General features: G+C 42.8%; 1 pseudogene; it reads left to right on the top strand.

Moving 5' to 3' along the window:
- The first annotated feature begins 37,827 nt into the window (after nucleotides 1-37,827).
- LOC100768503 lies at nucleotides 37,828-71,772 on the top strand (annotated as a pseudogene).
- The last annotated feature ends 317 nt before the right edge of the window (nucleotides 71,773-72,089 follow it).

Genomic DNA, 72,089 nt, shown 5'->3' with positions numbered 1-72,089 from the left:
AGAAAGGAATGTATAGGGCTTAATTTTTGGCACAATGGTCAGTCCTTTATCAATGGGACATACTGAGTAAGATGCTTTGGGCAAGTATCTTATTGATAACATTTATTCTTTTCCTTGGTGATATGGCTTTTTTAAAAAAAATATACATAAAGTTTTGTCTTATTTCTGTTTTTGATACAGGGTGTCACTATGGAGACCTAGCTGACCTAGAACTTACTATTTAGACCAGGATGGCCTCTAAACTCCTGGGTCTTCCTGCTTCTGCCTCCTGAGTGATAAAATCAAAGGGACATACGACCATGCCCAGCTCATGATTCTTAAGTTTTTAAGTTAATGCAGAGGTGGCTGGTGATCCTTTTAAGCAGGTGGCCAGCACAGATGTGTTTAGGTCAATAAAACACAATAAATCACAGACACACAGAAAATGGGGAAATATCCCATGACCCCATTGGACCACACCCAAAACACAGCAGACACCATTCAAAGGGGGAAAATTAAGACATGGAGGTAACAGATAAACCATACTACTGCTTAACATCGTTTACTATGAAAGCTGAAATACCACAGTGTCCATGCCTGTGGCTGAATCTACCATTTTACACCTCAATATATATTAAGAAGGGGCCCTAGAGACTTTTGTCACAGTTTGGAGCTTTTCAGAGAAATGTCCTTGCCCTCTTGCCTTTGACTCCATCATACTACTGTCTGAGTGAAAAAAAAAGAAAGAGAAAGAAAGAAAGAAAGAAAGAAAGAAAGAAAGAAGCTAAAAAGGAAAGGACTGTTCCTAGTTTTGGTGGAGGAGAAGGTTTATTGTGGACAAAGGGGAGAGCACAACCAGAGGCAGGGACATCTGGGAGAGTACAAAGTGGACATGGTCCTGAGCCTTGTGAGGAGAGTGGGGAGGGGAAAGAGAGGAACCAGCTACAGCAGCCAGGAGGACCAAAAGAAAGTAGACAAAAGGCCGGGTAAACAAAATGGCTGGATTATACAGGAAAAGGCAGCTGGCAGAAGGACAGCCCAGCCTTAGGCTAGAGAATTAAGGGGAGAGAATGCAGCCAAAAGGGCCCTGTAAGAGTTAGGGACCAAGGGATGCAGTGAGACCCTGGTAGCCGTGTCAGTTTTGATTTGCTAAAGGGGCATCTCACCCATAAGTTCCAGGGTTTGAGACTTAACACTGTTCATCTACACATGCATTAGCATACATGATCCAACTCTTTATACACATATGTATGTGGGAAAATAAAAGATTAAAAAGTGAGTTGAGTGTGGTGACTTATGCTTCTAATCCTTGTACTGAGGAGGTTGAACCATGAGGACTGCCACAGTTTGAGGATGACAGTTCTAGGGCATTCTGGGTTACAGAATAAGATCTTTGGTTGGCTGGAACCTCTAGCTCATCCCTGCTTAACCTGGAAGACTCATTCTCCTCTCTCTCTCTCTCTCTCTCTCTCTCTCTCTCTCTCTCTCTCTCTCTTCCACCTCCCCCTCTCTCTCCCCTCCAAACTGTGCCCTCTCAGAGAATCTCCAACAAATGGAAGGCACCCAAAAGCCCAGTTTTGCAGCTTCCTCCCCTGAAGTTGCCAGCCACCCAAGTCCCGCCTAAAGCATTCAGCGTTCAGCTTTTGACCATACTTGAGCATAAATCCAGCTTGTGACAGACACATACCCCCCCCACACACACACCTACAGGCTATATAAGCTCCCTGCTTTATAGTTTGGGCAAGTGACTTCTCCTGCCTCAATCTCTGGGACTGGAGACCTCACCTAGGAATTGCTTTGCTCAAATAAACCCCTTCTTTTACTTTTCAATTGGGTTTGGTCTAGCTTACTACATTGGTGGAGAAAACCTATTATCTATCATGTTTCAGAAAACTTGTTAATCTTGTCTCAAAACTCATAATCAGAAGTGAACTTCATTGCCCAAACGTTTTCATGAAGTTAGCATGAGGAAAGAGAAGGGTGCCCAGTTTAACCTAGCTATCACCCAGAATTTTATATTTGAACTATTCCATTTGTCTCTATAAACACTCTCTCATAAGATATTTATCTTGCACAGAACCTTTATACTTAATTATTCCAAATATATGCTTATTGTCTTGAATATCCAACTGACCACTGGCTTTCTCTTCCATTTTATAGTCACTAATACTAAAGTTTCCCCAATGCTTCTCAACACAGTTACCCATTAGCACTTAGAAGCAGAGCCTGTAGGAACCCAAACCAAATTGGATACAAACTTAGATACGTGGCTCAGTTGCTGAAAACCTGTTTTAGCTGAGAGGTTCCTTGTTCAAGAAACATCTTACTCGGAAACTCAGTGTGTAAAAGTGGGAATAGCTCCCCTTCTCAGGCTGTAAGGGGTTCCCAGAAAGAAGCCTAAGACTGGAAGCCAGATTACACCCCTACCTACCCAGGCCCTAGGGCTCCTGCCAGTTCCCAGAAATCGGCAAGAGACTGTTCAAAAACCGCCAGTCAAGATCCATGGAGATATTACTTTTTATGCTTTATTTATTCACTGTGTATATGTGGGAGCACATGTGTACCGTGGAGCACACATGGAAATCATCAGAGGACAACCTTCAGGAGTCGATTCTCTGCTTCTACCATGTGGTTCCAAGGAGCAAGCTCAGATCACCAGGCCTGGCTGCAAGTGCTTTTACCTGCTAAGCCATCTCACCAGCCCCAAGATGTACGTTACCTTTCCGTTAAAAAACAACAATAACAGCTCTTCTTGGTTGTTCTATTCATTTGTTTTGTTTGTTGGCATCAGGAATCAAACCCTGGGCCTCACATGCTAGGCAAACACTATGCCATTGAATCACATCCCCAGCCCCAAGGTTAGGTTATGAGTAGTTTGATTGAAAAGTTTGTGTTTGTTTGTTTGTTTTCCAGGTTCTATGCTAATAATTTCTTCAGCATGTTTCTCAAAGACAGTCAGCCCCAAGGACAAGTACAACCTAAAATTAATGAAACCTTGGTAGTCACGAAGGACAATATTTAAACTGTCTTTCTCTTATAAGAACCCAATATATCTTTCTTATATAAAAGTCCTACATTTTGAAAACCTATTTTGACATAGCCAAATAAAAGAGAAGATTTGCAGAAATAAGTTTGACCAATAAGGTTTATAACTCAATTAAAGAAACATACAGCAAAAAGTCAGCCATGGTGGTACATACCTGTTATCCTAGCACTAAGGAAATGGAGGCAGAAGTCACAAGATCAAGGCTAGTCTGGACTACACAGTGACTTGGCAGGCAAACTAAGCTCAGCCAATCTTAGTTTTATATCAAAACTAGGTAGAAAAGGGGGAAGGGAAGGAGAAGTATTTTAAAGGTTGTTTAGAAGAAACAATTATTACAAAGTACAAATCATTAGTCTCAAATTTATACCTGTGTGAAAACAACAATTACCAAAACCATGTAAAAGAAGGCTGGCCAATTAATTAGTTAGCAAATTATGATTATACTGTTTGGTGGGTGCTGAAGATTGCCCCTGCCCCCAAAGTTCATGGGGCCTCACTGTGACAGTATTAAGAGGGGGCAGGACCACTAATGGGAGGTATCTAGGTCATCGAGAGCCTTAGAAGGGATTGATGCTGGTCTTGGGAAGTGAGTTAGCTCCTGGAGAGTGGTCCAGCCTGCCACCTCAATCATTCCCCAGCTTCCTTCCTGTATCTCTACGTAACCCCTCCCTCTTGTGTGTACTCCCACAATGATACCATCCATGATGATTCGACACAGCCAGGCAGACCCTACCAGAGGCCAAACAGATAATGTTTCCTGGTCTTGGACTTCCAAGCTCCGAAACTGTCAACTGAATAAACCCTTTTCTTTACAAAGTATCCAGCTTCGGTCATTTTATAGCAACAGAAGAGTGGACTGGGATAGTTCATTTGTAGTTCTGCTCTTATATAAAACTAAGCTTAATGAATTCCACAGTGGAGGAAAATCCTTTCCACCACCAAGCAAGGCTTCCCACATACTGAACAGGCACTGTGTAGTGAAAAGGAATTTTTAGAGAAAAATATTTAATTCTTATCACACATATTTAAAAGATACCCCAAAAGACACATTTAGAAAATGATGTAGCATCTATTTGTTTCAATATTCTTTTTCTGAACAAGTGTAAGATTACTAAATATATAGATCAGCGACCCTCAATCCTGGCTGCACAATCCTTTCACAGGATTTTCATAAACTCCTGATGCCCCTACCTTACCTCAGACCTACTTAATGGAAAGATTTTAGGGAAGGGACATTCATATTTTAGTCTGGGTGACTTTAATGTGCAAACAGCACTGAGAACCACTGCTGTGAAGACTTGAGTCAACACACATGGATACAAAGGTGCTGAGAGTCAACAAGAACAAGCCACTCTGATATAGGCTAAGCCTGTGAATTTGAATTTCCCATTTGTAAGAACTGAATGATGACAGTTAAGACTAGGCTTGATCGCTGTCTACCGGAAGTTCTCTTTCTTCGATTATTGTGAGAGCAAGTTTACACATCTTGGTGGGTTCCTCCGTGTGCCACAATGAGACTGTCTGGAAGTTCCAGATTTAGGGAGCTGCAATCACCAATTCAAGAAAGACAGATGGTTTCAATAGATAAATATGATCTCATTTCCATGGAAAGTATTTCATCAAGTGAAGCAGAGTTGCTAAAACAATACTAGTTGTTCCCGAAATAAGTAGTTGCATTCTTGGTTTTGTAATATGTCAAATAATCCATCAAACGGTGAGCGGCTCCCAAAAATGTATTGAAGAGTCTCAGTGTGAGGATTTGGGGTAGTAGGTTTTAAGGGTTTGTGTAGTTAAAATGGTGTAGTTTGTGTAGTTAAATTGCTGTTCTGTGTACACACTCAAATCAGGGGGTCAGCAGCCAGGGTTTGGAGAGAAACACACTGACTTTTATGGTGATTTAGAAGTCTGAAGATTGTGTCAGGTCTCCCATATAATCTCAAGTGCACAATTCTGTATCCATAAGAGGCCAATAAACAGGAAAGCCTCATGCTGATGCCAAAACATGAGCTATTCTCAGAATATACTGAGAAAACTCATAATCTGAAACTTCAGAAGCTGTCCACTAAAGCAACCAGAAGCTACAAGAACAGAAGGGTGGATGGGATACATTTTCAGCATCTTGTTCAACTTTTATATGAGTAAATATGAATTAATTCCCCAGCCTTTGGAAATGGAGTCATGATTGGTGCTCTGTGTTGTGTTTCTTGGCTAAACCACACACATACACATGTTATGGCTCTATTTCTTTTCAAAGCAGAGTAGGACCTTAAAGAAACTTGTAAAAGAAAGTAGCTGAGTGTAAAATCCTAGATATTTTTACTATATTTCTTAATATTTTATAGCTGACCACTCTATGTATAAGTTGTAATTTTTCATGTTGCCTTTTTAAGCTTTAGGATCTTTTATTGTGCATGTGCGTTCATGTATGTGCAGGTACATGTGTGTGGGGATGTGGAGGCAGGAAGACAACTTTAAGGTGCCATTCCTCAGGTACCATTGACATTTCCTTTAGGCAGGGTCTCTCACTAGTCTAAAACTCACCAAGTGTAGAGACTGGCTGCTCAGTGAGCCCCAGGGGCCCTCCTGTCTTTTCCTTCCCAGCACTTGGATTATAGGTGCACACTACCACACCCAGAGTTTTTTACTGGTGATTGGGATTTGTGTTACAACACATGTTTGCAAACCAAGTGCTTTACCAACCAAACTATCTCCTGGGTCTTTTTCTTTTTAAATTGGGATAGAATCAACATAGCAGATTCTCCACCAACTAGATCATTTTGATTTTCTTTTTCTTATCAAGGATTGGGCCTTAGGCATGCCAAGCAAATGTTCCATTAAGCCGCATGCCAGGCTCCAACTTAGCCATTTTCAAGTGTTGGCTTTAGTATCATCATAATCTGTGCAAAGCAGCTTCATTATATAAATTCAGACCCAAGGCATCATCTCAAGAAACCAGCACCATCACTAGTCTCTCAGTTCTCTCCACCTCCATCTCCTGGCTACCACTAATCTATTTTTTTTTTCTCCATGATTTTGCTTCTCTGAACATGTGGAGTCTTACACTGTGTAGTTTTTGCATCTTGCTTCTTTTGTCTAGTGTTTTCATGGATCATGTACTGATTTTTTTTCAATATGCTTAACTTTCTTGGACTGTTATAAACTGAACAGAGGTCTAGGAGTTAAAAGTTTGATCTCTAAAGTAATGGAAGGTGGTAGAACCATTGAGAAGTTGGATCCTATAGGATATCTTTAGGTTACTGGAGAAGTGTTTTGAGGAGTATAGTGACATCCTACCCATCCTTTATTTTGGTTTCTATAATGTGAAGAGTTTTCTTACCATGTATTTTCAGTTGACTACCATGCATGCCCACACTAAGACACACATTAGTGGTTCTATTCCATCTTGGACTATAATCTATAAAACTTGTAACACGAGCTAAACCTTTCTCTTTGTGAGTTAATTATCTCAGGTAGTACATTATAATAAAGTGAAGGTGAGTAACATATGGGTCCATGTATCAGTCAACTTATTTTGTGGCAAAAAGAGTTCTTCATTTGCCACTTACATTAGTCAGGAGATATTTAATTTAATTGCAAAATCACAGTATCAAATGCAGCTAGCATACACAGGACTAAGACTAAAGAGTGCTGTTAGCATGTACATAAACTACAAAGAGCATAACATACCAGGTTACAACAGTGATATTCTGTAGTAATCTCAATGCTTCTAGCAACAACCAGTTTGTATTTCCAATGGAATCGAGAACACCATTGTTAACCCAATAAGTTGATTTAGTGTTGGTCAATACTCCACTACCCATGACAGGGAAAAAAGTACACAACAGGATACAGAAATGATGTGTTTGTCTGTTTTAAAAATGAAGTGGGCCAAGTCTGGTGACAAACACCCTTAATTCTAGCATTTCAGGTGGATTTCTGTGAGTTCAAGGCCAGCCTTGTCTACATAGAAAATCCCAGGCCAGTCCAGGCTACATAGTAAAACCTTGTCACAAAAAAACAAAAACAAAAACAACAAGTGGTCTTATGCATGTTGTTACAACACCATATATGCAACTCCCTGCTATGTCTGGAAAACACTGATTCATTGTGGTTATCCACCACCTTTGACTCCTACATTCTTTCTGCTCCCTCTTCTGCCTCTTCTGAGATGCTCCCTGAGCCTTTGGAGAAGGGCTACATTATAGATATCCCATTTGGGGATGAGTACTGCATAAGATCGAACTAACAAAATTCCAACTTGAAGGGGAGGTGTGGATATGAAATACCACCCTTACTTGGGGATCTATTGCTAATTGATAATTGGCAAGAAAAGAGAGAGAGTTGGTTTTCTTTAAGGATATGACCCCAGGTGGGTTGACTATCTACAACTACAGTGGGTGGTTGCATACTCAAGACTATATAAACAGCACAAATTAGACTCTATCTACCTATTTCTATCTGAGAGAGAGAGAGAGAGAGAGAGAGAGAGAGAGAGAGAGAGAGAGATCTGGGGATATGGAATGGGGTAGATCTGGGAGAAGTTGGGAAAGAGGTGAATATAATCAAATTTGAATGTATTAAATTCTCAAATCATTTTTTTAAGTAGAAGAAACAAGTAGGACTAAAGGTAGTTCAGTCTTAGAGTGCTGCACAGCAGACAGCACTTGGGGTTCAATTCCCAGCACTACAAAAGAAAAAGGAAACAAAACTTTACCATGCTATTCATCTTTCAAAGAGCAGCCCAGACATGTCCACTATAAAGTCTTCCCCAACTTTTAACTTCTCAAAACCCACACACTCTCTCCTACTTTACATTCCCAAGCACAGTCCCCCCCTCCTTTACAGTCCCAAGCACAAACTCTCCTCCATTTACATTCCCAAGTACAGGCAGCAAGGCATTTCAGCCTTCAGTTGTATAATCTGTCTTTACAGCCCATCCTGCCACCAGGAAAATACAAATTTTTACACAAATTGTCACTAAATAGTCCAATAAATATCTATTAAACCAACAAATAAGTGTGTTTATAGAATAATTAGTGACAGCCACATTCTATCTGACTATAACAACTCACTCCCCTGGACCATCTTTGATGGAGAAAAATGTAAGTAAATAAAGAAACCAGCCAGGCATGGTGGCACAAACCTTTAATCCCTACACTTGAAAGTCAGGGGAAGGCAAATCTCTGTAAGTTTGAGGCTAGCCTGATCTACATAGTAAGCTCCAGGCTAGCCAGGGCTAAGTAGTGAAACCCTGTCAAGAAAGAAAGAAAGAAAGAAATAAAGAAAGAAAGAAAGAAAGAAAGAAAGAAAAGAAGGAAGGAAAGAAGGAAGGAGGGAGGAGCTAGTAAGTCTCAAAACATCAGATATTGTGACTTTACCTAAGTATTTCATAAAACCACTTTTAAATAGTACACTATTAGATAATGAGAATTCCTGATATCCTTTGATGTCGATAAAATTAAAAATAGAAACAAGGGGTTAGGGGAGAGGGCTCAGTGGGAATTTCTTACCACTTAAACATGAGGCTCTGGAGTTGGAATCTCCAGCACTACATAAAAGCAGAATGTGGCAACACCTGTCTGTAACCAGAGTGATGGGGAGTAGAGACAGACAGCCCAGGGTTTGGTGGCCAGCTGGTCTAGCCTAAATGGCAAGCTCTGAGTTATATGAGAAACCCTCCCTCAAGTAAATCAATCAATCAATCAATCAATCAATCAATAAAGTAGAGAATGAGGAAGACATTCTGTTATCAATCTCTGGTCTCCACTCACAGCTGCATGGGCGAGCTCACCTGTACAAACATAGAACACACACACACACTAGAACACAGAATCTTTTTTTGTGCTCACATCCTCCAACATTTTCAACTGTGATTTGGCTTTTCTCAATTAAATTATAGCGAAGCAATGGGTGACTTTTTAAATAGGCATGAAAAGTACTCACTCTCAAGAAAATAGCCTCTAGTTTGACAACTTGTAAAAGAAAATCAAATGATTAAGTGAAGAATAAAAAAAAACCCTCAAACACTGCAATGAACACTTTTTTGGGGGGGTGGTGGTATATGACCAAAGACCTGCCAAGTTCATTTAGATAAGTCATTATTAAAAACAACAAACATGCCTGAGCTTGCAAACTGTGCAGTTCGAAGAAAATGCAACTGAGAGAATTAGAGAATTCCTTAAGCAGGAATGTGTGTAATTCAAAGAGAAAAACTACCATGGTAACAGGTTTACCAATAAGTCATGTGACTGTGTAGCCAAAGTCAGTTCATAAACATCAAAGCCACTTCAAGAATTCTGTTTCCCGTGATTATAAGATCAACAAGATGATTGGCTAAGAAGACAGATAGAACACTTGTATTTGCTTCCCTTCTGAACATAAAACTGAAATTCTCTTCTACCTGGCTAACAAAAATGCCAGGGAAATTTTTGATAAATGAATTTCAAGTTGAGTTCTTCAGAGCCAAAGTCCTTTGGTTTGGTCACTGACACCCACCAAATGCCCAGAACAGCACTGAGCATACGTTTGGCACTCAATAAATACGCATTACATTGAACTAAACTGAAAAATATGCAATACACTGCAATGGTATTAGCTAAGTCGGTCCACAATTTTAAAATTTAAGCCATGACTTCTGTTCCAGATCATTGGATTGCTCATGACAAACCTCTGGGCCACATTTCTAGAAACATCTCAGCATTGCAAATCTCTCACATCATGTCCTCATCACTAGCCACTATCCCCAGAGGGAGCACAGAATCGAGAGCGCAAGAAGCAGTGCTGAAAGCTTACTCCTACTTATCTTGATTGCTCCTTCTGGGAATGCATCTGACAAGTATCAATACATTCATCTTGATGTGGGAAGAATTTAAATATTACTTAAAATTAAGAATACTTCCTTGCTTCCTGTTTTCCCTCTTTTTTCCTCAGTTTGTATCCTTAGTTTTTTTGTTTTTTGGGTTTTTTGTTTGTTTGTTTTTGTTTTCTAAACAGGTTCTTCCTATGTAGCCTTTGCTCACCTAATAGTCACTATGTAGTTCAGGCTGACTTTGAACTCCCAACAATCCTCTGTCTGTATCTCTGGTGTGCTGGAATTACAGCATGTTCCATCATAGCAGGCTTAAGGATTCCTACTGTTAACAATTATACAACAAAGGCAGTTTGACTAAATTAAACTCTCATCTATTTCAGAACCCTCACAGTTTAAAAACAGATGAGTGAAAAGCAACAATAGGAAAATTATAAGCTTGGGTCATTCTTGTCATGGGGGTGGGGGTTGTTGTTAAAATACCTAGAGGCAAAGTGCCCTGAAAACTGACCTGGGGGAGAGTGACAAAAGCTGAATGTCAATGTTGGTCCCATCTACACACTTGAAGGTATGTATTTTCCCAATCGGTGCAGACATGGATCTGAGCTTCCCAAACTGTTGAACAATCTGAATCTAGTAGATTCTCTAAAACTCCTTTCCAATTCTATGATCATGTAAGCAATAAGCGATCCAGCGTTCATACTTTTCAGTCATAGGCTGGGCATCATGAGTGGCTAGGACACCATAAGCTCTAGGATAGTGTAACTTTGAAGGTAAGTCGAATTGCACAGCCAGGAGCTGCAGATTTCAAAAGCGAGAGAGCCCAGATATATGTAGCCACAGGGTCTTCCTGCACTTGGCGAGTCTGAAGTTTTTTTTTGTTTTGTTTTGTTTTTTGTTTTTTGTTTTTTGTTTTTTTTTTCCCTTCTGGACTAGGGCAGCAGGGCCGCTGGAATGCCCACACAGCTCTCAGCAAATCTGGGAAGAACTAACAAGAGGCCACACAAAATGCAAGCGGGTTGTTTCAGAATGCTGAATCACCAGTTTGCACTAGATCAGTGATTCTGAGATCCACAGGTTGAGAACCTCTGCTCTGGGGCAAGGAATGACTGGAGAAATTAAGTTTAATTCATGGCAAATACGGAAGGCTGGTGTTTTGAGTAGACCACTCACAAACCACAAAAAGTAAGAAAACTGACAATCAAGGGGGAAAGGCGGTCTCTCTTGTATGGGAAATGTGCACCTGGAAACCGCAGGACACAGATCAAAGCTACTCACTCTCTCCAGCCACCTGCCCAGAAACTCAGCGGGACACCCCAGGACACAGGACAGACAAGTGGGCACGTGCTTCCTTTCTAAACCCAACAGGTGGCCAGACTTAGGGTCTAGACACAGCGCGCAGCTGGGACAGACATAGAATGGGGTGCCCGGGGTCCTTCCCGAGGTCTAGGTCCAACCCTGCCGCCCTACCTGGACGCTGGTGCCACCTGTCCTACCGAATCAGAAAGCGGGAAGAACAGAAGCAGAGCTTTCCGCACCGGGACAGCGTCGGGACTAGGCGCGCGCTCCGCAGCTCTCTACCGGGTCCCAGCCCGCCCGCCCGCATCCCGGGGCCCGCGGGTCCTCACCTCGTGGGGACAGCTGCAGTGCTGGCGGTGGCTCGCCCACATACCCCCTGCGCGACAGCCCTATACCCGGTCCCGGGCGTCTGGTGGCGGCCGAGGGGCGGAGAGCGCACTGGGCGGAGGCGCCGCAGGGGCCGGAGCCGCGGGCAGCTCCGGCCGGACAGTGTCACTGGAGTGATCCCACCGCCCCGCCCCCAAGAAGCAAGGCCTTCAGCCACGCCAGCCCTGAGGGTGACTCTGCCCAGTCGGGGAAGAAGCATTGTCCCGGGATTCGCTCTGCGCTGGGGGCTCGGCCACGCATGAGGGGCGCGGGGAGGAGGGGCGCCTCCAGGTTATGTAATGATCCGGGTGAGAAGCGAGCCGGCTTGCCTTAGACTACAGGGCTCTCTCCTAATGGCCTAGGGTGCTTCGGACCTGCAGTAAAGCAGGAGGCTGTGTGTTCTCAAAAAGATCGTTTCCCTGCAGGGTCAAAGGGCAGAAGGTATACAAAGTCTGCCTCTGCATCTGGCAGGGAAGGGGACCCTGCCAGCGAGCAGGTCAGACCTTTTCACTGATCAGTCAGTTAATTACAAGCGTCCTAAGGACCGGAGTTCAACTCGCTGGCAAAGGCCATGACTTTGGGTGATCAACTTAACTCTGAGTTGCAGTTTCATCTGTAAAATTAAAATTAAAAAAAAAAAAATGTTTGCTTCACTCTCTTGCTGAGAGGATGAGGTGTAGGTGCCAGGTGGAATAACAGAACAGGGTAAAACCTGAACAGGGAACGCTCCTGCCCACCAGGAGATATTGTGTGTGGCAGGTTCCTAGCTAGTCATCCAGTTAGAAATTCTAGGCCAAAACAGGGTCTCTGAACTGACAAGGTCACATATTCCTGCTATTCACAGTGACCCTTGGAGTGACACGAGCTAGGAACTGGTTAGATATGCAAACCCCTAAATTTGTTTTCTTTTCAACAAAAATCCCTAGTGGGTCTGTTGAAAGTATGAAAAGAAATTAAGGTTTCAGAAAAATTGAGGATAACAGGAAGTCACTGGTCAATAGCAGGCAATATTCCGCTTTGTTTTTGTTGCTGTTTGGGCAAGGTTCTAAGGCTTTTTGTTGTTTTTTGTTTTGTTTTGTGTTTTGAATAGGAGGTACCATGTGGTCCAGGCTGGCCTTGAACGCTCAGTCCTCCCACCTTCAGGGCCCCCGTACTAGGATTTCAGAGGTGCTCTGGCATTTTAAAAACAAGCCAGGAGGGTGAGGGTGTGGCTCCATCCTAGAGTGTCTGACTGGTATTTCTGAAGCTCTGTGCTCCATCCCTAGCGTTCCACAAAACCCAGCAGATTAAAGACCCTTCTCATCTTGCCCTTTGTGTTGTATGTTAGTTTCCCTTTCTGCTGACTGTCCTACACTGTAACTATAAATCGGAATTTAAGGACTATTTTCACTTGCATGAAACTCTAGATCTGAGGGATTAGTAAATGTGTGTTTAAAACACACACAAGAAAGAGACTTCATTAGCATTGAAAATGAGCTTATAAATGCAGGGGCAGCAATGAGCCTGAACCCTCAGCTATGAAAGTCCTTAGGTCAAAGGCTTGGAAACCCTGTCTTTGAAAAAACTACTTCTTCCAGTTAAACACTGTTTCCAGTGGCAAATCAGTCTTATCTTCCATTTAAATAACATAGGACAACCGGTTCCTTTGAAAAGCTTTGGAGAATAGAACAAATCTTCGGGCTTCTTTCTAAGTTACAGCTCACAGGGCCTCTAACAAAGCCCAGAGCTATTTTATTTATTGGTTTAAGAGCTATGTCTCTGTTGTTTTATCCTTGATGGTATTCAGATTTTGTTTGCCTGACTGCTCTCTGGCAGAGGGAATTTTTAACCTTTGAGGGTTTTGTAATTGGGGGTGTAATGGTACATGCCAACAATTTCAGCAATCTGGAGGCTAAGGCATGTAATGGATGGTGAGTTTGAGTACAACCTGGACTCCATAACAAGACCTCTGTCCTTGAAAAGACAAAGAAAGAACCATAGAGACAGCAGATGAAGCTGAGTTAATTCCTGGGACACATACGGTTAAAGGAGAGAATTATTGACTGCCCCAAGTTGTTCTCCGACCTCCACAAAATACACACAAAATAAATAAATGCATGAAAATAATAATTTTCTGAATGCAGGGCTGTGATGTGCCTCACTTGATGAGGGCTACCTGGCAGACACAAAGCTTTGGGCTCACCAAGCCTGTCCTGGGCACCGAGAATAAACCATGGACCAAAGGGCAGCACTCTTGATTTCATTAAGCTCTTTCTAGTCTAGAGGGCGAGGACTACTGAAGAAAAAAATAACATCATATAGAGAATGATAAGTCCTCTGGAATAAAGAAAGTAGGATGGGAGGATGGAAGACTTACAGGGTGGCGAGCACAGGGAAGGTCTCTCATAAGAAGTAGCATTTGACCCTAAACTTGAGTAATGCAGCCAGTGAATCATGGATGGATATCTAGAGTGAAAATGCTGACAGAAATAGGTAGTGCAATCATCATAATGCTTCCCATGACGTCACAGCGCTGTATATTGCACCATCACAGCATTCCATTTTTCCATAACGATGCTGTGTTGTAACATCACTATGCAGTGCTTTGCTATCACAATGTTCCTTTATGTCATTACAGTGCCCCACTGTGACTTCACAGTCCATCATTATGAGACAGCAATGCTCAGCCGTGACGTGACAGTGCTTCAGTATGATATCACAATGCTGTGTGTGCCATCACCATGCTTCGTTGTGACATCATAGTGCTCCATTATGAAATCACAAGGTTCCGCTGTCACATGGCAATTCTCTGTTGTGCTAACACGGTGATCTCTTGCAGCATCACAGTTCAGTTATGGAGTTAGAATGTTCCACTGCAAACATCCACAATGCTTCTCTATGACATTGTGATGCTCTACTGTGCTGGCACACTGCTGCCTGGTACCATCACAATGCTGCATGTGATATCATGGCGTTCCCTTGTGACATCTCAATGCGCCTTCACAATAAAATAAAGTAAAAAGTGTTCAGTAGCCGTGGGTGCCGATAAGTATAGCAGGCATAGGCAGAGCCTCGTATGGAAAGCCATTTTGTAGGGGGCTCCCCTTTCAGGCTGTTGAAGCTGCTGCTGATACAGGGAAGGTGGGCAGAGGAAAGGAATCTCCTTTCTCTTAAGTTTAGGAGTTGAAGTTGCTGGAAGTGGAGAGGAAAGCCCATCTGCTTGGAAGAAAAGCCAAGGTGTGTGTGGAGGACCCTAGACTCCAAGCAGGGAAGGAAGATAATATCGACTCTCTTCTAGGCATCACTGTAAGGTAGAGCTTTCTGCAATGGTTGAAACGTCCTACATTTGCACTGTTCAACAGCACTCACTCCACACTGTGGTCTGTTCACACTTATACTTTAGACAAGGAACTAATGAAATTCGGTTTTGTGTGTGTTATTTGTTTTTAGTGCTCATCTGTTTTGTGACTCATGTTTCAAGGACTCCATACCAACATGTGGTTGGTGTTTCTCAGGATGTGCAACAACAAAACACACCCCTCACCCCAGCAGGCCCTTATTCAGTGATGCTTACAGGCTAGGGTTTGGTTAGACCAGATATGGTGCTTTTCTGAAACCTGTCACCTTTTGAAAGGCAGTGTGGAATGGCAATGGTCCTTGTGAGTGTTTAAATGTGGTAACACATAGAATCGTTCAATGCAATGTTTTGGCTGCAGTAAGCATGCAAAGATTTACCCATATTGCATTTGTAATTGGTGAAGATTCTCTTCTGAGCCAATTCTGAACTTCCACATCTGTATGGCAAGAATCTCTCTTCCCTCACATCTGACCACCCTCCACATCTGACCAGTTCTTCATCCTTCACACCATAGGGATATCTGATGGCTCCAGCTAATGCTCAGCAGGATTCCAATAGGTTGGTTTAGCTCTAATCTCCTTTATCCTTGCTAGTTTTCAATTGTCTAACCTCCACTCTATGCCCTTGCCTATAAAATCCGACTCGCCCATAATATGTACTGTATCTCTTGTACTGTATGAGCTATGTACTGTATCTCTTCCTCGCCTTACTATAATACCCTATTATAGTGCTCCTTCAACCTGTCAGTGTTCCAGAAAAAAATTCTTCCTTACAATGGTTTAACAAGTGTCACTGGACAATTTTTCCCATTAACAGGAAACAGGGTACGTCATGTAGTTACGTCAGTACTAATGAAGCAATCTTCCGCTGATATGACCAGCAGATGACCTGAACACTCCGTCATCCTTCTCTCCTCCAGCACTAAGCACTACCTGTGCTACTCCAGCCTGAAGACACAGCATATTTATAAAAGTCCTGCCATTGGTAGCCAATAATTAACAAGTGTGTGTGTGTGTTTTAACTAAGATCAAACTGTACATAGCTTAGTGCAATGTTTCTCAGCCTGTGGTCATGACCCCTCTGGGGTCAAGCAACTTTTTCACAGGGGTTGCTTAAGACCATTGGAAAACACAGATATTTCCATTGTGATTCATAACATTAGCAAAATTACAGTTATGAAGTAGCAATAAAAAGAATGTTATGACTGGGGGTCACCATAACATGAGGAATTGTCCTAAAGGGTCATAGCATTAGGAAGGTTGAGAACAGCTGGCTTAGTGGATTTAATCTCCAGAGAGATTCTGAGAAGCACGACACCTACAGTGCAGCCATTATTGAAAGAGTGTTTGTTCCTGTTGCTTGGTCAAACAAGATGTGTGGATTCAGCAGAGGCAAATGAGAGCAAGGGCCTCAGAAAAGGATGTACAGTGGCCACATCAGAGTGAAAGCTATCAGACAGCTGGATGTGGGCATATAACCTGGAAGCTTTTGCCTAGCTAGAATTGAAATGCTACTTTCAAGGCCAATAAAGATACTAAGGATAACTATAAATAGCATACATGCATGCAATAAAATAATGTATATTATCAATTATATGGAATTCTAATCAGTGAGAGAATACAGTGAAATTCTTCTCTGGACTCTAAGAAAGATATATTTGAATATCATCTTCTCAAACTCTTATTCACCTGGCTTTTAAAATAATATGATGGGTTGGAAAGATGGCTCAGTGATTAAGAGCACTGACTGCTCTTCCAGAGGACCTGGATTCAATTTCCAGCAACCACATGGCAGCTCACAGCTGTCTGGCTCCGGTTCCAGGGGATCTGACACCCTCACACAGACATATATGCAGGCACATACCAGTGGACATAAAATAAAAATAAATAAATCATTTTTTAAAATATAAAAAAGAACTAATTTAAAAAATAAAATATTATCATGACCCTTGAGCATTTTCCAGATCTCATTTTCTTCATTGTATCCATCAATCCCTTTTTAACTCTTCACTTCTATTCTTGTGAGCATTTTCCTAGAATTTAGTTTCTACTTCCCTGCACTCCTTTCTTAGTTCATCCCAGGGCCCTTCTTGTTGCTGTGGCTAACACCTGCTGTCAGCAGCATGGCATTCCTAGTCCTGACCTCCGTCTGAACTCCAGTTCTTGTCACCTGACACCACCCACGAGATATTTCCACTGCAGTGCCCCACTCCATCACTTCAAATTTTAAAATCCTTATCACTGCGATTTTTTTTTTTTCCTTAGCTTCCACATAGCTCTCAGGTTGCCCTGTGCATTGTAGAGTGTTCTTTGGCCACAAGATGCCAATAGAAATCCTCCTATGAATAATGACCGAATTGTCTTCAGTACTGCTAAATACCCCCCTGAGGCCCGAGGAAGGCTGGGAGGAGCTGCAGTACCCGGCTGTCTGGATGCTTTACGTGTTCCTTGAGGTGATGACTAGGAAGTGGCTGGTGTAGTTGTTGACCAGAGTCTACTCATATGGACGTCTACTCATCTATGAAATTCCCATCGAGGTAAGGGGTTTTCTGAAATTATAGGTGAGTATCTCATGAACATTTTTGAAGGGGAAAAATAAATTGTGTCACCCCGAATTACACATTAGTAAATATGTGTAAATATGGAATCCAAACAACATTAAAGACATTTCGCATATTCTCTTGCTGGGATCAGAATGGGAAATGTCCCTCAGTAAGGCTCACTGGAATACTTGGTCTGGGCTGGTGGTGCTATTTGAGAAGATTCTAGAATAGTTAGGAGGTTGGTCTTTGTTGGAAGAGGTGGATTAATGGTGGATGGGACTTAGGGTTTTGTAGGCCAGCTGGTTTCCTCTTTATCCTCAGTGCCACCTACCTGCTCCGGCCTCCATTTCTTCCCAGCCTGCTGCCATGCCTTCCCAGTCATGTCCCCCCAGGAAATATGAGCCATAATAAACCCTATTTTCTCCTTTATATTTATTTTTTTGTTTTTTAAAAAAATTAATTTTTTAAATTTATTTTTTACTTTCCAATCTCCTCCCCTTCTGCTCCCCTACTTTTCCCATCTGCTCCTCAGAGAGGGTAAGGCCTCCCCTGGGAAGTCTACTAAGCCATCATCTCATTGATGCAGGACCAAGGCACCTACCTGTCCACCCCCCACACCTCTGTGTCTAGGCTGAGAAAGGTATCTCTCTATACAGAATGGGCTCCACTAAGTCAGTTTGTGCATTACTGTTAGAAACCCTGTTTTCCTTAATTTGCTTTTGTCAGAGCATTTTGTCTCTGTAACAGGGAAAACAGGAGGACCTCTCTTAGCGGTTTTATTTCCCTGTCTACTGTCTCTGCTTCTCAGTCTCATGCCCCTTTATTCAGTGGTCACTAGAACTGTCTTCCTCCTTTTCTCCCCTCACTGCCTAGCTTGTACAACTGACCTTCTCAACACTGCTTGTATCCAGTAACCTTTCTTCCAGAAACCATTTTCCCTGTGCCCCCTCTCATTCCTTCTTCTCCCTCTTTCTGTCTTTCCATGTGTGTCCCCCTCTGTGTCTGTCTGTCTGTCTGTCTGTCTGTCTGTCTGTCTGTCTGTCTGTCTCTGTCTCTGTCTCTGTCTCTATCCCTCTGTCTGTCTGTCTCTGTCTTTCTTTGTCTCTCCCCCCTCTGCTCTCTCTGCTCTCTCTCTCTCTCTCTCTCTCTCTCTCTCTCTCTCTCTCTCTCTCTCTGTCTCTCTGAACCCAGGGCCTTCCATGCTCAACCACTGAGCCTCATCCTCAGTCCTGTCATAGCCTTCCTGTTCTATGAGATCACCATGCACTCTCCCTCTCCCACATTCTTGCTCATGTCTAGGGACTGCCCTCCACCCCCTTTTGCCTGTAGAGATCGTACAGCATTCTTCACAGCACAGTTCAAATCTCAACTTCTGCTGATGCTTGCAACTGCCTTTGAAAGCCATCCGAAGAAGAAAAAAAGGATGATTAACGATTAGAGAGAGGAATGGACAGGCAGTTATAAAGTAAATCATATTCAGTAAGATAGCAATTTAGAATCAACATACCAACCTATTAATACTCACAATGTAATACTTTCCATTTTGTTTCAAATTGTCAAAATAAATAGTAAAATAATAAACAATAACAGTAAGCTGAAATTAAAAATAAGCACCCCAATTTTTCCACAAGTCTCCACCACACCAAATCTAGCCATAGGCACTAAGAAGCCAAGCACAGATATCAGATAGGTCTGAGTGCAAGACCCAGATCCACTGTTTGTCTGCTGGGTGACCTTAGGCATGTAACATGTCAACTCAGAACGTTAGTGTCATCATTAATTTGTCTTCTCTCTAAGACTGTTGTGAAGGTTAAATGACAAATAGGACTGTGAAGTACTTGCCAAACTAACTGAGCCAGTACTAAATACTTTTAGCTGAAAATAAACATCGGCATTTCTCCTTTGAACACATCAGCACATGATACTTGCTGGGAAACAGCTCCTCTGTCCCATTTACCATTCCTCATGCAGTTTTCCCTCCCTCCGCTCCTTCCCTACACCACCTCTCCTCCCCCCATCCACTCCTCTTCCTCTTCCTCTTCCTCTTCCTCTTCCCTTCAGAAAAGAGCAGGCTTCCCAGGGATATCAACCGAACAGGGCATAACAAGTTTCAATAAGACTAGCCATAATTCCTCATTTCAAGGCTATGCAAGGCAGCCCAGTAGGAGGAAAGGGGTCCCTTAGAACAGGCAAAAGAGTCAGAGACACCCCGTACTCCCACTATTAGGAGTCCTGCAAAGGACATCAAGCTAATAACCATAACATATTTGCAGAGGACCTAGCACAGACCCATGCAGGCTCTGCCATTGCTACTTCAGTCTCTGTGAGCACCTATGAAGCCTGCTTAGTGGATCCTCTGGACTGTGTTCTCCTGGTATCTTCTACACCTCTGGCTCCTACAATTCTTCACCCTCTTCCATGAGGTTCCTAGAACAAAGAGGGAGGTACACAATGGAGAACTCCATTTGGGCTCCCTCTGTAGCTCGTGGAGTATTAATTTAATTAATTGCTACAAAATGGGTTGTGCAACAAATGAATGCTAGTTATGTATCACTTCTACTGATGACCTTTGATACTTCTCCGGTAGATCCATTCAACTAGTACTTATGAAGCAACTACTATGAATATCAACAACCCTGTACAGAGCACTGACAGGTCCGCTCCTAGCCTATTTCCTTATTAGTAAAATGGGATGTTTCCAAGCTGGATACTTCTGTGTAGTTTTGGCATTCTCTGACAATAATAAAAACCCTTTTGATGATAATTCTAGACCAAAATATATGCTTGGATTTGGGATGGAAGCATGTTTGTCTGTATCATTGTCCACAAATCAAATGTGGAAATAATGAGGCCAATTCCCCAAGGCCTGACCTATGAACTTTCAGATCTATTTTTCTTGATCTCTCTAGATCCACAAGCAAGCTTTGTATCAATACTAGTGTCAATGACTTTGGGCTTAGCTTTCCCATTAGTATACTCAAAGTCATTCAATGTGTCATCTATTCTTTTCTCCAAGCATGTGTTTTGATTATCATTTTGTTTCTCACATTTTATTTAAATAAAATTATTCAATTTCTTTAATGTTAAGAAAACCCCTTTAGGTCAAGACCAGGCTTGTGAAACCCACAGAAACAGCTGACCTGAAGAAGGGGGAGCTCTTGGTCCCCAGACTGATAGCTGGGTAACCAGTATGGAACTGATCCAGATCCCATGAATGTGGGTGTCAATGAGGAGGCCTCTTGTAGAAATCTAGGGGCCTCTTGTAGTAGATCAGTACTTATCCCTAGCATAGTTGTGGACTTTGGGAGCCCAATCCACATACAGGGATATTCCCTGAGCTGAGACACACAGGGGGTGGGCCTAGGCCCTATCCCAAAGGATATGACAGACTCTGAAGACCCCCATTGAAGGCCTCACTCTCCCTGGGGAGCAGAAATGGTATGGGACAGGTAGGGTGTTAGTGGGGGACAGGGGAGGAGGGGAGGGAGAGGGAACTGGGATTGACATGTAAAACAATCTTGTTTCTAATTTAAATTAAAAAATTGAGAAAAATTACAATTTGAATTGAAGAAAAAAGATTGTCTCTCATGTGAGTTTTGTGAAAAATCAATTTTGAGTAAACTATTTGGAATTTCTGGGTCCAGGGAGATAGCTCTGTGTTTAAAGTGCTTGCTATGCACACAGGAAGACCCGAGTTCAGATCCTCATTACATACAAGCAGGGTGCTGCCTCTGTCACCCCCGTGTGGATCGAGGGAGATGTGGTGTAGAGGCAGAAAGATCCTAGGGGCTGCTTGTCAGCCAGAGTCTGCCTGACACAGCGAGTTCCACATTCCATGACAGAGCCTGTCTGAGAAAATAAGGTAGAAGGTTTGGAGCAATGATGCGGGAGGTAAGAGAGCTTGCTGTGTAAGCCTGGGAAGCTGCTTTCAAGTCCCTAGCACCCATATAAAAACCAGGTATGGCTTCATATGCCTGTGACTATAGTGTTGGGGGAGCAGAGGTAGGTGCATCATGGGAGTTCTCTGTCCAACCAGTCTTAAAGGAAGACAAAAAACCCTTTAAAGGGAGAGTTGTGGGGTATTTATAAATATTATCAAATATAAGCATTAATATTAATATCTTCTTCCTGTGACGCCCCATGCTTTGTGTACATGTTACTTTATTCAATTTTTACCATACCTGTTTATCAATGGATGAAAAATAACTTCAGGTGATTAAAGAACGAATACCACATTGTGTGGCTGATAAAAAGTGCTGGTCTGTGAAAAATGTCTAGCTCTGGAGTCATCGATTGCAAAGACAGCTAGATTCTCCCCCACTATCTCTGCTCCTTCACCCTTTGCAGTATGACTTTGCAGTTCTTCCCAACAAGAGTTGGTACCTATTTCCAAACATATACCGATCTTGTGATTGTTTTAGCAAATAGAGAAGAGAAATGGCAGTGGGCTTGGCGAATTGGACTATTAGGGTTCACATGGGCCAGCTTGAGTCAGTCAGGTTGTTCATTCCATGGCCCAGACACTGAGTGAGTCCAGCCAAGAACAGCATAGCTATTCTGTAGCAGACAGCAGGTACATGAATGAGTCCATCAAGATCCTAACAGACCAACAGAATTGCTCAGCCAACTCCTACTCATGTCCAAAATAAGTAACTACTAAGATATGGCTGTTTGTTGTTCAACACTAGTCAACCAAGACATGGAAAACATAAATCACACAAGCTCCAGCTATTAAATATAGGATTTAATAGCTTACTATAACACCTTACTATAGGATTAAGAAAAAAATTTTGCAAATACATCTTTCAGAAGTTTTTCACTAATGTTTCTTTTTCAATTTTGTTATACTTACTTGTTTGAAGGCATGTCAAGACTCAGATATAGAGGTCACAGAACATCTTATGTAAGTCAGTCTCTCCTTTCACTGAGTGAGTACTAGGATTGAACTTAGGTTGTCAAGGTTGAAAGCAAGGGCCTTACTCATTGAGCTATCTTACCAATCCTCTTTCAATGTTTCTCTCATGCTCTTATATTCTTCTCAATTACTCTACAGGAAAATAAAATATCTTGTGAGAGATACATTAGAAGAAAAGATAAATTACTTGTCTCTAATGAGCCAATTAAATGTGTGTGAACTTACAAACTAAACTACACACCATTTGGTGCTTCATTCCTACCACTGGGTGAAGAGAGAGCTAACAAGCCAGCCAGTATTCCAGAGCATCTAGTCTGCTCAGCGCCTGCACACAGTACAATGGTGTTTAAAGGCATGGCTCCTATCTTAAGAGAATTTATCATCTAGTTGGAAACATCAACTGCCAGATAAGTCAGAGAAGCTAAATAATAAAATATTTTTTAAAAAAACTTCAAATAAAAAGGGGAATGTGATCATTTTGTTTCAAAAGAACAGATAGTTGATAATTTTGGTAAAGTAAATCAACCCTTGATAGGAGAATTCCAAGAAGTAACATGAGAATGGGAATGAAGCTACTAAGATGGCGTGGTGATATTATTTATGATTTATTAAAGCTTGCCTGATGATTCAGAAAGCAAAGTCAGCCTCAAGCTATAGAGATCAGGCAGTGGTGATACACATCTTTAATCCCAGCAGCCAGAAGCCAGGAGGTGGGGGTACACATCTCTGTGAATCTAAGGCCACCCAAATCTACACAAGACCGATCCAGTCCTAAATAGAAATAGCTCACACAAAGATGATCTCAGCACCTGGCATCACATGCCTTTAATCCAGCACTAAAGGGGTATAAAAGATAGGAGCAGGGTCTTCAGTAGTCATTCTCCAGCCACATAGAGGATAGGAAGACATTCAGTCTCAGGATTCTCCACCCTCGCTGAGGAGAGACAGCAGCATCAGTCCATTCAGCCTGAGGTAGGGTGAGAGCTAGTGGCCTGCTGCTTTGCTTGAAGTTTGAACCCCAATGTCTGCCTCTGGGTCATTTTGTTTTTCATGCTACAGATGGGGGCTGGCTTATTGAAATATTTCAATAACATAGTCAAGAAAACTGTCTTTGTCGGTAGAAGTAGGGTGATGGTACTTGGAGTGGAAAAGTGCCTGGTATATTGGGGATCGAGTAAATCAGTCATTTGATGAGAACAGAGAAAATCAATAGAACAAAGTGATGGAATAGAAACAGTGGAAGAGGCAGGTGAAGCACATTGATCATTAACAGCCTGTGAACTGTTTAATATTGGACATGTGGAGCTTGCGGTAGGAGTAAAGCATCCAGTTTGCAGTTGAAAATTCAGGTCAGGGGCCAGGGCATAAAGTCCAGATTTCCGGTATGGTTGAAAAATCTCAGTGTCTGAGAGGTGAGATGAAGCCAAAGCAGTGGGGAAAGACTGGCCCTTCGGGAATGCCAACAATGTCTAGTGGTGGAGATATGAAAAGTGTGGCGCTGACAGCTAAGTAGGATGGAGTCAGAGCCATGTGAGTCCCATAGTGTGGCAACCACGTAGAGAAGGGAAAGCCATGCACTGGCAGACAGGAAGCATCCTCTTTCATGAGAAGACTAAATGATAATGAGCAAGACCTGCACACAGCAATGCCAGATGCCTTTCCTAAGTCTTGGGATGGTTCCCACAGGACTACTCACGAAAGAAACACAGTGGAGACTGATTGGACCTGTTTGGCAAATAGACACAGCCATCATCGTCCAGGACTAATTAACCCTTCTGGACTCCCTGTGGTGAACGTAATGAATTAATTACCCTTTCTTCATTTGATAAAATTAGAGAGTACCAGTTGAAGAAAACAAAGTCTCCCAATGCTGGGGCTGTAGCTCGGTAGTATTGAATATAAAACCCTGGAATCAATGCCCAATATCCAGTTAAATGAACAATAGCCAAATCTCCTGCTAGCTTCTGTACTATTAGCACATCTTTTAAATAAAGATATATTTACTTTCGTTTTGTTTACATTCGTGTGTGGTTGACTGGGTAAGTATATGCGAGTGTCCACAGAAACCAGGAGAGGGTGTTGGGTCCCCTGGAAATAGAGTTAACAGGTAGTTCTGAGCTGCAGCCAGATGTGGGTGCTGGGAACTAAACTCTGGAAGGGCAATAAATGCTCTTACCCAGTGAGCCATCTCTCCAAGCCTCTATATAAGTACACCTTAAGTGTTAACCAAATGATACAATCAGGTTGTTGTTGATATTATTGTTGCTGTTATCATCATTATTATTATTTAATTTTCATGGTTTTAAAACATAAAATTACTGTATTTTATCATGCTGGCTTCCTTCCACAGACATACAAATTTATGTACGTTAATTAATTCTTATGGCTTTAAATAATATTATGTAAATACATGAAATAACCACTCAGAGAATTTCTACCAATATAAATAATAACTATTGTTCATATTTTGGTTTCATTCATACATAACTGATGAAGAACCACATAAAAATATGCTACTTTGTTCTCAGTTCCTTCTCAGTTCACACCAAGCACAGCCATGGTGGCCAGTCTGACCCAATGCTCCACTCCAAGATTGTTACATCAGGAAAGACTTTCCCAGTGACTCGCTTAGCACGACACAATTTGGAGCTGAGGCCTAGGAATTTTTCAGGGAGACACGGGCTTTTGGAAAGGAAGAGGGGGCCCGGATACATAGGGACCCAGCTTCCCCTCTTCCATACCCTCTATTTAAGAGGCATCATTGACTTCCCATATCAACCCATGGGTCAGTCAGGCCAATTATCTCCCCAAAGTAATTCTCAAAATCAGCCTTCTTTTCAGTTAGTTCTGTTGCCCACCCCACCCCCATTTGCTTGCCATGTCCTCTTCCCCTGCACTGCAATCACTTCCTACCGGATCTGCTTGCTTCTGTACCTAGTCTCTGCTGTCCATTCTTTGTACGGTGTTCTCAAAGCTCAACTTGGATGGCATTGCCCACCTGGGATGACAAAGTTGAATACTCCTATGCTTCCCAGTGCACAGTGACAGTCTGCACTCTCCTGTACTGCTATACCACAGGTTGGCTGTCCACACTTCACAGACTCCAGGATATTTGTCTTGCTACACGGCCTTTCATTAAGCAGCAGGTCAGTAGCGCAGGGGACAGAAATGGTTTCTCCATCTGCCTACGAAGCTCTTTAGCTTTGTTATAAAAGCCTCACTACAACTGTCACCTTCCCAGGGGATTATCAAATCCATTCATTTATGCTCAGCCTTCTTTGCTCCATTCCTCTCCTTTTTATTTCCTTCACAATGTCAATCACAATGGAACTGAAAGGAAAATATTTACTCATTTGGGTGGGGGCTATGTATGGGTGTCATGTTCTGTGTGTAGCAGTCAGAGGACATTTGAGTGTTGGTTCTCATCTTCCATTATGTGCGTTCCTGAGATCAAACGTATCAGGCTTGGCTTGTCCTAGAAATTTTTTTCCTGTTCTTTACCTCCAGACATGTCCATCCTTTTGACATTATGACAGGAAGTTATCGTCTACAAAATTCACATACAAAAACCATAGTATGGGCTTATCAAAAACATCACCTGGTTGGAAAGATTGCTCAGTGGTTAGCGATAAGAGTTATGTTTCTAGTACCCACATTGGACAGCTTACAAGCACCTGCTCCAGGCTATCCAATGCTCTCTTCTGGCCTCTGAGGGCTTCTCCACACACATATCATTCACACACAGAGACACATGTATACAAAATAATATAAAAATTAAAATGTTTAAATCACAAAAACCATGACATTTAAAGTAAGTTTATGATTTTTGTGCTTGGCAGCATTCACATCTATCCTGATGGGCATAAGAGCAGCAAAACCCTAGCTGGACACACCTGCAACTAAAACCTCAAGGAGAACAGGAATGGTGTCCCTCATGGTGACCATTGTGTTCCCAGAATCTAGGATGATACTTGGCAGACATTATACACTCAATGATTAGATGAGTGATTGAAAGAATCCAAACTTCTCAGTGTTGAAGGCCCTGTAAGAGACAAGTTAGAAACTTCTTTTTCAGCATGGTAACTAAGTTTATGCATTCTAGAATTAAATGATATTCTTGGGCTACAGTTAGTGACTGGGGAACTAATTTGTGTGAGCCCGTTGCTCTTCTAATCCAGTAGAGATGGATCTCAGTGCTGTTGAGATGTTTCTATGGTGATAAGAGTTTGCTTTGCCTCTTTTGGTAAAGATATACTAATGTTCTTCTCTAAGAGGGAAAATACCACAGCCAGAAAGAAGGATTTTAATTCTGTGGAAGAATGCCAACTGATTTTAAAGCAAATGCTAGTAATTATTGTGGTTTTATGTAAGCATTATTTGATGCGAATCAAAATACAGACTTTGGGCCTTAAATATTCTAACAATCAATTTGGGAGTTAGAAAAGAAATCAAAATATTTCTCCCTCCAATATAAAGAGGGAGATGAAGACAATCAAAGTGCAAGGAAACACACTGCCCATCAAGAAGTAAGACATGTCACAAAGGCTAGATAGAGAGCTCTGCTCATACCTGAATGTTGAGTGAAAGTGCTTCCCAAGGCTCACTCATCAGCTAAGAGACAGCAGCACCAGCTGCATCCCAGAGCAAATGTCTTTTGTTTCACAGTCCTGCCTCTAGAGCCTAGGGCACTTTTTAATTTTTCCTATTCCTTCTTTAAAATATTATGTTCTCCATCAAACAGTGACTTAATCCAGGACCCTAACTACACCACCACCTTTAATTGCTTTATTCCTATCTTATGTTCACTGTACATGTTTATAAAACTGACCCTCTTACTACTCAGAGTTCAGAATGATTTTGAACTCCTGAATAGAATTACAGGTATGCACCACTCCACTACACCTGGCTTGTTTTCTTTCTTGCCTGCTAATTTTCTTTCTTTACAGGAATCTGTGTCCATTACAAATCAATGGATACTAAAGGAAATTATATCCTCCTCTTCAGCATTACCTGCAAGAGGTCTACACTAGTGAGGCTGAGTCAGATCTCGCTACTCTCTAACTACAGCACAGGGCGTACTGAAGTAGAGAAGGGAAGGCTATCAGACTAGGGCGGACAGCAGTGGGTAGATGATAAAAACTAGCTTTCGTGTCCCTTTCAATTGCATTGGACTTTTCAGTTTCAGCCAACCCAACTACACAGTTATTGAGAGCTTTCTGAAGCCAGGAAGGAATCTGAAAATATGCTAGTACACAGGCTGTACATTAACTCCATTTGAAAAAAATCAAAAGCCAGTGAAATGCGGAGGAACCAAGACTTAGCTAAAGTCTGCATATGGCTTTCCCACTGCACTGTTAGCTTGACACAAGAATTAGCCCTGTAATAATCATTAGTAAAGAAGATTCAAGGAAATATCACTTGCTTCAGCATTACCAAACAATCTTCAGTCCCTAGCTCCATGAGACCACCATCAAATGCATTTGAATACCTCTCAAATTTGCAGCCACCCATGGAATTCACTTCTTCATCTGCTCATTCACGTCTACGTATTTATCAAATTTTCTATGGGACATTGCACTGTTTTTCTTAATTTAATAGTAGAATTCATATGCACTTCTTTTATTAGATTTATGAAATAATAGAATTTCTGGCCTGCCCAGAACTTCTTGCAACGTCATCTGATAGCTGTTTTCCAGTTGACTGTCATGTTAAATAGTTATGCATGTTTGACAGAGCCATCATAGCACCTGCTTAAGACCCAGACCCTGTAGCATAGCTTTTGTTTTCCCATTGGTCCTTCTGCGATAATTATCATTTTCCACATTCGGTACCACTGTGCACTCATCATTTGTGTAAATCTCATACTTTCAAATGATGGCCTAGTTGCGTGGCAATCCTTTTCCATCCTCCATTGGTTCCAGTTAACAGTCGTTGTCTCCATGTTTGTCGGATGTATTCTTACATTTTGTAGCTATTGTCTAAGTGACAAAAAAAGAAAGAAAGAAAAACAGATTTTTATGATAATGTCATTAACTTCCCTGAGTCTGGCAACTCATCTGTAAAGTCAAAGGATTGAACTAGGTTCCAGGTTAAAGTGCCGACTCGAGGACCGATGTTCATGCCTTGGGTGAGTTGGAATTGGCCCTCAAAGCATTAAAAATTTCTCACCCAGTGACAGTTAGGATTAAACATACCTACAACCCTAGCACTCAGAATGCTGAGGCAGGATGAGTCCAAGGTTAGATTGCAGTTCCAGACATGAGACATCATGTCTTAAAAACAGGTTTTTGCCAAAAACAAATCCCTCAAACACACACAAAAATCATTTCCTTGCCTAACACGGTGGTGCATGTTTTTAATCTCAGCACCCAGGAGGCAGAGGCAGGGGATCTCTGTGAGTTCTAGAGGCTGGCCAGCTTGGGCTCATAGTAGAACCTTGTCTAAAAACATTTTTATTAAAAGAAATCTCACCCACTGATAATTCTGCTAACTTTTTAAAATTGGAAGAGTGTCCACAAAGCTCTAGATTTCTTTTGAAAAATAAAAATCTGAGTACTCTGGATAAATTCAATATTTGCTTTTTATCTTTGTCTCTCCTCTCTTTTTTCCTCTCATCTTTCCTTTTTAATTTTGCTTTTGATTGGCTTTCCGAAAAAACACAGACTGGCCTGGTTTGCCAGATCTCTGCGTCTTAGCCTTTCTAGAGGTGGAACTGTTTGAGGTTATCTGATTGCATTTCTTCTTTTAAAATAACATTTTTAGAGCTGGAGAGATGGCTCAGAGGTTAAGAGCACTGGCTGCTCTTCCAGAGGTCCTGAGTTCAATTCCCAGCAACCACATGGTGGCTCACAATCATCTGTAATGAGATCTGGTGCCCTCTTCTGGTGTGTAGATATACATGGAAGCAGAATGTTGTATACATAATAAATAAAATCTTTAAAAAAATAACATTTTTAATATTTCTTCTTCAAAAATATTCATACATGTATTTGAGCTTATCTGTGCCCACACAGAATCTCCTAAGACCCATCTCCTCTGGTTCTATGCTTTCATCATCTTCATCATCATCATCATTATTATTATTACCCTCACCAACAGAATGGAGAAGACAGACCACCAGGCCTCAATGACAAGGTAAAGGAATTGGGCCATTCAATGATAAAGATAAATTAATAATAAGGGACCAAAACGTTCATTACCTATGGGACACTATGAAAAGAACAAGTCTATGAATCAATGGCATAGAAAGATAAGAATTTCATAATAAAAGCCTAAAAACTGCTATATGTCTACTATTCCCCAGGAAACTCTCTGTCATGGTTAATAAAGAACTGCTTTCCTTCATTAAAAACCACGACCACCAGGCCAGTTCTATGGAAGATCCATGAAACAATCTTTCATTCACAAGAACAAGAAAAACCATCTGCTGCTGGATGAAGGCTAGTAGAAGCAGATATCCACACCAAACACTGAACTAATGTGGACAAGACTAGGCTGGTAAACCCACAGAAACAGCTGACCTGAACATCGGGGAGCTCTTGGTCCCCAGACTGATCACTGGGAAAACAGCATGGAACTGATCCAGACTCCATGAATGTGGGTGTCAGTGAGGAGGCCTCGGAAATATATGGGGCCTCTTGTAGTAGATCAGTACTTATCCCTAGTATAGGAATGGACTTTGGGAGCCCATTTCACATAGAGGGATACTCCCTCATCCTAGACACTCGGGGGAGGGCCTAAGCCCTATCCCAAAGGATATGACAGACTCTGAAAACCCTCCCATGGAAGGCTTCACTCTCCCAGGGGAGCAGAAAGAGTATGGGATAAGTAGGGTGTTAGTGGGGGGGGAGGGGGGAGCAGGGGAGGAGGAGAGGGAGGGGGAACTGGGATTGACATGTAAAACAATCTTGTCTCTAATTTAAATTTAAAAATGGAGGCAAAAAATAAATAAATAAAAATAATGCAGTATACAGATATCTTCAAATCTGAGTTTTTCCCCTCACTGTTGGAGATGCAGAAATAATAAGACACAAACACTGTGAGATATAGCTCAGTGGCAGAGTGCTTGACCAGCATGCATGAAATCCTAATTTTAACCCCCCCCACACACACCCTGAAACCATTGAATTGAGGGTGCATTGGCAATACTTGGTCAGCAAGATGGCATTGCTGTGCAAGTCTAGCAACCTGAATTCAAACTCTGGAACCCAGGTAAAAGTAAAAGGAAGGCACTGACCCCACATAGTGACATCCATATTCATGGATGTGCATGAACTTGCAAACATACACACACTAGGGGTAATAATAATAAACTTTTTAAATTTTAAAATTAATATTTTGCATGTGTGGACATTTTGCCCGCATGTATGTATATGTACCACATACATGCCTGTTGCATGAGGAAATCAGAAGAGGGCATTGGATCTCCTAGAACTGGAGTTACAGATGGTTATGAGACACCATGCATGTGCTGGGGATTGAATCCAGGTCTTCTGAAAGAGAAGCCAATGTTCTTAGCTGCTAAGCCATCTCTCCAACCCCAATAACATGGTTTGTTTGGGTTTGGGGTATTGGATTTTGTTTGGTTTGAACAAAGTGATAGATTGATTATACCATGGCTCACATTATGGAGAACGTCTATCCCCACCTAGATGTATTCAGGCATTCCAACATGGGCTAGGTGGCCCCCACCTCACCTGGTCTGCCTAATACAGCTGTTGTGCTCACATATACAAACGTAATAAGATTATCACATTAACCTTTATAACACTATTATGGAATATTTATGTAAAGATATGTTACATCTGTTTATGTTTTGGAATGTTACTTTAACTGTATAAAGTTGTGTTATACTTGAAAAAAACAAGAAAAAGAAAACACACATCCATGAAGCTACAGGAGAGAATAAACAACACCAGAGCATGAGCAAACCAGGAACAGGAAAACACAGCAAAATGCTGAAAATGAATATATACCTTCCAATAGTTGTAAATGACAATAGTTTCAACTCCCCGATCAAAAGACACAGATTATCACATTATAATTAAAATGAAAAAATGATGCATATATTTGTTGCCTCCAAGAAGTGCACCCGACCACCAAAGACAGAGGAAAAAGGCTAAAGTATGGAAACGATATGCTAGGCAACTGAACAAGGAAACAAGCAGGTGTCGCTGTTCTAATACTGTACAAAATAGACTTTAAACCAAATTTAGAAGAGATAAAGAAAATCACTGCATAACTAATTAAGGGGAGAATCATCAAGAAGATACTACATTTTAAGCATGTGCACCAAAACAGAATCGAATCAAATTTCATAAATCAACATAGTAAAGGTTGTGTATGGGGCACACCTCCGGCCAACTGCAATGAAAGATTACTAATTCATTATGTCTACTATAAGATGGTCAAAACCCAGCAGAAGGCAGCCCATGAATTCCTGTCCTTGTTTGTACTCCTGATTTTCTTAAGAATATTCATAATAATAAAGTTCAGATAAGACAAGAATCAAAGAAAACTCACACAATACGATGTCTGGTATCTCAACTGTCTCACCTACCTACAGACTTCAGAACAGACTGAGAACCTGTACCAATTGCCTTGCTGGAATGGACAGAGGGCAAGGACTGGAGGCGTTTCTTGTTACTTCAAAGGCCCATCAAACAAATAGTTAGGGACATGGAAGTCATTGGAATAAAGATAATGAATATAATCTTGGAAATTCAGGAGGAAATTGCACACTCTCTTCTCTTCAGATAATCTCAATTGTGTTTAAATATCACAGTTCTCTACAAGTCCACGTGCTCATGGAAAACGTCGTACAAAGCACCCTCTTCCTTTCAAAGCCTCACGCACGGAATCCCTCAAGACTGTCAAAGGTTTGATATGTGCAGTTTTTTCTTTTCTTATTATTGTTATTATTGTGTAACAATAATAACTATTACTGAAATATATACATTTGTCATCACTGTTCTGAATTGTCCTTGCATTACCTTATCAGGACCCAGTAGGGGAGTATTAATAGTGGCTCATCATAGAGACAAGAAACCAAGGCCCACAGAAATGTTAATAGTTTTCCTACTAAGCATCAGACCATGTCATGGGAAAGCAGTCTGACAATACCATGCCATTTCATCTATTTGTTTGTTTGTTTGTTTGTTTACTATTCTAGCAGAGCTGCCTTAGCCCAAAGAGGCTGCAAACAATGTACTGAGCTGAAACCTTTGTGTTAATTGCCTCATTTAATCGGTGCTGCTGCCTGTTCAATTCACAAAACAACACTACTTTCTACTCATTCAAAGAGCAGTGTTGTTTCTATTGGGGGAAATTCAGGTCATTTGAGTTCTTTGTAAGTGGCTATGTATACCACCTGTCAAATGATGGCTACTTCTTGGGCGACTTTAACTGAGCAGCTCTGTCAGCTAGAGGAGAATACATAGCTTTAAAATTTGGCTGATAACAATTTCACAATATGGTTTATCCTGTGTAGTACTAATAAGTGTAGTACTAATACACTTATCAATTTACCTGTGAATCAAATAAACAGTTCCTATATTAGTTGCTTGAGGTCTAAGAAGAAATATTTGATAAACACCTACAATTTTTACAGTGTAATTTGAAGGAAATGTCATTCCCTTTGACTTCACATTATGTACTTCTTTAAAGTTCCTCATGTCAAATTCTATATTGGGCACTAAGTGTACAAAGAGGCTATGATCTGTGACTACCAAATAAGACAAGTGTTTCTATATCAAAGCCTATTTTGGGGGCTGATAAGGCAATCAGCACTGGTATCCTAAGTTCAACCTCTGGAACCCATAAGAATATGGAAGGAAACTAAAGGAGAGAACCAACTCCTTCCATCAAGTTATCCTCTGGCCTCCATACATGGACCATGGTTTACGTGCATGTGCACACACAGGCACAAATACACAATAATAATAATAAATAATAATAAATTAGTGATTTTTAAATTCACTTGCAGAGTCAGCAAGATGGCTCAGTGGGCCCAAGGCACTTACTGTAGAGTCTAGTGTCCTGAACTCAATGCCCAAAATTCAAATAGTAGAACAAGAGAACCAATTCTCAAAAGTTGCCATCTAACCTCCACATGCGTGCCATAATGTAGACAGACAGACAGACAGACAGATAGACAGAAACACACACATATAAAGAAGTAAATGAATGTAAGAAAATGAATTTCCAGTCAAAGTCAAGGAAATTGCTACAATCACAAAAATACTCATATATAATGAATTTTAGTTATTTTTGCCTCCCCCCATTATCCTTTCTCATGTCCCCTTCCTCTCCACATGAAAGCCTTCTTCCCAACACGGTCCCCTCTGATTTCCATGCCTTACATATATGTGTGGCCCACTGAGGTTTACTAGAGCTGCCTGCGTGAACATGGGTTATCTACTAGAGAACGGGAACTTACCAGTGGCCACACCACTGAAGAAAATGACTCCCTCTCCTCCAGCAACCATTAACTGCTATTGTCCCTCAAGGAGTGGGACTGGATAAGCTCCTCCTCTTTCTATGATGAAATGTTGGTATGCCCAATCAGCGCAGGTCTTATGCAGATAACCACGTCTGCACTCTGTACATGAGCGCAATCTCCATGTCATGTCCAGAATGTTTTTACAGCACACCTCCCCATCCTCATCTTCCTGCCACTCTTCCATGGTATACCCCCAGCCTTCGGTGAGTGATAGAGATGTCCCGATTAGAACCAAGCCCTCTGCTCTTTCCCATTCTTGGCGCTTCAGTTATTGTGTCTCTGCACTGACTGTTGCCTGATAGAATAAGAAACTCTGAGGGAGATTGGCAGCGAGCGGTCAGTGGCTATAAACATGAGTATTTAGAAGGCAGCTTGACAACATAACCATTTAGCAAAATGATAACCATAGTCCTCTCACTCCACCCCTACCAGAACCTGTGAGTCTTGACCAAGTTTACAGAACCAGGCATGGATTCTCTCCTGTGAACTGGGCGTCAAACCCAAAATGAAAGAAGCTGGTTGCCTCCCTAAGGTTTATGCCGCTACTGCAGCAGTGGGCACATCTTTCCTGGCATGTTGGTGGTACAGCAAACAGGATTCACAGCTTGAGTAAAACTGTTGATGACTGTATCTTCCAGCAATCTGCCTAACACCTTCCAGCACTATGAAAACTACCCAGCAGGAGAAGCTTTTTAGCTGAGTTCCAGCCGGATTGTGTGTCCTGTAAGTTAAGTGTATGGTGTCCTCAGCAATAGGGTCTTACCACCTGGCAACCAAGAGCAGTGGCAATAGCCTCTATTGTTTGGGGGCCCCTGGAGCTTCCCTGGCTCATACACTACATCTGACACTGGATTTCTATTTATAAACTATGGTTTCTTGGAGGAGTGTTAGTCACCCATGCAAAGTATCTCCATTCAGACCATTTTAAAATTACGTTTCCAATAAACTTACAGGTTTACATATGGCTTTTCATACATCCTTAGGATTAGTTATCTCCCCCAATCTCCCCCATTCTCAACTCCCAAGGCCCTCCACACATAAACCTTTCCACTCCCAGAAATCTCCATTTCCACATTCATGTCATCACATAGAATCATTTCAAACCACCCTCTCCAGCGACGATCAATGAAGATGCTGAAAGTGTCATTTTGCTTTAGGTTGATAACATTTATGAGACTTAATTATGATGATTATTCTAAACTATTGTGCAAATACTAACATGAGTGTGAGGATTTTTTTTTTTTGTAGAGAATTAAGAAAGTCTACTGAGGGGCTGGAGAGATGGCTCAGTGGTTTAGAGCACTTGCTGCTCTAACATGAGACCTGAGTTCAGTTCCCAGCACACACAGAGGCTCATAGTTGCCTACAACCCCAGTTAAAACACCCTTTTCTGGTCCCTGTGCGTACCAGGCATGGCGCACATACATACAGGCAAACATCCATATACATAAAATAAAAATAAATAACATGAAAACAAGAAAGAAAGCCTAGTGAAGTCAAGTTGCCTATGATCCTGCAGTGATGGGCAGAACTGGGTTCTTCAGGCCAAGTCTCACATATATGTGACTAGGACTTAGGGAAGTAGTACAATATACCCAATATATTGTTTACTCCAGTCTTGATAGGAATTATTCATTGAAAGGTTTCTAAAAGATTAATAATACAATGATGTAGTGAGATAGCCATCCAGCCGCACCTGTAGCGCTAACTACGCCCATTTGGGCGTGGTCACACGTATGCACATGACGCGGTGGGTTTAGGGGTTTAGGTCTGGGCTTGGGACAGGTGGCTGGCTCTCTCTTGCTTCTGCGGGGTCACAGAGGGCAGCCTGCGTGAATCCTCGGAGCTGGAACTTGCAGCGGTCACTCGCTTCTTGTGTAAGTGCATTCTCCCCAAGTAAACTTCACTTAATCAGCACTGAGTCTAGTGAATCCTTTTTTTTTTTTTTTTTTTTTTTTTTTTTTTTTTTTTTTGAGACAGGGGGTTTCTCTGTGTAGCTTTGGAGCCTATCCTGGCACTCGCTCTGGAGACCAGGCTGGCCTCGAACTCACAGAGATGCGCCTGCCTCTGCCTCCCGAGTGCTGGGATTAAAGGCGGGCGCCACCAACGGCCGGCGAGTCTAGTGAATCTTGATTCCCACGCAATACAATGATTCTTTCAATATGAATGAGAGAAGTATTTTTAAGCATATCCCTCAAAAGTATCACTCCTGTAGAAGTCACTGTTGCCTTTAACCCACATACATATGAGCTATATGCGGGATGTGTGGAGTGTGCTAGAGTGTTAATGGACCCATAGTGACTAATCTGTTAGGCCTCAGTCAGCTTTGCAGTGAAAGCAGTTTTTGAATCAACAAAACTAGACATTTATTTGTGTGGTTTCATTAAATAGCAAGCGACAAACTTCCTAGGAAAGTGGTGCCATCTAGTGGTAGAGCTAGGCAGAGGCACCATCCCTGCTGCAGATAAGTGTGCAATTTTTCACCCTGTAAAGGGAGCGAAATACTGGACTCTAGAGACTACATGTTGTCACCTCCTGCTCCTGTCACCACAGAGCCACACCTACATATCAGTCATGATGAACTGCATCCCGTAAATCATGAGTCAAAATAAATGTCTCCTCCTTTGAAAAGAGAGAAAAAGAAAGAAAGAAAGAAAGAAAGAAAGAAAGAAAGAAAGAAAGAAAGAAAGAAAAAACTGGGAACAGGGCAAAATGCTGAGCCATGCTACAAAAGTGGATGAACCTTGGAAACACTGTAGTAATGAGAAAAGTCAGACACAGAGGTTATCAGGGACACAAGCCAACTTACAAGCTATGTCTAGAATTAGGTAAGTGCATGGAGACAGATGGATGCTTGCCAGGGGCTAAGAGTGGGGGTTAATCACTCCCAGGAACATGACCCTTTCCTCTGCTGAAAATGTCCTAGAACTAGATCCTCCTCTATAATGTTCTAGCTACTGTTCAACCTTACATCCTAAGTGCTAGAAAAATGTGAAGGTGTGAAAGCCAGTTTCTCTCCTTAAAAGTTAAACTTGAGTGGCAAAGAGTCCTGTGTCTAGATAACAATAGTAGAAGGCAGGTTGTGATCCAGGCGCACAGATAGAAAAGACCACTTCTCTGGTCAACTGGAGAAGGACATTGGCACTTCTCAGTGTGGGTCTAAGCAGAGCGCTGCCAGAAAGACATTTGGAGAAGGTGGGTTCTGATGTGGATCATGAGGGAGTCAGCACCCCGAAGAGCCTCAACTCAAGTTCAGAAGCCCCCACGTACCTCCTTTCTGCCTGCTGATGCGGTTGAAGAAGCATTGCAGAAGTCTCTCCCCTCCCTGCCATTGTGTCTAAGTCAGTCTCCCAGGGAGCGGGAACAGCTCTTCATCGGAGGGCTGAGCTTCCAAAGTGCTGATGAGAATCTGAGGAGCCATTTTGAGCAATGGGGAACACTGACCGACTGTGATAATGAGACATGCAAACACAGAGCATTTCGGGGGCTTTGGGTTTGTCGTGTCTGCCGTTGTGAAGGAAGCGGATGCAGCTGTGAGTGCAAGGCCACACAGGGAGCATGGAAGAGTTGAGCATCTGGAGAGAGCCGTGTCAACAGAAGATTCTCAAAGGCCAGGGACTTAACCATGCAAAATTCTCAGCATCAGAGAAGACACTGCAGAATATCACCTACTAATATTGTAAATAGTATAGGAAAATTGAAGTGATTAAAATCACAACTGACAGACTGGGGGAAAGAGGGGCTTTGCTTTTGTCACCTTTGATGACCATGATTCTGGATAAGATTGTCATTCAGAAATATCATACTATGAATGGCCACAACTGTGAAGTGAAACTAGTCCTGAGGAAGTAAGAGATGACCAGTGCTTCATCCAGCCAAAGAGGTCCAAGTGTTCCCGGAAACTTTGGTGATGGTCCTGGAGGTGGTTTTGGTGGCAATGACATTTTTGGTTGAGGAGGAAACCCCAGTGGTCATGGTGGCTTTGGTGGCAGCCATGGAGATAGTAGATATATGGCAGCAGTCAAGATTGCCGTAATGGATTTGGTGATGGTGGTGGTTATGGGGGAGGGGAGCTTGGTTGTTCTGGAGGAAGCAGAGGCTATGGAGTTGGTAAACAGGGTTTGGGAAAGCAGGATAGTGGCTATGACAAAAGTGGCAGCCATGACAGTGGAGGAGGTGGAGAATTTGGTGGTGGTAGTGGAGGCAATCTGGGAGGTGATGGAAGCTCCAATGATAATAATATTACAACACTCAGTCTTCAAACTTTGGGCCAATGGGGGGAGGAAACCAATAAAGGAGCTCCGGTCCTTATGATATAAAGCACAGTATTTTGCAGAACCACAAAACTAAGGTGACTGTGCTGGTTCTAGCAGCTGCAGTAGCTCTGGCGGAGACAGATGGTTCTAACTACTGCCAGGAAAGAAAGCACAGGCAGGAGATGAAAGCTAGAGAAGTGACAGGGAGGCTATAGGTTACAAATGATCTGTGACCTCGTCATGCACAGGTGACAGGGCCTAGCCACTTACTACAAAGAAGACATTTTAGAGTGTGTCCATGAATATGGACAAAAAGAACTGCAAGACGGTATTTGTGACTAATTGTATAACAGGTTATTTTAGCATCTGCCATTCTGACAAAGTGTTGTAATGTAGACCTTTTGTCACCCATGCTGTTCATTGCTAGAAGTAATAGTCTTATCCTGATGCTGAATAAATGTGTCTTTTTATAAAGAAGAAATCAAAATCACCACAGAGGAGCAGTGCTCTGCACCCATGCTCATCTTCCAGCAGAGAGAAGATCCGGGCACCAGTAGTCTGCTCCAAATTTGAGGGCACATGACAAATATCAAGAAGAAAACCTCTTGGTTCTTGCCCCAATAGACAGCTAGGGCCAATCTGTAGAGTCCTTACATATAGTCATCCAGTGAGTACGGGCTGAACGGGCTAAAAGCAAGGAAAGTGTTGCATCAGAGAAACCAGACATTAACCAGGATGCCAGAGTCAACATTGCCACGGAAGACAGGTTGGTAGTTTATAACCTCAAGACCGTATAAGAATGGTGTTTTCTGTCTCCAAGATTTCCCTCCCCCAAACCCATAACCCCAACCTAGTCATGAAGCAGCAGACAATCCCAGTTGAGGGATATGCTAAATGCTTCTCAAATATTTCCCTAATTTTTCTCAGTCCTTGAAAACAAGGAAACTCTGTGAACCTGTCATAGCCAAACGCCATCCTAGAAGAAATGATGACTAGGCACAATACGATATGACTCATGAAATATAAAAAGAAGACTAGGTAACCCTGTAGAAATCTGAATAAAGTGTGCTTTACTAACTGTGGCAAACATGCTAGGATAATAGAAGACAGTAATCAGGGAGACGATGTCAGGCGTGTGAGGACTTTACCATCTTCACCCCTGTTCCTAAATTTGATGCTGTTATAAAAGGAAGTGCATTTAATGTGTACTAACATAAAGCATAAATTATTCTCATCTCATACATTCAGAGAAACTTAATTAACATAGGAATATGCAGTCTTCTCTCACCAAGCATCCTCATTAGAGTTGCATCATCTTTAACCCCCATGTGGCAGCCCCTGAGACACTTCCATGATGCCTCTAAAGGACAGGGTGACCTGGAAGCCCAAGGTCATGAAGTCCTGGAAGTCCTAAATGACATCCAGTGATTACCTGAAATGTTTCTGTTGGGTGGATTATGCAGTCCCCAAGCAGATGCCACAGACTGTGTGTCCCTCAGCAGGATATTCTCAGTGCTTCAGAACAGGAATGTCATAATGGACAATCCCATGGAATCTCAAATACAGTGTTTGTCTACAGTTGCTTACCCAACGCCTGCCTTGGTAGCACATTCTATCATATGAGACACCAGTATGCCATGCCTTTGTTTGTGCAGACTCGGTACCTCTCCCCACTTGATGAAAAGGTCAAGACCTTCTCTATTGGTCCATCTGCATTTGCAGCTGCTGTCCCTGAGTCTGGTGCTCCTGTGGTCTCAGCCAAAGCTGAAGGCAGGTACAGTCAGAGGAATCAAAAGTGGATATGGGATTTGCTCTTTGGTTAATCCCCCCAAATCATCTACCCAGTCAGTTTTATTTGGGAAACATGGAAATAAAGTTCTACTCCTCTTTCCAAAAACAACATGATGGGAGCTAGATAGATGACTCAGTGGCTCAGGACACAACTGCTCCTGAGGACCCAATGCCAACTTCTAGACTCCAAAAACACCTGCATTCACACGCACAAACCCACACACAGTCACATGCATAAACACATAACTTTTAAAGTAAAAATAAACCTTAACAGAACAAATGAAATAACAAATATTTGTCTATTTGTCTATGCAAAACTGATTTTACTTCTTCATGTTTTTTTTTATTCAATATTAGCAATTGAACTAAGGACTTGTGTAGTCTAGGCCTGTCTTGATCTTGGAATCTTCCTGCTTCACCTTCAAGAACAACCGAATTCCAGGACCGCACCACCAGGCAGCTTAATTGTCAACATTTGCAGTCAACTTCTATTCACCTTCTAACCTTTTTTCTTCTTCTCATAGGCTTTTCTTTAATGTCTTGTTTACAATTCCATGTTTTTATATTTCTAATGAATGTGTGTAATTGCAATCAGTCTGTGGCGTCAAATTTGTATATTTTCATGAATACCTGCAAATGCAAGTAAATGGGGAAAAGACAAAAAAAAATACGTTGAATTAACCCTAGAGCTTGCCTCAGGAAGGAAAAATATGCTAGGAAAGAGAGGCTGGGCTAAGCCGTAAGTGGAATTCTCCTCTGGCATGTTCCTGTTATCACAAGACAGTTGTGTTGCTTTTATAACTTTAAAATTGGGAGAAAATGAACTATTGTTTTGATCACATCATCTTTCTGCTCAATACCCTGCAGCCAGTACTTCTTCATTAAACATTTATCAATGCCAAAATCTTAGGCATGCTGACCTTTAGTGTTCCTTCCTGCCTATTAGTCCAGTGATTCTCATCCTAGACCACACATTAGACTCACTAAGTGAGACTGGTAAATGTTGAACACTTGGCCCTCTTCCCAGTAAACTCATTGGAACCTCTTGGAAATGGGGCAAGGAACCTCTTGGAAATGGGGCAAGGAAACTGTGTTTCCTATGCTCATTAACAGCTATATCATAGACCAAATGTTTAGGCAGACTTAACTTGTCACACGATGGAAGGCATCTGAATGGCTTTGGCTTCCTGAGGAAAGTGAGTATCCTGGCCTGCGAGAAAGCTACTGAGAATCAAACAGAAAACCGTGACTGTACCCAGGCAAGGCTTCCAGTGGAGGAACTGGGTTGCATTCAATTGAGTTGTTGGCCAAGAAGGTCCCAGGGAATTTCCCAAACAACCCAGACTGATGCTAACAAAAGATTGCTCTCTGCAAACTGACAGTGGGCCCCATTGCCAAGGACAACATCCACACAACTCATTGAACATGGAGAAGTTGAGCTGATACCTACATGGAGCTTTCTTCACCCCTACATTCTAGTCTCTTTGCTGTAGGAAGGTACTCAGTAGGCTACTGAAAAAGAAGCCTGGATGCCAACACAGCCCCCAAACCTTTGACTGTCATGACTGTAAAATATGATTAGGGCAATCATGGTACAGAACTGTAGCCAACCAATGTCTGGTTTGACTTAAGGCCCACTCCAGGAGAGGGAACCCTTGCCTGACACTTGCTATCTAACAAGAATCAGAGACTAGATAGCCCAGAGACCTGGGACAAAATAAAAAAATACTGCTCTAAAAAAATCAATAAAGTGATTCCTAATGATATTCTTCGATACTCATAGGTCAGTGTCTTATTCAGTCATTATTAGAAAGGCTTCCTGGTAGCAGATGGGGACAGATTCAGAAACCCACAGCCTGATGTTATATAGAAAGTGAATCCAAATTGGAGGTCTCCATCAAATTCCTCCCCTCAGAGCTCAGGAAATCCTGAGGAAGGAGAGGCAGAAAGATTGTAAGAGCCAGAGGGGATGGAGGACACCAGGAGAGCATGGCCCTCTGAATCAACTAAGCAAGGTGCATATGAGCTCACAGAGACTGAAGCAGCAAGCACAGGGCCTACACGGGGCTGCCCCACATTCTTTGTGTATGTATGATAACTATTGGCTTAGTATTTTTATACCACTCTCGACTGTGAGGATGAGTGGGTCTTTGACTCTTGTGCCTGTTCTTGGGACTCTTCTCCTGCTGCTGTGTTGCTATATCCAACTTTGATACAATAGTTTTGTTTCATCCTAACATATTTTGTTTTGTCATGTTTGGTTGTTGTCTCTTGGAAGCCCATTCTTTTCTAAGAAGAGACAGAAAGGGAGTGGATCTGGAGGAAGGGGGAGGTGGGTGGGAACTGGGAGGAGTAGAGGGAGGGGAAACTATAACCAGGATATATTGTAGGAGAAGAGAATCTATTTTCAATAAAAGAAAAAATAAAGACCCTCAGACCTCCTTCTTCCCTCCCTCCCTCCTTCCCTCCCTTTTGCCTTTCTTTTTTGGTATATTTGAAGTAAGATCTCATTCTCCTCCTATGGCCTAAAACTCTATGCATACCAGGCTAGATTTTTAAAATTAGAGGTTTTTCGGTTATATTTTACATAATATTTTTATTGGTTATTTGAGAATTTCACATCATGAACCCTAATCACACTCACTTCACCGTCCTCCCCAGCCTGCTCCCCTACCCTTGTGGCTTCCCCTGCCCTACACACACACCAAAAGAAAAGGAGGAGGAGGAAGAAGGAGTAGGAGGAGGAGGAGAAGAGGAGGAAGAGGAGGAGGAGGAGGAAGAGGAGACAGAGGCAGGCAGATCTCTGTGAGTTAGAGGCCAACCTGGTCTCCAGAGCTAGTGCTAAGATAGGCTTCAAAGCTACACAGAGAAACCCTGTCTTGAAAAACCAAGGAAGAAGAAGGAGGAGGAGGAGGAAGATGAGGAAGAAGGAAGAAGAAGAAGGAAAAGAAGAAGAAGAAGAAGAAGAAGAAGAAGAAGAAGAAGAAGAAGAAGAAGAAGAAGAAGAAGAAGAAGAAGAAGAAACTCGCTGGAGCATAGTCAAATCCTGGTGGCCAGTCCTTACTGAAAACTGAGTCCATCCCACCCACACATCCACCAGAAGCCATCAATCGTGGAGAGCTGTATGTCAACACAATTTTTAAGAGTTCTCTTTGAATAATTTCTGTCTAGGCTGTTACTTTTTTGTTTGGGGGAATTGGTGGGGGTAGGGGTTGTCACAGAAGTCCTCTTTCTCAACTGTGAGTCCACAGTCATCGATGCCATGTCAAAAGTAGCTTCCTTGTCCTTTACAGTAAGCGGGAGCACAGATCATGGACTTCAACACGGTTTCTGGAGACAGCATGCACCACGGACATCCACATGGTCTCTGGCATCAGCACATGTCACAGATCTCAGCATGGTCTCTGGTGGCAGTACAGACCAAGGACATCAACATTGCCTCAGATGGTAGCCTAGTCACATACATCAACATGGCGCCCAGCATCAGCATGTCCCATGGACATCAGCTTGCCTTCGGGCAGCAGCACAGACCAGGGACATCAGCATGACCTCAGGCACAGACCTCCAACATCTGAATGGCCTTCTGTGGGCATCCACAGGAATCTTGGGCTTCAACATGGCCTGAGGCAGCAGACTACAGATACCAAAGTTGCTCATAATCAGGGCTATTATGTGGCTGGGCAGTGGGTGGGGGGAGGGGTGGTGAGCCTTCACAAGCTCCAGGCTGCTACACACCACCCTGTCAGTTCTACTTAGCAAGAACTTGTGCTGATGCCAGAGACCATGTGGATGTCCGTGGTGCATGCTGTCTCACCCACCCACTGTAGCCTTCTCTCGTACCTGTGAGTGCCTTCAAGTCTCTAGTTCTGCCTCTCTCCATCAAGCATGCACCACCCCATTCTTCCATTTTCCCACCATTGAAAATTCTTCACTAGTCCATCATAGTGGCAAGATGGGAAGATGGCAAGATTGGAAACTTCAGGGTGTCACATAGCATATATATATATCAAACATCTTTACATGTAAATATTCACTTCAAAGAGTCATTGGACTGTTTCAAGACCTGTGGTTTCTGAAGCACCACAAATAATGGACCATTGCTCAGGACCATTGCTAACAGCTCATCCTGCTGTTAGCCAGAGTTAGGGTAATGTTGCTGTTAGGCAAGGTGTCCAGGGTGAGTACCTGGCTGCCACACACCTCCCTGCCCTTGGTGACTGCTGCCCTGGGCCTCACTGGGCTGGACCTCTGTGCTTGTAGCCTGTGGGCAGTGTTGCGGCTCTGCCTTCCGTCTCCCAGCAAGACAAGCAGCACAGGCCTCAACCATGGTGGCTCCATGCTGGGAACTGACTTGTGGGTCTAGGGCCAGCCCTATTTAGTAATGACCTGTTTCTGCAGGAGCTCTAGGCCTCCACACAGCTGACCATGGCTCAACTGGCACAACCTTTGTGCTTGCAGCCTGCTGGCTAAGATTCGGTGTTGAAGGATATGCATTCATCATTCCCTACTGCTCAGCTATCTTCTGCCATCTTTCTTTCCTATTTTGTGTGTGCACTTTTTAAAAGCATCTTCCCATCAGACTTTCCCATTCTTTTTTCTTAGTTGTTCCAGAGCTATGTGGGCCCTGCAGGCTCCTTTTCCTCCACCATGGCACCCTTCTGAGCCCCACTTTGCCTCCACCACACCAGACTCCTTGGAGCTCCCCTACAGCCATTGCCATCTTTCTTTTCTCCTTTTATTTTCTTTATGGCCTCATTTGTGTTGGCGGGGATGGGGTTGGTCCCTTCAATCTGGAAATAAATTCTAGGGTTTTAAAGCAAATGACCCTAGGAGGAAATTTTTAGCAATTACCTAGTAAAAGATAAGGACAGTGGGTTTGATTTTGATTTTGTTTGTTAGTTGGTGTTTTGTTCCGTTTATGGATCTGGATGTTTTGTCTGCATGCACATCTGTGCACCGAATGTGTTCCTTGTGCCTGAGAGGCCAGAAGATAGGATCCAATTCCCAGAAGCTAGAGTTACAGATGGTTGTAATCTGCCATGAGGGTACTGGGATTTGGACTGTGGTCCTGTGGAAGGAGCAACTGGTGTTCTTAACATCTCTCCAAAACCCTGATGTGTCTATTTTTTTAAAAGTCTTACCCTAGTATGGTTCAGGTGTTTTCAAGGTAACATGGTTTCAGGATATATAGGCTGTGCATTGAAACTTTGTAACAATCACCTAGATATCTAAATGAATATGTGACATTGAGTCACCTGGGCATTTTGACATCCCAGAGCCTGGAAATTTAAGAACATCTACCCTCTCTTCTATGTATAGAGAACATGACTTTGTTTTTGAAATATGGAATGATTTTTTAAAATTAATTTGATGATTTAATTGGGGGAGGGAATGTAAAAAAACATCTCTTGAGATAATCCGGGTTGCTGGCTTTGGGAACTAAACAGAAGAGTCTGGCTCCTAACAGGCAATTATAGTGCTGTGTTTAGCTGTGCTTTCATACAATGGAAGTGAACAGACAAGGGTCTGTTTCAGCATCCACCATGAGATCTTTAGAAACATGTTCTGTAGCTGTTAGAAACCTGAGGGTTTGTCACAGACTTTTGTTTCTACTGTTGGAGAAAATTTGGGGACACCCCCTAGTGAGAAAGACTACATCATTCAAGACATGCTCACTGCTTTCCCATAACCTCAAATAACTAAAAGAAAACACTACCTCTGACATTCAGCATAAGAGCCTACTTGCAAGAAAAGAGATTGCAAAATTTCTTTGCAAATTGTCCTTCAAGTTTTTGATGCGCCTGAAGGGTACTTCAATAATGCAAAGTGCTTATTATTTCTGCTGTCTCTAGAGATGGCAACTATGGTAGGGCAGGCTGACCTAGTGAGGCTGTCTCTGGTCACTTCTGTACTTGAAGGAAAATGGCTCACCTGAGATGAACTCTAGCTAATCTTGAGCAGAGTAACCACCCACCAAGCAATCCTTCTCCCCTGCGAAGTAAACTCATATCATTGCCTTCCTGGCACCACAGGAGACACTGGAAAAATGTAGGGAAACCAAAAGGAGTGTCACAAAATCACTCTGTGTAAGACGTAGGGGAAGCAATCTGCCTGTGTTTCATCAGGATGCACTAGTCTGCATCCAATAGCTGTGGTTGATTGACACTGGCATGATGCAGTCGTCCGAACTCAGGGGCCGAGCTGGGTTAGGTGGTGTAGTTAGCAGTGAATTATCACTATTAACTGCTTCCCTACATCGAGGTATCAGCTTCTAGAAACAAGGAGTATTTTCTAGATATGGTTAAAGATTAGGGGAGAGGTGGGTGCTAGGGAACTCAGAGCCTCTTGCAAGCTGAGTCTAAATTCTACTACTGAGCTATCCCTGTAGGACCCTAGATGTGACTTTTAGTGCTGTAATAATGTAAATGTAAAAGAACAGTTAGAAGATAATTTTTAAGGACCATCTATGGAAGCTTTTAAAATTGCTCCCTGGGAGGACCCTAAGAGAGACATACATGGTCCCCCAGAGAAGGGACCATGATCTCCTGAGCTAATTGGGAGCATGGGGGAGGGGAGAGGGAGTTAGGAGAAAGAGAAAGGGAGAAGAGGAGGGGAGAGGGGGACATGAGGGAGCAGGAAGGAGAAAAATAGAGGAGAACAAGAACAGAGATACCATAATAGAGGGAGCCATTATAGGTTTAAAGAGAAATCTGGCACTAGGGAAATGTTCAGAGATCTACAAGGATGATCCCAACTAACAATCTAAGCAATAGTGGAGAGGCTACCTTAAATGCCCTTCTCTGATAATGAGATTGATGACCTTATATGCCATCCTAGAGTCTTCATCCAGTAGCTGATGAAAGCAGATGCAGATACCCACAGATAAACACTGAGCTGAACTCCTGGAATCCAGTTGCAGAGAGGGGGGAGTGATGAGCAAAGGGGTCAAGACCAGGCTGGAGAAACCCACAGAAACAGCTGACCTGAACAAGGGATTGCTCATGGACCTCAGACTGATAGCTGGGAAACCAGCATAGGACAGACCCAGACTCCCCTGAACAGGGATGTCAGTTTAGAGGCCTGGGAAATCTATGGGGCCTCTGGTAGTGGATCAGTATTTATCCCTAGTGTAAGAATGGACTTTGGGAGCTCATTCCACATAGAGAGATACTCTCTCAGCCTAAACACATGGGGAAGGGCCTAGGCTCTGCTCCAAATGATATGACAGACTTTGAAGATCCCCCATGGAAGGCCTCACTCTCCATGCGGAGCAGAAAGGGGACAGGATAGGGAGTCGGTGGGGGGAAGGAGAGGAGGGGAGGGAGAGGGAACTGGGATTGACATGTAAAACACGCTTGTTTCTAATTTAAATTTAAAAAGTGCTCCCTGGGGCTCACCATCCCTAGAGATTAAGACTTAATAAGTTTTAACATTTTGTTCAAATATGGAGCTTAATACTAAGACATGCAAATCTAGAGCACACTCCACTCACTGGTATCAGCCTTATTCCCTTCAAAAAAAAAAAAGGAATTTGACATAGAATGAGTGCTCACTTTGGCTGTGGCGTTGCCCTAAGTTGTTGGGAACACAAAATTCTATTTAAAATAAAAATTGGGGCTTGTGAGAAGGCTCAGTGGATAAGGGCGCTTGCTGCCAAGCCTGGCCATCAGAGTTTGCTCTCTGGACGGTGGAAGGAGTTGTACTCCGAGTTCCATATGTGTGCCACTGTGCCAGCTGCATGCGCATCTGCTCTCACACAAATGAATGTGACTTTTAAAAGTTAGCAGTAACTATCTTTAACCTACATCATTCCTAGAGATAAAAAATACTGAGCAGGAATAAAAAAAAATCTTTTTAAACTTTTTGAAAGATCGTGATGAATTTAGGAGGCAAACTCTTCATAATATAATCTGTACTCAGGGCAAAGTGATAGATCATTTTAAAAATTAATCAGGGAGCTAGAGAGATGCCTTAGTAGTTAAGAGTATGCAATGCTCTTCCAAAGGACCAGAGTGTAGTTCCCAGCATCTGTCAGGTCACTCAGCACTGCCTTTGGTGGATCTGACACCTCTGGCCTCCACGGGCACCCGTGCTCACAAGCGTACACACACACACACACACACACACACACACATACACTTTAATATGTATGGTATAAAGTACAAATTAATTAGAAGGAGGGCTGGAGAGATGGCTCAGAGGTTGAGAGCACTGGCTGTTCTTCCAGAAGTCCTGAGTTCAATTCCCTGCAACCACATGGTGGCTCCCAACCATCCCTCAAGAGATCTGGTGCCCTCTTCTGGCGTGCAGGAGTGCGTGCAGGCAGAACACTGTATACTTAAGAAATAAAAATCTTTAAAAAAAAATTAATCGGAAAGATAATTAGAAATATATGATCGAAATATGTTGTATAGACCTGGCCCAGCAGCTCATTCTTCAGTGACAGGGTTCTGAGAGAGAGGATCAGGGGATCAGAAGATGAGAAGTTTGGGATAGAGAGGCCCTGCATAAGCTATGTCTTATGCCAAGCAAGCTTATTAAGAAATACAGTATTTTATACACTATTTCTAGGGGAGAAATGTGGTGAAATCAGCAGAAACTATCAGACAATAGGACTAGATCAACAATGTATACATGTAAAATAAATAAATGCATACATACATACATAGATAAATAGAGCCAAGCATGGTGGTGTGCATCCGTTAACCCTGTACTTGAAAAGGTAGAGACAAAAGGATCAGAAATTCACTGTCTTCGACTCTGAAGACCCCCTATGGAAGACCTCACCCTCCCTGGGGAGCAGAAAGGATACGGGATAGGTAGGGTGTTAGTGGGAGGCAGGGGAGGAGGGGAGGAAGAGGGAACTGGGATTCACACTTGAAACAATCTTCTAATTTAAATAACAAATTGGACAAAAAGAAAGAAATTCACTGTCTTCTTTAGTTACATAGCAAGTCTGTGGCCTACATGGGCTATGATAAACTGTCTTTACTTTCTTTTTTTTAATCAACTAATCCTTTAAAGGAATTCTACTTGCTGAAACTACAAGTCACACCCCCTCTCTCCACCTCCTAAGTATTAGGATGGCAGGCAGGCAGCCACATCTGCCAGGCATTTATGGGCATGCTGGGGATCTGAACTTGGGTTCTCCTGTTTTCATGGTAAGCACTTTACTGATTGAGCAATCTTCCCAGCCCTCCTTCAATTCTTCAAAAATAATTTGGTGTAGGTCTTTAAAGTGATGCAAGTATTTCTTCCTGGATGAAACAAAACACATATTTACTTAATTCAACAGCAACTTAGTCGATAAGTTTGTTGTTTGTTTGTTTTTCTTATAAACACCTTACTAAGTTCCAATCTGTCATCACCATTTAGTGGGTATCAGAAGTGTGATGAGGGAAAGAAGAGGGGTGACCATATAGAGGAATATTAACAGCAACTAAAGAGCAGTAGGAGGAAGGAACTTGATCAAGGACCCTGGAACTGATCCTTTGGGTGAAAAATTAAACCTGGGCATGCAGACATTTCAATGAGATGACAATACAGGAGTGGCCCACCTTGCAGCGATGACACCATGATCATGAAGGTAGTTTTCTCAGCGAGACTTGTCCATTGCAGTTGGGATGTGCTTGCTCCCTGTGCCGCTCAAAAGTAGTAAACTGGAGAGCACAATTTGTGAACATGGAGGGAGGGGGGTTGCATTCTCACTCACTCTTCCCCGATAAACAATAAAAAGAAATTATGGGAGTCACATTTGCATATTTAAATATTGTCTCTGTACCCATCCATTCTGGTGGATAGTAGAAAGCCTTTAGAAACCTTAATTTTCTTTTTAAAATGTTTTAAAATTATGTTTATTTTGCCAGATGGTGATGGCACATGTCTTTAATCCCAGCACTCAGGAGGCAGAGGCAGGCGGATCTCTATGAGTTTGAGGCCAGCCTGGTCTACAGAGCAAGTTCCAGGACAGGCTCCAAAGCTGTACACAGAAACCCTGTCATGGAAAAAAATATGTTTATTTATTTTGGCAAGCAGAAGCCTATGTGCCTCAACACATGTGTGGACATCAGAGGAAAAATTAGGGGATTTGATACGCCCCTTCCATCATCTGGGTCCCAGGGACTGGTCATCAGCTTAGCAGTGAGCTCTTTGTCCATTTAGCCATCTCACCTTTCCAAAGCCTTAATTTTCTCCAGAAGGCTGTTCGGGGAGTTCTGATTTTTATTAGCATTATTAATTATGCAAAACGGTGAGTTTCATTATTATGTTTTCATGCATCTATACAACATATTTTGATCATATTTGTACCTGATTACCCTCTTTTGTCTGCCTCCCAGTTGCTGATCTGTTTTCTCTTCCAAACTAGTTCTCCTTCTCTGTTTCTGCCATTTGGGAGGGGATAAACATGGAGGAGGAGTTATTTACAGGCACATGGACAACTTACCAGTAGCTATACCATTGAAAATATCTCCCTCTTTGTCAATAACCATAAAGAGCCAATTGCTTAAGGTGGGAAGTGGGAGGGATGGCTAGTGAACCCCTCCTCCCGGACAACCCTTAACTGCCTGCAAATTCTCAGAAAGCAGTGGGGCCTTGTAAGCCGCTCCCCTCTTCATGACTGATTACTGAAGCACCTGGGTTTGTGAAGGTCTTATGCAGGTCATCACAGCTGCTGTGAATCAAATGGTCACGTCCTGTCATGTCTGAAAGACATCCTTCCAGAAGACGGCCCCCTTTTCTAGGTTTCCCAACTTTTTTCCACTCGCCTTTCTGCAATGTTCCCCATTCCCTTGGCCTTGGAGAGGGTGATCCTGCCTGTCCTACTGAGGGCCAAGCATTCATTAGTCATGTATTATGAGGACTCTGACCAGGTGTGAGTCTCGACGGGGACCACCTCCCACTGAAAATAGAAGCACTGGTCTATGGGCGAATATGTAAATATTTACATGGCAGTTTGACAAGCACACACTTTCCATTTAATGGAAAAGACATTAAAGATCATTTCTGATTCAAGCTCGACTCCCCTATCCAGGTCAGAACTGTAAGAGTTGCATGCGGGTAACTTCCCTCACTGACATTCTTTGCACAGTCATCAACTTTTATTTATGAATTTGAACATTATAAAAATAGTAAAGAGTACAGTTTCCCCTTCTCCGACTTGATAGTTTTACTTCGGAAAAGACTGTTAGCATGGTTTTGCAACTTACCTCTTAGTGATAAACTCCTAAGTTGAAATGTGAAACTCTTACTGTTTCCAGGGTGTCTAGCAAGACTGGGCCAATAAACAAATGCTGACACTAAAATACAAGGGGCAGTTATTAATGATTAACACTGTAGAAGGATTTGCTGGGCAGTGGTAGTGGACACCTTTTATCTCAACACTCAGGAGGCAGAGGCAGGTGGGTCTCTGTGAGTTTGAAGCCAGCCTGGTCTACAGAGTGAGTTTCAGGATCGCCAGGGCTACACAGAGAAACCTTGCCTGGATAAAAACCGTAAAAACAAAACACAAACACTATGGAAGGACTAGTAAAACTATGTCTTCAAGTTTGCACAGCAACGTATTTAGAATTTGTGTGACATCCCAAAACTGGGCAAAGTTTGGCACTTTAAAATGTCAGGACTTGGCTAAGGAGATGGCTCAGTCTGTAAAACCTTTGTCACATAAGCTTGAAAACCTGAGTTCAAGTCCCCATCACCCACATAAAAAGCTGGATGGGGCACTGGATAGATGGTTCAGCAGTTAAGAGCACTACTGACTGCTCTTCCAGAGGACCCAGGTTCAGTTCCTAGTACCCACACAGCAGCTAACAACTCTCTCTAACTCCAAGCATCTGACACCCTTATACATCATTAATACATTTAGACAAAACATCAATGCACATAAAATTAAAAAAAAATATTACAAAGCTGGATGGGGCACTGTACTAGTACAATTACAGAATTGGGGAGGCATAGATAGGAAGATCCTTGGGACTTGCAGGCTAGCATGCCAATAGGAGACCCTGTCTCAGGTAAGGAGCCATTGAGGAAGATGGCTCTCACTCCCCACCCCCACCCTGCTCCTGTGCATACACTTCTGTGTTCACATGAACACACATACAAGTCTTGGAGACTGGCTGTATAACTCAATGGTACAGTTACCTTTAATGGACTCTAAGTCTCCTTCGAGCCCTGGGAATGTCAACCCCTTCCCAGTTTCAAATATTAATGCCACATTCCCCTTTAAAAAGATTAATTTCTATATTTATGTACAGTCCTATCATTATGACATTTCTCCTGATGATCATGAGAACGCCACAGAGGAAATTATCCTTAAACCTTCCTGAGCTCAAGCTTGACGGTGGCTGTGGGTCCTCACAGCTGGATGTGGCCAAGACAATCCTCATGTTTATTTCATGAGCACAGAAGACTGTGATGAACAGTTGAAGTCCAATGGGAGGTTCAGAACACAGGCAAAAGTACACAAAGAACTATGCAATCACTTGCACATTCCGGGCAGAGGAAACAGAACTCAACTGTTGGAGACAACTAGCTATTTGCTCTGCTGTTTTCAAAGACTGCGTGTGGGAGGGAGATGGAGATAATTGCCTCACTGCTCCATTTCCTTCTGCCTGTCTAAACATTGAGTGCGTAGCTACTGGATGTCAGCACTTGAACTGACAGTCAGGAGAATGACTGCTCATTTTAGAATTTAGACTCCAATATAAATAGTAATCGAACCCCAAAGGAGAATTTCTAAAAGTGCCCAACTTGAAGTTCAAGGTGGTGTTGACTTAGCTAATTTCAGCCCATGCATTTGCAGAATTTAATATAAAAACACTCCCAGTATATAGTTAAAATAATGTGTTCAGCTATTAAATTTAAAAACATGTAAAAACATGTGTTTTGTCAGGCATGGTACACATTTAATCCCAGACCTTTGGAGGCAGAAGCAGGCAGTATCTGTAAATTCAAGGCCAGCCTACTCTACATAGCAAGCTCTAGGATAGCAAGTGCTACCTAGAGAAACCATCTCTCTCTCTCTCTCTCTCTCTCTCTCTCTCTCTCTCTCTCTCTCTCTCTGTCTCTCTGTCTCTGTCTCTGTCTCTGTCTCTCTCTCTCTCTCTCTCTCTCTCTCTCTCTCTCCCTCCCTCCCTCCCTCCCTCTGTGTGTGTGGGTGTGGGGGTGTCTGTGTCTTTCTGTGTCTGTGTTTGTGTGTTGTCTGTGTGTATGTGTGTATGTATACACACATGCTCTGAATAAATTAATTTTAGTGCAAACTATACATCCTTAATTTGTAGAATTAATTTGTGAGATATGCTGTAAATATGTGTGCATCCAAGCACATATACCACATAAGTACTAAAAAAACAGAGACTAAGAATGCATTATAAAGGAAAATTTAATATATTAAGATAAATAAGCTTAAGTCATAATAGAAAGCAATGTTTTTTAGCCAGGTGTAGTGGCATAGTAATCTTAGCACTGGTGAGGGTGAGACAGTAATATAGAGTTTGAGACTAGCCCAACTATACAGCAAGGCCATATCAAAAGACAGAAATGTTTTTAATTTAAGCTCTCTTGAAAATTACTATTTATATATCTCCTAAAAACATCTGAGAAGACAGACCATCTGCCTTTCTTATGGAAGGTGGTAAATAGCCATGTCACAAGGACCAAATTGCATACATTCTTTAGATTCCTTATCCTGTTGACATAGGGACAATATGAAGAGAAAGGAAAGAGGAGAAGAAAGAAACGTCTAATACAAAAAGAAAAATAGTCACAATTATTTCTGGATGTTTTATAGGCTAAGAAAACATTGAACTCTTAACCTTATGCCTTCAAAAATTCAAGAGGAAATCCATTTGGAAAGAGGATGGGGAGGAAGAGGAGGACCACTTTTCATGTCAACTTGACACAAATTATAGTTATCAGAGGAGGGAGCCTCAATTGAGAAAATGCCTCCATAAAATAGTGTTGTAGGCAGGCCTGTAGGGCCATTTCTTAATTAGTGGTTGATAGGGGAGGACACAGACCATTGTGGGTGGTGCCATCCCTAGATTGGTGGCCCTGGGTGCTATAAGAAAGCAAGCTGAGCAAGCTATGAGGAGAAAGACAGTAAGCAGTACCCATCCACAGACTCTGCATCAGCTCCTGCCTCCAGATTCCTGGCCTGTTTGAGTTCTTGTCCTGGCTTCCTTCAGTGATGAACTACAGTGTAGAAGTGTAAGTCCAATAAATCCTTTCCTCTCCAACTTGCTTTTTCAGTCATGGTGTTTCATGGCAGCAATAGTGACCTTAACTAAGACAACATGGAAGAGAAGGGGAAAGGGAGATAGAATAGAGAGAGAGGGGGAACTGGGGAGAAAGATAGCTTACACTCTAGTGCAAATTCTACTTGGTCTTAATAATAAAAACCCCCGAATCTGACATAGATGCTGAAAGATCAGAGAAGCAGAGCAGCCAGCCACTAGTTCTTACCTCTCCTGAATCCTCAGACCAAGTGGGCAATCCTGTCTCTAGGAACACAAGCTGAATACTGTGTCTATAGAACCTCAGAGTGAATCCAATTAACTGTGTCTCCTCCTGCTTTATATTCCTCTGTCTGCACAGCCATATCCATTCCTGTCTCTACTTCCCTAGTCCAGGGATTAAAGGTGTGTGACTCCCAAGTAGTGGGATTACAGATGTGTGTCAACACTACCTGATCTTTATGGTTAACTGGTGGCTAGCTCCGCACTCTGATCTTCAGGCAAACTTTACTTGTTAAAAATAACAAATAAAATACACAAATAAAATCTCAGCACATCACACAACTGGGGCTATCTGAATTGATATCAAAGGAGTCCACATGTAAAGGACAACAGCTTTGGATCACAAAATATTGGAAAACATGCACTCAGTGTTTGGAAATAATAGGTTGAGTGTTGCAGCACACACCAGTCCCAGTACTCAGGAAGCTGAGACAGAAGCAGGGCCACAAATTCAAGGCCCACCTGGGCCATATGGTAAGTACAGTCCATTAGGGGGGTTGGGGATACATAGCAAGCCCCAATCTTGAAAACAAACAACAACAAAAAGAGTGATAATTTCAAGAAATATATAGGAAGAAACAGGCAGGAAAGCAAAAGAAACAAACAGAACACTTCATTAATTGAAAGATTCTCATCAGGATTTTTAATGATTAACATATAAATTAATAACTTTAATTTTAAAAAGAAAAATTTGATTTTCTTTTTAAAAATTATTTTATGTGTGCCATCCTAGAGCCCTCATCCAGTGGCTGATGGAAGCAGAGGCAGACATCCACAGATACACACTGAACTGAACTCTGGAATTTAGTTGCAGAGAGGGAGGAACAAAGATCGAAGGGGTTGTTACCAGGTTGGAGAAACCCACAGAAACAGCTGGTCTGAACAAGGGGGAACATCAACCCCAGATGCTGTCTAGGAGGCCAGTACAGGACTGATCCAGACCCCTGAACATGGATGTCAATGAGGAGGCCTCTGCACTCTAGGAGGCCCCTGGTAGTGGATTAGTATTTTTCCCTGGTGTAAGAAGGGACTTTGAGAGCCCATCCCACCTGAAGGGGTGCACTCTTGCCCTGGACACATGGTGAAGGACCTATGCCAGCCCAGGATGATGTGGTGGACTTTGAGGAGCCCCCGTTGAGGGCCCTACCCTGCCTGGGGAATGGAGGGAGGATGGGGTGGCGGGTAGGAAGGGTAAAGGGGAGGGGAGGGAGAGGGAAAGGGAGAAGGAATTGACATGTGAAACAAGCTTGTTCCTAATATGAACTAATAAAAATTATTTTATGTATATGGCTGTTTTGCCTGCCTATAAGTCTGTGTGCTCCATGTATATAATGTCCACAGAGGCCACACAGGTATTGGATCCCTGGGAACTGGAGTTACAGATGGTTGTGAGCCACCAGATGAATGCTGCAAATCAAACCCAGGTCCTCTAAAAGAGCAGCCTGTACTTTTAGCCACTGGGCTCTCTTTCAAGCCCCTTTGTACCACTTCCAAAAGATTTTTTCCTATGTACTGTCTTAAATTCCTTTTTAAAGCAACTTTATCTAAACGTAATCCATGCATGATTCAATTCATTCATTTCAAGTGCACAACTGAATTAGTTTTCAATAAAGCTTCGCACCCATCAACCACAATCTACTTTAGAAAGTCTTGCTCACCACACAAAGAACCTCAGATCCGTCAGCAGTTAAGGTTCTCATTTCCCTCAAACGAAGCCTAGGAAACCACTAATCTACTCTCCATCACTGTAGACCTGTCCAGTCTGCATATTTCACATAAAGAGTCGCACACTATGTGCTCTTTTGCTTTTATCTGTGTGGTGTGTTCAAATTCAGGCAGTCTGAGACTCCATTCCTTTTGATAGCTATCTAGTTCCTTGAGTTTCTAGTCAAATTTTGGGGTCCTTCTCTCAATTTCTGCTACAAGAACAACAGAAAGTCTCTGAGATTTTGATAAGAGTTGTATTGATCTGTTCATCAATTTGAGAATTATTATTATCTCAATAATATTAACTTACCAGGGGTGGTAGTATAGGCAGCTTCTTCTGTAGTCCCAGGATTGAGGCAAGAGAATGGTCACCAGTTTTAAGTCAGTTTAGCCAGTCTGAGTGTAAAATCTTACTTCAACTGTCTTTGGATTTATGAGATATGAAATATTTCTATGATACTTCTTTATCTGTGTTGTTTATTATTATTTATTGTTATTATTATTGTTATTATTATTATTATTATTATTGTGCGTGTATGTGAAACTGAGATTGTTGGGTCATAAATGGCATGTGAGTTTATCTGTTGAGCTATCTCATTGACACAGTTAATGATGCCTTGTAGCTTCAAGAATACAGATTTGCATTTGCTTTCTTCTAAATTCCAAAACATTGTGCTCTTTGTAACTATAGTAAATGGAACTGGTGTCTTGGTTTCATTTTTAGATTGTTCATTGCTAACTTAGAAAACTGCAATCAATTGTTTAATCCTGTAACTTTGCATAGCTTATTTGATAAGTGGATTACTAGAATTTTCTACAAAAATTGTCATAGGCATTTGAAAATTAGAGTTCTACTTCTTCCTTTCCAATCCTGATTACTCTATTTCCATTTCTTGCCTAAGTGCCCTGGCTGGAACCTTCCAGACAACATTGACTAAAAGACATGAGTGTCATCCTTGTCTATTCCTGGTCTTAGTAGAAAGGAAGTAGAAAGGATCCAGTCTTTCATCCCTGAGTGTGAGGAAAGGTGTGAGCTCTGCATAGATGATGTCTTTTCCAGGCCAGAGATGCATTCTGATTGTTCTACTTTGCTGAGCCTTTATTGCTGTGTCCTGTATCAGGAGAGGTCGGGGAAATGTTTGTGCTGGGCTTCGTTTCTCTTATTCTATTGATAACAGTATATTGTGTTAGCTAAATGAAGAAGAAAACTAACAAAACAAAACACACCCAAGGATGCAAAAACAGGATAGGAAAGGTGTGAATTATAGACAGCCAGTGTAGGAGACTCAGCATCCAGACACTCACCCCAGATAGAGCTGGCAGGGATAGAATCATCAGAGGAATAGTATAAGAAAGTGTTCACGGAGAAAGGAGATGCTTGTAATTCCAGGAACTTCTAATCCTCTTGCTTTGCCACTGCATGGAATTACAGGAATCCTCCACCACACCTTTCCAGAGGAACAGTCTTCTTGGTTTTTGTTTGTTGGTTTGTTTTTTGTTTTGTTTTTCGAGACAGGGTTTCTCTGTGTAGCTTTGGAGCCTATCCTGGCACTCGATCTAGAGACCAGGCTAGCCTCGAACTCACAGAGATCTGCCTGCCTCTGCCTCCTGAGTGCTGGGATTAAAGGCATGTACCACCAACACCCGGCTCCAGAGGAACAATCTTAAAGCATGTAATGAAGTGTGTAGTATTATATAATGGGAAGAGAGTAGAGTAGAAAGAGTGCTCAAAACAACAATGGCTGAGGATTTCCACAACTAAGAGCAAGTGTCAAACCAAGGCCTGAGTTTATAGAACACGAAACAAGAGAAATACCAAAAAGTTGTACCTAAGCATATTTCTAATCTGCAGAAAATCAAAGACAAAAAAAAAACAAAAAACAAAATAAAACAAAAAACAACAAACAAAACCAACCAACCAATCAAAACTTGCAAAGAAGCCAGAGGAGTAAACCAAAATCTTAACCTGTTATGGGGCTCCTGAGTGTGTGAACGAGTAGGTCTCTGATTCTTGTGCTTTCTCTTGGGACTGTTTTCCTTCTGTTGATGTACCATGTCCAACTTGAATGTAATGGCTCTTACTATATTTTATTTTGTTATGTTTTGTTGTGATGTCTTCTTAGAAGCCTGCTCATTTCTATTGAGAGACAGAAAGGGAATGGATCCAGAGTGGATCCCAAGCTGGCTGATTCTTCTTTGCCTCTAGCTGTTACTGGCAACAGCTTAGCTAACATCTGCTGTTGGCTTTTGCAAATCACATGGTCTCTATAGGTCTATCCACCTTAGCACTAGATGCACATAGATGGAAAACTCTTAAATGCCTTTACTTCATGGACTGGCTTATACAGTGATTGGGATGTAATCCAGAGCCTTGGGTGTATTAGGCAAGTCTTGTACCACTGAGCCCTACCCACAGCCCCACAGCCAACAGTCTTGCCATTTTCTTCCCCAATCATCCCTCGGTTGTTCATACACAAACAGCAGAAGCAGGGGCTAGGGGAAGATGCATGTGTGTGAAAGAGCATTTGTCCTATCACCCCGGAAGTAGGCATGTGAGTTCTGGATGAATAGCTGAAGCAGCCCTGCCCACAAAAGGGTAACAGCACCCAATGAAATTTTCCTATACAAGCCAAATTTGTCCACCTATCTTAACTCATAGCAGTGCCAACTTGTGTGTACTTAAGTACTTTTTTAAGGCATATTTTTTCTTTTTATTTAAATACTTACTACTCATATTTACATATCCATCCCCCCATTCCCTCACCCTCCCATCCTCCCATGTTCCCCACCAACCCCCCAACTCATCCCCCAACTCCTCCCAAAGGATAGTGAGGACCTCCACAGGGGACCTTCAAAGTCCATCATATCATTCGGGGGAGGGCCTAGGCCCTCCTTGCTGTATCTGGCTGCAACAGTAACCCTCCATAGGGAATGGGCTCCCAAAGTCCATTTGTGTTCTAGGGATAAAGACTAGCTCCACTGTTAGAGGTCCCATAGACTGTCTTGGCCTCCTGACTGGCTCCCACATTCAGAGGGCTTGGTTTGGTCCAATACTGTTTCCCCAGGTTTATGACTAGGGTCTCCATGCTCTCACGAAGTCAGGTCATCTGTTTCTGCAGCACCATCTTGGCTCCTTTGCTCATCCCTCCTCCCTCTCCACAACTGGATTTCAGGAGTATGGTTCAGTGCCTAGCTGTGGGTGCCTGTTTCTGCTTCAAACAGCTACTGGATGAAGGCTCTAGGAATGGTAACCAAGGTAGACACCAATCTCATTATAGGGGAAGGGCATAAATGGCATCTTCTCCACCACTGCTTGGTACTTTAAAAAAATTTTTTTAAATTTTATGTATATTGCTGTTTTGCTATGGGTGTTGGATCCCTGGAACTGGAGTTAGACAGTTGTGAGCTGTTATATGAGTGCTAGGAATTGAACTCTGGTCCTCCTGAAGAGCAGTGTGTGCTCTTAATGACTGAGCCATCTCTTCAGCCTACTTCAGGCACTTTCAACCTCAAACTCAAAGCAGGCTTGGTATCCCTTCTTTTCTCTGTATTGGAAAATTTCAGGCCTACTTTGGTTTTGCCTTCATGCTAGAACAGATCGAGAAACAGGAAAGTAAGCAAGTATTCCTTCCCCCAGAGAGCCTCCTTCCTTGTGCCTACAAGGAACTACTCACAGCTCAAGGGCCAGAGAGCCCATAGTAGGGTGAGGAAGCCATGGAGCAGAGGAGCACCTTCCTCACGACCTTTTCCCAGGATGATAGAGTAAGGATTCGGGTCTCATTCATCCTTACTTCTGGGGGAGATGATCAGCTCAAAGGGTCTAGTTTGCATTATCTCTTGGCTTCACAGTGAAGGCATGAGCCTGTAGGGGAAGCTGTAGCCTCGCCTACTTAGGAGCTGGGTACAGGTGTGCCTGACCACGCTTTCGAGGGCGTGGTCAGGGTGATGTAGAGCGAGACTTGAAGGGGATTGCGGTCTCTCTTTCGGTTTCACTTTTTGGGCTTTCGTACAGACCGCTGCCACGCCGGCTGGCTAGGTTGCTCTGTAAGTGAGGCTTTTCCCTATTAAATACCCTTATATTTCCACTTGGCTCCGTATTGGTAATTTCCCACTATATAAGCCTCCACCTTGGTTCTCTTGGGAGTAATCCTTATTTAGCCATATATGACACAAACTTCTTTCTCCATCAGTGACTGATCCCTTACCTTCCTTACTCCCCATGGAGATGGGGCTGACTGGGGTTCCCACCACACTAGTCTTGGTTCGGGAGGGTCCCCTCTCTTGGAAGAGCCTGGAGCAGGAGCAGGGTAGCTAGAGTAGACATTGGGACTTCCTGAATATCAGCTCATGCCTTATGGCCAGTATAAGTCAAACAATTCTGCAATAAACACAAATTAAGTTTTAGGATGACTATGCCAGTTCTGAGGCCACAAAATGAACCCATGTTTTCCATGCAGACAGACCAGAATCGTCTAGATTTTAGACTTCTCAAACTGCCTGTAATAACTCATGTCACAGGGTCACAAAACCAACCCAATATCAGTAGATGTGTCACAGATAGTTTTGATTACAAATGTGTCATGTTTGCAGGGTGTCCCTATATTCAATTGTTCTAGAAATGGGGCAGGGTGTGGGTTGGAGGGTGGGCACAAAGAAGTCATATTTTTTGTGATCTGTGTCAAAACTGCTTCATTCAAAGAGCTGAGCTGGAAATTTGGGAAGGTGGAGAAATAGACCTTCCCTGGATTTCTTTTTGTTTTCCTTTCTTCCTTCTTTATTTCCCCCATCCCCAGAGAGTCAGAACTAAACTGTAATCAATTTAAAGTTGAGCTGATCCTTCTAGCCAGGTGAGTCTTGTCTCTGAGAATCCACCTTCCATCTGTATCCTGTCTAAATGGCAGGGGCAGGAAAAATCCTAAACAAATATCAGTAGGGCTTACATTCCTCCTGAGCTATCTGGATGACATCTTGATTTTAAATTTAATTTAGAACCAACAAACCATTGGCAGGTATGTTTGTACAAATTCCTTTCTGCAGAATAAAATCTAAGCATGCTCCTCTAGACTATCAAGTACCTCTGTCTGTATCACCCTCTGGCCCTTTGGCTTTTCTCAGAACACTTCAGTTGCCATCATTCCTAGTCATAGGCGTGTGTGCAGCTATAATGGCTAACATCATGAACATGACTAAACCCCAAATCACCTAGGAGACAGCCTCTGGACACTTGTGGGAGAAATTCTGTAGATTGATTAGCTTAGTTGAAGGTGAAGTCTTAAGTGTGGGTATGTGGGTAGTATATTTCCACAGTGTGTGGGCCTGAACTAAATAAAATAGAACTGTGTCAGACCAGGGTGACTGTGACTTGACAGGTCATGGTTACTACCACAACTATAGCCAGCTCAGTCACAAGCAGATTGTGGTTTGAATAAGAATGGACCCTGTAGGCTCATGTACTTGGATGTTTATTCTCCAGGGAGCAGAACTGTTTGAAAGGACTTAGGAAGTGAGGCCTTGTTGCAGCAAGTGTGTCACTGCAGGTGGGCTCTGAGATTTCAAAATCAGGATCAGGATGTAAAGCTCTCCGCTACTTTGTCAGCTCCATGCATGTAGCCGTACTTCTGGCCATGATGATAATAAACTAATCTCTAAAACTATAAGCAAGCCTACAACTACATGCTTTCTTTTACAAGAGTTCCTTAACCATGGTGTCTCTTCATAGCAATTGAACAATGACTAAGACAAGTACTCAGTACTGAGTAGGGTGGAAGTTAGTGTCAAAGCTGTAAACATCACCCAGCCAGGAGCTAGAACACAACCTACAGCTGCTTACTGAGCACATGTTGCAAGAACTGTGTGGCCAGCAGAGGGCCCAGTGGGTGCAGCATCAGCACCATATAGTGGTCAGCCTTTCCCACAAGCCCAGAAGACATGTGAGATTGTGTCATGTCCAATCTCAGCAAGGTGTTGGCTCTACAGCACCAACTGGTCATGCTGGATGAGCGCTTCTGCATCTTCTAGACACTTCCAGATAAGAAATACAAGGAATGATCCCTGGATGACCTTGCCATCCAAGGCCATTGTATACTCCCCACTGAAGGAGCACTCCCAGGGGTGGGACCCCATGAGAACTCCATCTATGGCATTTCCAAGTGGAAGATGCTCCTGGAAAATGGTAAGCTACAGTCCCATGACAACAAGTCCTCACATGCCTTTCTCAAATGCATGTAGGAGACTTAGGTGTCTTTTGTTCAGAAGGTCCTCCTCACTCAGTGGCAGCCCCAGAACTGTGACACTAGGTGCACTGAACAGCTGGTGCACATCCTCCCTGTGTGGATCCTGGAAAATATCCTGAATGGGCACACCTACCCAGGCTGCAGAAGGAGTTAGACAGCTAGAATCCCGGGATAGACATCATTCCCATGCAATTGTAGCATGCCTTGAAGGCCTCTCATGTGGCCTGGAGCCAATCTACCTCTGAATTTATACCAACCTGTCTAGTGCCCTTCAGAAGTGGCACTCCAGAAACGCCTCTGCCAAGCTCATCCTGCGGCCCTGAAAAGGAATCCTGAGTGCTTTTATGGTCAAAAACATCTTGCCCCAGCTGAGTGTGGTGGGTTGAATAAGAATAGCTCCATAGGCACATAGATTTAAATGCTTTGTCACTAGGGAGTGGCACTTTTGAAAGGATTAGGAGGTGTGGTCTTATTGGAGCAAGTGTGTCACTAGGGGTGGGCTCTAAGGTTTTAGAAGCCCATTCCAAGCCCAGAGTCTTTTTCTTACTGCTGCCTTTGGATCTGGATGTAGAACTCTTAGCTACCATGTTTGCTTGCATGCGGCCATGCTCCTTTGCCATGAGGATAATGAACCCAAGCTCTGAAATTGCAAATAAACCCCAATGAAAGGTTTTCTTTTGTAAGAGTTGCCATGGTCATGGTGTCTCATCACAGCAACAGAACAGTGACTAAGATACTGGGCCTGTGCTTGGGTGAGCTAATTATCAACTCCTAATTGCAGCACATGGATGCCTTCTCCTGGGTGATGGACTGGGAAGGAATGATCTCTATTGCCAGCCTAGGCAGGCACACTTCTTGCTTTGGATGATGCACTCTTGGCTCAGTAATAGCCTCAATTATGGGGAGAGATCTGGGCTGGAAGTGCATGATTTTAGACCAGGTACTGACAACTCATCAATCAGGCACAAGTTCAAAGTATTACTTGATGTCATGAAATAAGCTATGTCCTCCAGTGTCAGTGCTTGTATACAGACAGATGGAGGAGGAGAGAACATAGCGTATCTCACCTACATGGAGAAAAGAAATGTCTTTTAGGATGAGGCCGTGCAGGGCTACCATGTGGCTGGAAACATTGCAAAGAGGGGATGATACTGGGGTGGCTATCAGGTCTGTGCCCATAAACTTTTTTTGGTTGTTGTTCAAGACAAGGTTTTTCTGCATAGGTCTGGCTGTCCTGGAACTCTCTCAATAGACCAGGCTGGCCTCAAACTCACAGAGATCCACCTGCTTCTGCTCCCTGAGTTGTGGGATTAAAGGCTATGCTACTTTAACTACCTCACAGAGATCAAGGCCAAGGAACAGAGCATTGTATGCTTGTCCATCATTAGAAGGTAACATAAGGGCAAACAGCTATATTTTTCACTCCTATGGAGCTAAACATCAACTATAGCATTGTCTTCATGAAAGGTGAGAAGGCCTGGGAGCAAAGCCTCATCCACAGGGTCATGTGGACTGGAGGTGTGTATCTGCCAGGCCCTGCTCCCAAGATGGATGTGGGGTGAGCCAACAATGCCTTAAGCTGATCTCTAACTCTGGCAATGGAAATATTCCTTCTGTTCTCAACTTTGGTCAACTCCTATTGCAGTGGGTAACTGTTAGTGCATAGACTCTCAACCCTCCATAATATCCAGAATGATTAGGGGTACTCAAGTAAAAGATGTGACATCTATATCAGTCATCCCTGCCTACAAAAAAGGACATTTTAGAAGGGAATATAAGAGCTAGAAAATGGGGAGGATGCTGTGAAACGCTGTCTTTGCATTCAATATTACCACTATATTCATGAACTCAGAGTAGCTGTGATTACCTGTACAAGATTGAGTCATTAGAAAATTCCAGCATGGATTATGGTGATCTATCATAGGTCCCATGGCTCACTGAGGGACTATTGGTTAGAGAAGTAACAATTACTTTGTTTTGAAGAGGTAGGTTCCCATGACCCAGTAGATGACTCAATAGCCATGTCCATATAGGGAGCACTAGTTGGACTCAGAAGCTTAAATAAAGCAATAATAATAATAATAATAATAATAATAATAATAATAATAATAATTTAAAGATGACATGAGGTTTGGAATGAAATATGTTGTGGGTACCCAGGAACAAGTTTCAAGGGGAAGACAGAAGTGTAGGTTTGATCAAGGTATATTATACATATTTATGAAATTTTCAAAAGCTAAAGACATGTACATGCAAAAATTGGTGTTTTTATCCTGTGGCTATTAAGCAGAATAGGCCACCAGGGAAGAATGTAGCATGTGGTGTGACTTTAGGCATGCGTCTGTCTACCCCAAATTCATACACAGTACATAGTCCCATCCCGTTACACCCCACTCCCTCACTCCCCACAGGACTTTCTCTTCTGGACTTACTACACTAGTCTCTTGAGATTTAGCTTGCTCAAAGGAGGCAGTCAACAGTAGCTTCTGGACTGCTTCTGCCCCACCTGTAGCTGGGTGACTCTATGCAGTCTGCCAGCTCTTCCCAAAATGCTCACACATCTCTGGGCATTCCTCCAGCTTTGGTACATGGAACCAGTAGATGGCACTGTTTTTAAAGGTGAACGTCTCAGAAACGCAGGAGTGCTAGCTCCTACAAGACTTTCTGAAGATGAGCAGGAAGGTTCAGGTGCAAAGAATATTAGTGATGACAGCCTGTGCTCTTTGAGCGAGCTTTTCCACTCAAATGGCCACCCCAATGTCCTTTCAAAGGTGCACTGGAGAGACAGCTCAGCTGTTAAGAGTGTTGGCTGTTCTTTCAGAAGTCCAGAGTTCAGTTCCCAGAACCCACATGGTAGCTCACAAACATGTAACTCCAGTTCCAGGGTACTTAACACCCTTATCTGGCTTCCTTAGGTATGCAGGCAAAACACCCAACACATAAGTTTTTTTTTTCCCCAGGGAATAGGCTTTTTTTGTTTTAAAGTTTTTCCACAGTGCATTGGAAGCATTAGACTCTGGTCCTCAGAGCTTCCCCACATATATTTCCCATATGTTTTCTTCCAAGTATGAGTGGTCTGGTCTCTAATACAATCAATGTAAAGCTGAAGTTTTTCCCAACGTAGCTTCTCTGATGCTCAAATATATGAAAATGGAGCATGGGATGCTTTCCCACTTTCTTTGAATCAGAAGGTAATTTGTTATTCTATGTTATGATAAAACATTATTGTCATATTCAGCATGACTGGAGGAGGAGGCTGAGGTTGATGCTGTCTGTACACTCTGTCAGCATTTGCATGCAAACCAGAGGAAGGCTTTGCTAATTTTCTGAGCCTGACCCAAGGAAGACTTTGCCAAGTCCCATAAGTCTGAGCTATTGGGGTCTTGTCAATAATGCACATCCACTCAGGCTTCATTCTCTCCTAACATAATCACTCAGGGCTTTTCCACTCCCCCCACACCATATCTAAAGCAGTTTATACAGGACTTACTGAGCTTACTGTTACAGAGAGATAAAAGTCCATCCTGGCAACGAGAGACAGGCATGATAATAGGATCAAAAGCTGAGAGCTTAAATCTTCAAACATAAGCACAAAGCAGGGAGAAAGAGAGAGGAGGGGAGGAAGAGAGAGAGAGAGAGAGAGAGAGAGAGAGAGAGAGAGAGAGAGAGAGAGAGAGAGAGTTTGGAATGGCATGAGGGTTTGAAACTTCAAAGATCACCCCTACTGATATAATTCCTCCTGGAAGGCTGTATGTCCTAGACAACCCAAATACCACCAACAACTAGAGACCAAATGTTCAAGGCCAGAGCCTATGGGGGAAATTTCTCATTCAAACCATTAGAGAAGAGTTGTGTCTTAGTTAGGGTTTTTATTGCTGTGAAGAGACACCATGACCACAGTAACTCTTATAAAGAAAACATTTAATCACTTACAGTTTCAGAGGTTCAGTCCATGATCATCTTGGACATGACAGAGGGCAGGCCGACATGGTACTGGAGCGATAGCTCAGAGTCCTACATCTTGCAGGCAAAAGTAAGTTGACTGACAGTCACACTGAGGGAAGCTTCACCAAAACAGACCTCAAAGCCCAAGGTGCCACACTTCCTCCAACAAGGCCACATCTAATAGTGCCACTCCCTTTGGGGGGCATTTTCTTTCAAACCACCACAGGTTTTTCACCAGTGTGGACTCCTTGGTACACAATGTAGTCTGAACTGCAGGTAAATGCTGTCTCTGAATCCATAGACTGAAAGTTTATCCCCCTTCTATATTGACGGATGCCCAGTTAGTTTATCAGCGCTCGGGTCCTCTGAAAGTGCAGTGTGCATGCTTAACTTCTGAGCCTTCTCTCTGGTCTATCCCTTTCCTTTCTTTGACGTGCTACTCCATGTTTAAAGCCACTCTGGTCCACCTCAATTGGAGCAGCTCCTAGGTTCCCATAGTGGATATAAACCTTCCAAAGAAGAGGAAATTTGGAAATGCTTTAGCTACAGTTAGCACTGTGTCATGTAGTTGTGTCTGTTTGCCATTTGAAGACTGTTCCTACGGCATCATTCTCATGGCATTGTGACCAAAACACCTAAGGAATTATTGGGAGAAATTCTGGCTCACAGGTTCAGAGATTATTTCATAGTGGGAGTGCAGAGCAGAGCACAGCACTTCACGTTATGGTGGGCAGAGAGTGGAGGGAAAGGAATAGAGGAAAAGAAGTCAGGACAGACACTCCCTGGGTGGGGGAGGGGCTGTTCTATCTCTGCACGCCTACAGAATCAGAGGATATGGTCATCAGAGTGACCACCATGGGATGGGACATTTGTATGCTTTTGATCCCTATCTTACATCTTCAAATGCCACATCAAGGCTTTTTAGGCTATTTCATAGGTATCCGTCAGGCCACATTCTGATCTGGGCTGATGTCCTAAAGTTGTCTTTCAAGGTCTACTTCCAATATGTTTGTATGGTGTATTCGTCGGGTTCTTTATAGGAACAAAACTGATATGAATTACTGGAGTGGCTTACAGGCTTGTCCAGCCGCTTCCTTACAATGGCTGCTTTCTTACAGAAAGACCAAGAATCCAGTAGGTTGTTCAATACATAAGGCTGGATGTCTGAGACGGTCCTCAGTCTCTCCCAGAAAAGTGATACCTTAGCAACAGGGGGATGACCCTGTCAGAGAATGAGGACAAGCAGGCAAAAAGCAAAAAGCTTCCTTCTTTCATGTTCTTTTATGTGGCTGTCACCTGATGGTGTAGCCCAGATTTAAGGTGGGTCTTACCATCTCAAATGATCCAATCAAGAAAATTCCCCACAGATGTGCTTGACTGCTTGGGTTCTAGTTGATTCCAGATGACGTCAAGTTTACAACAAAGGTTAGCTATCATGTGATTTCTTTCTTTCTTTGGTTTCTGGTTTAGCCTGGTGGTGCCCCAGAGAAAAAGTCATTATCATTTACTCTGGGATCTGGCTAAACCAGTTGAGAAACATGAGGAAAGGGGAGGGCCGCACAGCTCATACTTTTCCTGGGCCCCAAGAATGAAAGACATTGATGGATATTTTTTTTATTATTGTGTAACAGCCAACAAGTAGTCTGTATTTAAAGTAGCATATTGCTTCCCTTGCCTATTTAACATGTTCTCTATGGAGTCTGCATACTGACTTCATTCCTCTAGTTCAAATCCACACCTTGTAAATAAGGACTATTCAAAACTCCTTTAAAATGTTCATCTCTGCCAGGTATAGTGATGCACACCTTTCAACTAAGCACCAGAGAGGCAGAAGCAGGCAAATCACTGTGAGCTTGAGGCCAGCCTGGCCTGGTCTCCACAGTGAGTTCCAGGTTAGCTACAGCTCTATAGTAAGACCCTGTCTCGAAAACCACAAATAAATTAATAAACAAACTAAATAAATGAAATGTTCACCTCTGTGGAGAATTAACTAATCTTCACTTTGACTTCACATTGCAGAACTTGCTGGAGCAGTGGCAGACATATGACTATGAGTTTTTTGCTGGTTTACTCCAAGTGTGCAAGAGCGGGGTCATCTGAGGCTGTGCTGTGAGACTCTCTAGGCTTTTGTTATCCCCCTCACTATTTATCTACCAGCATTTTGACCAGCATTCCAACAAGAGATCTGCCTTTACTTTGGGAAGGACCTGATTTTCATTAAAAATGGATATTTATTTAGTTTTATTCTGAGTGTAAAGGAGGACCACACCCACACCCACCCCAACAGTACAGAACACACCCAGACACCAACTTGTCAGCATAAAGGAGATTTGTTGTGGAATATTATTTTAAGATGTGTTACATTCATTTATGCTGTGGAGTATTTTGTTTAATGATGCAAAGATGTGTTGCATTCTTTTATGGTGCATTTGTTTACCTCTATGAAGCTGTGTTACTTTGCCTGCCTAACACACATTAATGGTCTAATAAAGAGCTGAATGACCAATAGCTAGGCAGGAGAAATGATAGGTGAGGCTGCAAGACAGAGAGAATAAATAGAAAGAAGGAACAAAAAGGAGGAGGAGTGAGAAAAGGAAGAGAAAAGGATGCCAGGGGCCAGTCATCCAGCCACACAGAAATAGAGAAAGGTAAAATCCCAGAGGCAAAGGGTAGATGGGATAAATTAAGTTAAAAAAAAAAAAGGCAGCTAGAAACAAGCCAACCTAAGGCCAGGCATTTAAAAGAATAAGTCTCCGTGTATTTATTTGGGAGCTGGGTGGTGGGCCCCCAAAGAGCAAAGAGAAAAAAAAACCCACACAACTACAGAGATTTATTACCTGGAGGGGCAAGCAGAAGGGCAGGGGGAGACTACAAAGCCAACAGCAAGCAGCAGCGGCAGCAGCAGCAGCAGCAGCAAGCAGGTGTTTCTGCAGGAGTGGGTCTTTAAGGAGAAAAGGCAGGAATCTGTGCTAGGGTGAGCTGGTAGGTCCTGATTGGACATGTTAGTAAGACAGTGAATTTTTATTGTGGCACCTTGGTGTTTTGTCCCAGGAGCGGTCAGTGGCTAAATAAGAGAATGAAACTTGGGGGCTAGCTATAGGAATGTAACTAACTTAATGGCTTTTTAGCAAGGGGGAGAAGGATAAAAGGGGAAACCTGTCAGGGCCATGCTTGCCATGCTCCAACATGTGTTTGCTATGTTGGGGCCTGTTAAGAGAGCCCTTTCAGTGCTTGTTTTTCTTCAACAGTTTCAAGATGATTTCTGCTCAATAAAGAAAAGATAGTTGCTCCTGTGATAGACACATGTGGCACACAACTTTCTGCAGTAGACTCTGTTGGTGTGTTTTAGCTGATCTAAGGACTTAAGGTCTTATAGAATGACACCTTAAGTCTGCATGGGGACACACAAAAGGGTGGTTTTTGGAAAATTCCCCACCTTGTCTGAAGGTAAACAATTCTATGACCAGGGTTTCAAGATAGACTAGTTTTATTAGAGGTTATGTTTCAGGCTACAAACCCTCATAAAAACAAAAGTTTAGAGGGCCTGTGAACACTTCCCATTGAAGAGAAAGGAACCCACTTTACTGTGTCTCACTTCCAAATCCAGTGCCTTTCATATCCCATGGATGCAGCTGGTGACAGCCCTGAATTTACAGAGTGACCCCATCTGTAGCATGCCCCCAGAGCTGCTGTGGTTCTGGTGTTTTGTTTTATGGTCTGAATATTCTTCAGATCACAGATCATGATTCCCGGGCTTCTCCATTGTAGTCCCAGCCAAGATCCCGCTGAGATGGCTAATATTATGGATGTGACAAAGTCACATAGGAGACAGCCATTATGCATACCAGGGAGGGATTTTCTAGATTAGTGAGAGAGGGAAAAGCCCTGCTTTAATTCTGGGTATTGTACTATTCCATAGGGTGTGGTCACAGACTAAATAAAAAGGAAAGTGAGAATTACTTTTACTGCCCATTTCCCCACAGCCACTGTAAGAAAAAACAGCAGCAGAAGGATAAGATGTACATTATCTGTGCTGAGTACACTCACATCTCTAGTGACAAGAAGCCAGATATCACACAGACCAATTTCAATGCTCACCTTTGACCACCACAGCCTCTCTGTAGCCTGGGACTGCCCATCTATGACTTAAGAAATATGGGACCACCCCCAGTAATGAAGAGAAATGTAGTGAGAAGTCCCCCATCAAACTGAACTGTGCATCCCTAAGGGTGGTACCACTGTCCCGAGCTGTTCTCTGCATTCACTGATAACACCTACAACATGGTTGTCAAGGCAACTAGTGATGCCTGCACCTATGAATCAGTGGTACAGCTGAATATCAAGGCCAAGAACCTAAGTGACTGCTGACTGATGAACCATTTTTGCCAGGCAAGTTATCATCACCCTGCAGGAAGGACTCCACCCTCTTGGACAAGTTCAATATCTCAAATTTCTTCCGTGTGGAGAACTTGAAAATAACAGATCCAGATGAGGCAAAGGCCAGACAGGTTCTATCTTATTATTTAAAATCTACAAATGCTAAGACCGGAGAGACACTTTAACTCCTCTACAGGGATTTAAGAGAAATAAAATCTCAGCAGTCACCAGAAGATGCTTGAGAAAAGAAAGGTGGACCAACTGAAGCCATCCCCCAATTCAATGGGAAAGCTCAGTACCTCCTTCACCTGCACTGCCCTGGTGCCAGACCACACATGAAGCAGCTGCCATAGACGAAGATGTACTGAGCTACCAGTTTGCCATGAAGAGCTACCTGAGTTTGCACACCAACAAGGGAGACCTTAGTCTAGAGCCACACTGTGACCTGACCCCAAGAGTCTGAAAGAATTTCATCTAGCTCGGCCAGAAGTACTATTATGATGGCACCATCTCTCACAGGTCCATCAGGAACTTCATGATCTAGGGGTAGGGGTGACCCTACAGAAACAGGCATAGGTGGTGAGTCCTACTAGGGCAAGCCTTTCAAAGGTGAGTACCAGCCCAGTCTCTCTAACACAGGATGTGGGGTGCTCGGCATGGCCATTTCTGGGCCCAACATCCACCTGATCTCAGTTCTCCATCTTGTTGCATTCCCGTGCTTACCTGGGTAAGAAGCATACTGGGAGTTTTGACATGCTGGGAGGAATGGAGAACGTGGAATGTGATCCCACAATGGCTGCCCTAATGAAGAAGTGTGCAAACATGGTGTTTTAGATCCCTACTTGGAGGCAGATGCCCACATATCCCAGGAGTGGAAGAAGACACGGCACTAGGTGGCCCCAAGGGCCAAGGTCTAGATGAGCCAAACCCAGCCTGGAAGCCAGCTCCCAGACATATCTCCAGGGAATGGGCAAGTACTTCCCATGGGCAGCAGAACCATCTACCAGCACAAGTGTCTACATGGCCCAGAGAAAGCCCAGCCAACGTTTGGGGGACTTCAGCTCCTGGTCCCAATCCTTCCCTTGCCTATGGTGTTTTCAGTCTTCTGCAAGGGGCAGCTATGATACTCCCTTTTTGCCATTACCAGCTACATGAAAGGTGGGCCTAGGGCTGCAGAGAGGGTCCTACTTCAATGGCCTCCAAGCTGTGTAAGGTCGGTCTAGAAACCTAAGCACACCTGCCATTGTTAGGATTTTAGTAGAGATACAAAAGGGGAAAGGAAAAGTTAAGAGTTATTAAGTTAGAGCTTAGAAAAGAAGACTCCCAGGGAAGTCTTAGAGGAGTACTGAGGCCTAGTACCCTTAGAGGAATACTGAGATTTAGTACCCTTAGAAGAGTACTGAGGCCTAGTACCCTTAGAGGAGTACTAAGACCTAGTAACACCACAGGTTGTGTGGGTCTCTGGGAGGTGA

Source organism: Cricetulus griseus, chromosome 3, assembly GCF_003668045.3.
Source record: "Cricetulus griseus strain 17A/GY chromosome 3, alternate assembly CriGri-PICRH-1.0, whole genome shotgun sequence".
Classification (NCBI taxonomy): domain Eukaryota; kingdom Metazoa; phylum Chordata; class Mammalia; order Rodentia; family Cricetidae; genus Cricetulus; species Cricetulus griseus.
This window is presented reverse-complemented; position numbering and strand designations above follow the sequence as displayed.